The 72,089-nt window shown below is 38.7% G+C and overlaps 1 protein-coding gene and 3 pseudogenes across 1 annotated transcript; all 4 read left to right on the forward strand.

The window, feature by feature from the left end:
- Nucleotides 1-8,850: 8,850 nt before the first annotated feature.
- Nucleotides 8,851-9,718, forward strand: LOC110151441 (large ribosomal subunit protein eL19-like; annotated as a pseudogene).
- Nucleotides 9,719-39,826: 30,108 nt separating this feature from the next.
- Nucleotides 39,827-43,224, forward strand: LOC110151436 (T-cell surface glycoprotein CD1b-2-like; annotated as a pseudogene).
- Nucleotides 43,225-47,805: 4,581 nt separating this feature from the next.
- On the forward strand, nt 47,806-51,429 carry LOC110151439 (T-cell surface glycoprotein CD1b-2). Its single transcript, XM_020914832.2, has 6 exons — nt 47,806-47,924; nt 48,179-48,445; nt 49,109-49,387; nt 49,608-49,886; nt 50,386-50,479; nt 51,123-51,429. The coding sequence occupies exons 1-6, from the start codon at nt 47,867-47,869 to the stop codon at nt 51,142-51,144; spliced, it is 999 nt and encodes a 332-aa protein (XP_020770491.2). The 5' UTR covers nt 47,806-47,866; the 3' UTR covers nt 51,145-51,429.
- Nucleotides 51,430-60,456: 9,027 nt separating this feature from the next.
- Nucleotides 60,457-64,036, forward strand: LOC110151437 (T-cell surface glycoprotein CD1b-2-like; annotated as a pseudogene).
- Nucleotides 64,037-72,089: the final 8,053 nt, after the last annotated feature.

Here is a 72,089-nt window from a genome sequence, read left to right on the forward strand (position 1 = left end):
TCTTTATAGTTCAACTCTCACATCCATACATGACTACTGGAAAAACCATAGTTTTGACAAGATGGAACTTTATTGGTAAACTAATGTCTCTGCTTTTTAATATGCTGTCTAGATTGGTCATAGCTTTTCTTCCAAGAAGTAAGCATCTTTTAATTTCATGGCTCCAGACACCATCTGCAGTGATTTTAGAGCCCAGAAAACTAAAGTCAGCCACTGTTTCCACTGTTTCCCCATCTATTTGTCATGAAGTGATGGGACCTGATGCCATGATCTTAGTTTCCTGACTGCTTAGTTTTAAGCCAACTTTTTCACTCTCCTCTTTCACTTTCATCAAGAGGCCCTTTAGTTCTTCTTCACTTTCTGCCACTAAGGGTGATGTCATCTGCTTAGCTGAGGTTATTGATATTTCTCCCAGCAATCTTGAATTTAGCTTGTGCTTCATTCAGTTCGGCATTTCTCATGATGTACTCTGCATTTAAGTTAAATAAGCAGGGTGACAATATACAGCCTTGATGGACTCCTTCCCCAATTTGGAACCAGTCATGTGTTCCATATCCAGTTCTAACTGTTGCTTCTTGAGCTGCATACCGATTTCTCAGGAGGAGGGTCAGGTGGTCTGGTATTCCCATCTCCTGAAGAATTTTCCACAGTTTGTTATGATCCACACAGTCAAAGGCTTTGACAGTCAATAAAGCAACTCTCTTGGAACTCTCTTGCTTTCTCGATGATCCAGCAGATGTTTGCAATTTGATCTCTGGTTCCTCTGCCCTTTCTAAATCCACCTTAAACATCTGGAAGTTCACAGTTCACATACTGTTGAAGCCTGGCTTGGAGAATTTTGATCATTACTTTGCTAGAGTGTGAGATGAGTGCAATTGTGTGGCAGTTTGAACATTCTTTGGCATTGCCTTTCTTCGGGGTTGGAATGAAAACTGACCTTTCCCAGTCCCATGGCCACTGCTGAGTTTTCTAAATTTGCTGGCATATTGAGTGCAGCACTTTCACAGCATCATCTTTTAGTATTTGAAATAGTTCAACTGGAATTTCATCACCTCCACTAGCTTTGTTTTCAGTGATGTTTCCTAAGGCCCACTTGACTTCGCTTTCCAGGATGTCTGGTTCTAGATGAGTGATCACACCATTGTAATTATTTGGGTCATGACGATCTTTTTTGAATACTTCTGCATATTCTTGTCACCTCTTCTTAATATCTTCTGCTTCTGTTAGGTCTATACCATTTCTGTCCTTTATTTTCCCCATCTTTGCATATGATGTTCCCTTGGTATCTCTGATTTTCTTGAAGAGATCTCTAGTCTTTTCCATTCTACTGTTTTCCTCTATTTCTTTGCATTGATCACTGAGGAAGGCTTTATCTCTCCTTGCTGTTCATTGGAACTCTGCATTCAAATGGGTATATCTTTCCTTTTCTCCTTTGCCTTTGGCTTCTCTTCTTTTCATAGCTGTTTGTAAGGCCTCCTCAGACAACCATTTTGCCTTTTTGCATTTCTTTTTCTTGTGGATGGTTTCAATCACTGCCTCCTGTACAGTGTCATGGACCTCTGTCCATAGTTCTTCAGGCACTCTGTCTATCAGATCTAGTCATTTGAATCTATTTTTCACTTCCACTGTATAGTTGTAAGGGATTTGATTCAGGTCATACCTGAATGGTCTAGTGGTTTTCCCTACTTTCTTCAATTTAAGTCTGAATTTGGCAATAAGGAGCTCATGATCCAATCCACAGTCAGCTCCTAGCCTTCTTTTTGCTGACTGTATAGAGCTTCTCCATCCTTGATTGCAAAGAATATAATCAATCTGATTTTGGTTTTGACCATCTGGTGATGTCCATGTGTAGAGTCTTCTCTTGTGTTGTTGGAAAGGGGTGTTTGCTATGACCAGTGCGTTCTCTTGGCAAAACTCTGTTAGCCTTTGACCTGCTTTGTTTTGTACTCCAAGGTCAGATTTGCCTGTTACTCCAGGTCTCTTGACTTCCTACATTTGCATTCCAATCCCCTACAATGAAAAGGATATCTTTTTGGGGTGTTAGTTCTAGAAGGTCTTGTAGGTCTTCTTGGAACTGTTCAATTTCAGCTTTCTCAGCATTACTGGTTAGGGCATAGACTTGGATTACTGTGATATTGAATGGTTTGCCTTGCTAACAAACAGAGATCATTCTATTTTTTTTTTTTTTTTTTGATTGCATCCAAGTACTGCATTTTGGACTCTTTTGTTGACTATGATGGCTATTCCATTTCTTTTAAGGGATTCTTGCCCACAGTAGTAGATATAATGGTCATCTGAGTGAAATTCACCCATTCCAGTCCATTTTAGTTCACTGATTCCTAAAATGTCGATGTTCACTCTTGCCATCTCCTGTTTGACCACTTCCAATTTGCCTTGATTCATGGACCTAACATTCCAGGTTCCTATGCAGTATTGCTCTTTACAGCATCAGACTTTACTTCCATCACTTGTCACAGCTACAACTGTGTATTGTTTTTGCTTTTGCTCCATCTCTTCATTCTGTCTGGAGTTATTTCTCCACTGATCTCCAGTAGCATATTGGGCACCTACTGACCTGGGGAGAATAATGATAGTGAATATAATTTAGGATCTCAGAGAAAGAAAGCAGGCCAGGATCGAGAAGATGCAAGAAATGTTTATCAAGGACCTACAAGAACTAAAGAATAAACAGAGATGAATTAAACACTAGAAGGAATCCATAGCAGAATAACTGAGGCACAAGCACAGATAAATGACTTGGAGGACAGAATGGTAGAAATCACTGCTGCAGAACAGAATATAGACAAAAGAATCAAAAGTAATGAAGACAATCTTAGAGACCTCTTGGACAACATTAAATGCATGAATATTCACATTGTAGGGATCCCAGAAGGAGGAGAGAGAGAGAAAGGACCTGAGAGTATACTTGAAGAGATAATAGCTAAAAACTTCTCTAACACGGTAAAGGAAATAATTGACCAAGTCCAGGAAGCACAGAGAGTCCCATGCAGGATAAATTTAAGGAGGAACATACCCAGACATATAGTAATCAAACTATATTTGACAAAAATTAAAGACAGAGATAAAATATTAAAATCAGCAAAGGAAAAATGACAACATACAAGGGAACTCCCATCAGGCTATCAATTGACGTCTCAACAGAAACTGTACAAGCCAGAAGGGAATGGCATGACATATTTAAAGTGATGAAATGGAAGAACCTACAACCAAGAGTACTCTACCTAGCAAGACTCTCATTCAGATTTGATGGAGAAGTCAAAAGTTTACCAGACAAGCAAAAGGCAAGGGAATTCAGCACCACCAAACCAGCTTTACAACAAATGCTAAAAGAATTTCTCTAGGTAGAAAACAATATAAGGAAAAGACCTACCTACAGAAAATGAACCCAAGACAATTAAGAAAATGGTAATAGGATCATACATATTGATAATTACTTTAAATGTAAATGATTTAATGCACCAATCAAAAGACATAGACTGAGGGAGCAGATGAAAACTGTACATGTATGCATTTCCACTTACCACATCACTCTGCCTGACCCCCCAAATTGTATTTAATTATTTTATATTGTTAAGCTAATCATGTTTCCATTATGGCTCTCAATTGTAATTATCTTTTATGTTTTGTTTGAGTATTGGTTGTGAAAACTGATAAACATCTTTTACTATTGTGATTATATAATTATTACTCACTTAATACCATTGTATCATGGTCAACAGAAAAATTATAGAATTCTATATCACCAAAACTACCATTTAATAGAAAAACCTGTAATCACTTTTCAAAATCCAGATGCATATCAGAATTATCTTGGAATTTTTAAAAAATACAATTGCCCAGGTATGATTTTTTTTTTTTTGGCCATAGCTCCAGATATGTTTCTAGTAAGCAGCTATTTTTAAAAGCAACTGGACTGTGTGAGGATCTTTTACCTTTATCTAGTTTGTTTCACTTTTTAAATTTCATATTTGGTGCTCCCATTTCATTTAGTTTATGTTTTCTAACTTATACATCTCTCTCTCTCTCTTTTTTGGGTATTCTTTCTTAATCCTTTATCAGGCATAGTAGAAAAGCTTTTGTACGCATATATAGAAAGAATATGTATAATACATATATTTTAGAAAACTTATGAATTTTTCCCTAACTAAAAAATTAATAACATTTTGACTCCATTTGTTTGACTTAGTATGATTAGAATGCTAGATTTCTAGTTTAAAAATAGATATGCAATAAGCAACAAAGGTTTATTGTATGGCACAGGTAACTATAGTCAATATCTTGTAATGACCTATAATGGAAAATAATTTCAAAAATAACAAATGTGTGTACATATAACTGAATCACATACACACAAATGAATTTTTTTTTAAATTTAGTAATGCTTATCTTTTTGCCAGTTTTTCTAAATGTCCTATGTACATCTAATAACAACATATGAGATGCAAAATTTTAAATATATTTGTGTAGGATATGATTAATATAAGTTAATTAAATATGAATCTATTATAGTTAAATTATTAATGACATCATTCAAGATGCTCCTATTCTTATCTTTTCTGCACTTGATAAAATATTCTCAGAGAAATGTTAGTGTCTCACTATGATTATATTTTTTCTTTTCTTTTATGTTTCTTCTGATTTTTGCTTTATGTATCTTTGTTTCTTTGTTGTTAAGATGTCTAATGGTTTATGATGCTTATCTTCTTTGTGAATTGTACCTTTTATCATTAAAAATATTCATCTTTGCTTCATTTAAAATAAATAAAAAAATAAGCTACAAAGATATATTGTAAGCACAAAGAATATAACCATCATTTCATAAAATTAAGTTTATACATTTTATAAATGTAATTGTGTAAATTTTGTATATTTTATAAATGGAGTTGAACCTTTAAAATTGTGAATCATTATATTGTATATCTATTACTTATATGACATTGCACATCAACTATAATTCAATATTAATAAAATTAAAATAAAAGTATTATTTGAAGATTATATGATTGTGTGTAAGTAAAATATTGTGAATAAAATGAGCTCAAGAATTATCTAAAAATGAGCAAATATAAACTGAAAGGATTTCCAGAGAACTGGTATTCTTTCAGATGATAAAATTTCTACCTATAAAACTAATGGAATAAAAAGTGAATCATTAGAGCTAACATGCAAATTTAGCAAGGAATGTAGACACAAAATAAATATTAAACAATAAACAAACTTTAAAAAATATAAGTAGTAAACAAATACAATAAGATACCATCCATGGACGGAGAAGCCTGGTAGGCTACAGTCCATGGGGTTGCAAAGAATCAGTGAGCAACTTCACTTCTTTTCTTTACCATTTATAATAACATCAAAAAGTATAAAATAGCTAAAAATCAGATAAAGAGAGAATATAAAAGTATTCTGCAGAGAAATTCTAAAAACTATAAAGATCATGAGAGTATTTCCAATTAATAGAAGTTGAATGGAAGAAGTTATTATTACAAGGAATTACAATTTTCTTTAAATTATTCTATAACTTCAGTAAATTCCTAGTTAAAATTCCAGGTGAATTTTTCTAGGTGCTTAATAAACTTATTTTTTTATATCATGTGGAAGAATAAATGACTATGTAGGTCTAAATCATTTTTGAAATAGAAGAGTGAAGTTTTATTCACAATGGAATAAAGTCTTAAATGCAAAAGATAATACTAGAAAGTTAATAGTATATAATATGGCAGAATATTATTGCCATACTGTTAGCGCAGAATTATTTCTTAAATTAAATTTCCACACTTGAAACTCTAGAGCCTTGGGAGAACTGGCCTATGGCGGTTTGTCCCTCCCTTGCTATATATATGACTAGTTAACTAGTGGACATATGAGGGGGCCTAAGAGCTGGTGTCTCTCCTTCCCAGCCTTGACTCCCAAGGGCTTAGGTCCTATCACAGCCTGTAACTAACTTAGGTCCCACTGGGCAGTGGTCCTGGGTTTGCCACTTCCTGGGGGTAGGAATGGGCATGTCCAGAAGGAGTGGGGGCGACGTAAGTGTGCCACTGTTTGCATATTATTTCTTCTGTGCCACAAGGTATATTGAAGTTTCTTCACCCACCCCCAAAAAAGGATTAGTTTAAAAGTAAAAATTGTTGAATTTTGCTTTCTAAAAGTAAGACATTCTCCTTAATAACATATATAACCAACAAAATTAGTGGACAAAAACTTGAAGGAAGTATTTGAAATTAAAAAAAAATGCGTATATGTATTTTGTACATATATACAGAGAATAATATGGGAAACTTTTTAAAAGAGTGCTGAATAAATTATATTAATAAAGAACACATAATACTTTTTGTTGAAATTACAATTGAACTTTAATAGTTACAGAAATGCAAATTAAGACAAGAGCTCATTTTATCCCATTTAATTTGCAAAATTAAAAACCTGCAGCAGCCCAGTGTTTGCAGGGATGTGAAATAATTGAGTTGACCAAAATATTTGTTTGGGTTTTTAATGTCATGGAAAACCTGAAAAAACATTTTGGCCAACCCAGTAAGTGGAAATTCCCATGAACTGATGGTGATGAGATAATTCTGGAGAGTTTGCGGTAAGTAACTTGTCTAATGACGTTCATATTGACCCTGAAATCCTACTTCTGATTATGAGTAATGGAAAATGTTTACCCAGCTCCAAGAGGACACATATGTAGAGATGTTTGTATGGTAGTGAGGTATTGGAAGCACGATAGGTGTTCATCTCTACTGTGTTCTACTTGCTCTATGTAGCAAGTAGAAACAACAGACTCAACACAGAGCAGTATGGGAAGATTTTTAAAAGACTGCTAAATGAAATAATATTAATAGGTGAAGTAAACACAGTGTAATACCATTTGTGGAAATTAAAGTTGTACATAACAAATATAATACAGTTTATAAGAATACCTAACAGGATAACATATTTATATATTAGAATGTGGGAAAGAGAAGGATATGGGGATAAACAGATGAATCAAATATTTCACAGAGAAAGACTGTTGGACCAAATGATGTGCATGGGTCCATAATGGAGGAGAATGATTAACTCAACAATCTGTACTTAGGATTTCAAAGGCAAAACACAGCACAGAAAAATAAACATTGGAAAATATTTAATGAAAGAGTTAGGATGATGGTTTATACCGTGAGTGGTTTCTTCTCAGGGAAAAATATATAAAATTGTGTACAGTACTTGTGCGTCTAAGAACAGAATCAAAATATCTGCAATATCAAAACACTGGTTGAAAATGTCAAGGTTTTTGTAATCGGCAAAGCTACAGACAGAGATAAGTTTCTATATTTTACCATTGGGTGGCAATAGAGATAAAAACAGCTTCAGCATCTTATTCAAAAATTAGAAGTGTTAGGCTCAGAGAGTAAAGAATCTGCCTGAAATACAGGCGATCTGGGTTTGATCCCTGCATGATGAAATTTCCTTGGAGAAGGGAATGGCTACTCAATCCCGTATTCTTGCCTGGAGAATTCCATGGACAGAGAAGCCTGGCAGGCTACAGTCCACAGGGTCAAAACAAGTCAGACACGGCTGAGTGACTAACACTTGTTTCACATTCAAGGCCCCTACATCACCAAACAGCTCACAAACTTATGCTTAAATGCATAATAACTTTTTTTATCTAAAAATAATTGAAAATTGCTTACAAAACCATGCACAAAACCTCCTCACCTTTCTTGGTCCCAAGGCCACAAGGAAATTTCTCTCATTAGTTCTCATAGAGGAGAAACTATTTGGTATAGTAAAAGATGTTCTCAAGGAGTATTCTTTGAGTAAATTTCATGAGCTTCACATGTATGTTTAAGTTTCTTAAAGTAGGGTAATCATGCAGCCTAAAAAAAAAAAAAATGGGGAAAGTGTCTTTACACAACATGCAGGATCTGGTCCATGGGAGCAGCTCTCTGATGTTCTGGAAAACTCAGTGGCAAGTTTTGCATGACCTATATGAGTGAGTAGACTGTAAGTCTCCCATAAATATTGTTTATGTTGAAATAATTTGAATTATGTTTTTTATCAGCGCAGACTTTTAGGTTATATACCCTAAAATGAAGCTATGTATGACAGTTTTATATTATCTGTTAAATGCAGAGGAGTAACATTAATAATCAGTGGATTATTAATGATACAGATGGAATTTGCAATTGGAAATTTTTGTGGCTTTTGGATACTTACTCCAGAATAGTTGTTTGAATCTCAGGTTTGCTCCCAGGAGACTGATAGCATCTGTAGTGAGGAGCAATATTCTTCTCGAAATATAATTTGGTTCTGCTTTAATACAGAGGCTTTTCTTGACCTTCTTACAACTCTGTCCAACTCTAATATGCAACCAATTGCACTTCAAAGAGAATGCCAAAGACTTGAGGAAGAGAAATATTTAAAATGAGTATGAGCCCTAATTTGGGTATAAATTGTCCTGAGACAAACATCCACGGTTTTTGAACAATGATATTTCCAGATGACCTATTCAAGTTACTACCTATACATTTATGTACCTAAATAGATAGATATTGCCAAATGGGGTTATATGGAAGAGACTAGTGATTGTCTCCAAGAATCTATTTTGTACTTCCTCTAGAATGAATAGACTCCCAATTATAGCCAGCAGAATAAGACTGCACCTCTTAGGCAACGTTTTAGCTGGCTGTGGTCATGTGCCTGTGGTCTGTTCAATGTAGTGTACAGATACCGCAAAGTGGAACTGAGGCAGTGTGGGGTGAGTATGCTTGGCTTATTCCTTTTTCCTTATGCTGACTAAAAGGAGAATTTGATGAAAGAACCTCTTGAATCATTTCAGAGATCAGGATGACCTTTGGAATGAAGACCAAGCATGGTAAAGACCTAAAGAAAATAAAAAAGCAAAACCCCAAGCCCCTAAACAAAAGAGGAAACTGGAACCAAGTCCCCCACACAATGAAATGTCATAACAACACTGAGCTGCCTACTTCTAGTCTTTTCACAAGAAATATAGCTACATGTTTTTAAAGATTTTGTTAATCTGAATTTTCTGTCACAGCCGAACTTGATCCTAACTAATCCAGGATGTTGCCTGAATATCAGTGAAGTGTTGATAACGCTGGCTTTCCTTTTGCCACTGTGACCACAGCCATGATCATGCTCAGGCTTCAGTGTCCTCCAATGCAAGAAAAAGTGCTGGTGGGACCCCGCTGATACTAACGAAATATCCAATGCCAACTCCCAACAGCAGATCCAGAATGGGCTGACTATTCAGAAGCCTGTCACTGTCACTGTTCATTTCTGGGCTTGAAACTGGAAAAAACACCTTGGGCTGCTGAAAGGGTAGGCATATGGGCGTAGGTATGTGAAAGGGTATCCAATGCTGAATAAGGCAACCTAGATGAAGAGGATGAGAAGGATGAGAATTGCACACAAACTACTCAGAAAATACCACAAATCTAAGAATAATGACTGCCATATGTATCACAGTCTCTACCTGAAAGTGAAGGGTAATGTATTCAAAATCAAGTGTGTTTTCACGGAACGTATCAATGAGCTGAAGGTGGACAACACTTATAAGAAGCTTCAGGCCCACCAGGCTTAGGCCTTTCAGATCTAAGGTTAGGGAATCAGAAAGGACTTTGAAGAGGGGCTCCAGGCCCAGAAAGAGGAAATCATCAAGGGTCTGTCCAAGGAGGAAGAGACCAAGAAATAGGTTCTATCCTATTCTACAGTGGCCTTGGCAGTTACATAGATCACTCATTCAATAAAACAAGTCTTTGTCTGCCTAAAAAAAAAAAAAATTGATAACTTTGATTTAAAAAATTTTTTTGCTAAGGCTAAATTAAATTTTTCACAATAACACCCATGTTACCTGTATCTAATTTTATTTTTACCTGTATGTTTTCTAAGGCAAAGGAGAAAATGCAATTAGCCATTCTAAAATTTATATGAAAAGCAACATGTTAGATATCAGCGTGAACTTCTGGGAAAATGGTAGAGAGAAATATTTCATAATTCATCTTACTGAGATAAATCCAAAATAGAAAAAGAAACTTTCTCTGTGTTGAACTCAGAGAAGAGCTGCAACTTAAAACCAAGGAAACTCTGTAACTTATAAACAAAGTTGGAATAAAGTTTAAGCACACATTTTCACTCCTTTTCAATAAAATGGAGGGTCAGTGGATGTCCATGGTTTAGGATACTAAGTTTAATTCAGAAGAGAATTAATGAAGGTTACTGGGGCCTCTGTTAGAAGATAAGCATGGAGGAAAAAATCATTATGGAAATGGAGAACAAATTAATGTATGAGAAATGTTTGGCTTTAGAAATTAGGGAATGACAACACGAGGCTTTGATCTTGCCAGTATACATTGGCTCATGTGGTTTAACATGGAGTTTTAAAGAAATTTTTAATTAAAAATATTATTGTAGTGTATTTGATTACAATATTGTGTTTCAGGTGTATCACAAGGTGAGTCAGTTATATGTATACATATAGTCACTCTTTTTTAGATTCTTTTCCCATATAGGTCATTATAGAGTATTGAGTATATTCCTGTGCTATTTAGTAGATTCTAATTAATTATTTATTTTATAATTAATTATCTATTTATTTGAAATATATATTTTATATATATCTATTTTATTACCTATTTTATCTATTTTATATCTATTATATATATATATCTATATTTTATATATAGCAATATGTATATGTCAATCCCAATCTCCCAGATTATTCCTTCCCCTTTCCCATGGTGCCAATAAGTTTGTTTTCTGCATCTGTGACTCTATTTGCATCCTGTAAATATGTTCACTTTTCCCATTTTTTAGATTTCATATACAAGCAACATTGTCTGCTGTCTCTGTGTCTGACATTTCACTCGGTATGACAGTCTTGGGTCCATCGCTCTTGCTACAAATGATATTATTTTGCTCTTTTTTTTTTTTTAATGGCTGAGCAATAGTCCACTATATATATGTATATATATATACATACATACATTTTCTTTATCCATTCCCAACATAGAGATTTTTGTATGCTGTGTAGCCTTTTTATTATTGTGGCCTGGACAGGCTCTAGAAAGACTTTGCTTCTACTGTTCACTTGAGGGTTACTGTGATAGGATGCTGCTACTTACTATGGCTTTGTCCAAGTCAAGTGGCTATTTTTTATACAGATGAGTGTCCTAGATCAGTTTCTGAGGAAACACACTCAGGTGCATGCAGGAGGCTTGCTGGGGGTGCTCTCAGCCACAGCAGGACTAAGGAGTGGGTGAGGCTGAACTGTGCTGCAGATTCAGTAGAGGATTTAATCAAACTCACAGAGACTTCTGGAGCTAGGAGGACCCTTCAGAGACTTCCTAAAGCTAGGTAATGTGACGCACTTTTTACTCACATATTTGATATGTGCTTTCTCAAGGGAAGGGATGTTCCTTTGGACAAACCACCTCTTCCAGTGAAGGCAGTTCCCAGAGAGGAGCATGTCTGTGAGCTGTCAGCAGCCAACACTCCCCGAGACTGAGAGAACATGCATGCTTATCTGGAAGGGGGTACACTGGTGGCTTCACAGCCTCTGCTAGAGCAAGGGTGCCTTTCTATGGAAGTAGAGATTTACTTGCTAAGCCTTAAATAAACACAAAGACCTCCCAAAGCCAGCGTTGAAAACACAGGCCACAAAGCAAATCTTAAGAAAACGTGCATGATATTCTATAAGCAATGGCCTTCAATTAGGTTACCTCTGGAGGAGTGACTGAGGCAAATAATCTCTTAAAGGAACCTGAGACTCTTAGATATGGGCTATTTTAAAACATTGGTACCAGCGTTTGCCCTTGTTTTCAGTTTGGACTAGGTGGGGAGCTTAGATAAGATATCCAAAATTTGGTTCCTTTACTATATTATTTCGAACTGGCTTCACAGTCAAGGAGGCTTGTGGAGAAATTCACATTGAATTCACACATTTTATATACAGGCTCAGGGGTCACTTCCCACTATAGAGTCTAAACTTGTTTGTTCCAGCTCTGTTGTTGCCTGGATTTCTGAGACAGAAATTGAGGCTTATACATGGAAGGATGGTAGGTTTTATTAATAAACAATTTAAAGGCTTCCCTGGTGGCTCAGACAGTAAAGAATCTGCCTTCCGTGTAGGAAACCTGGATTCTATCCCTGGGTCAGGAAGATCCCCTGGAGAAGGGCATGGCTACCCACTCCAGTACTCTTGTCTGGAGAATTCCATAAGCAGAGGAGCCTGGCAGGCTACAGTGCATAGGGTCACAAAGAGTCAGACACAGCTAAGTGACTAACACTTTCACTTTTTTCAGAGGCATTCTGCTTCTAGAAATGGTGGACTATCTAAATTGGACCAACTCTTTTGTCAAGGATAAGTAGGAAAAACAAGAAAATATGAAATAAAATCTGCTTCAAGACATTGAGGAACTAACGAAGGAGAAATAAATTACTCACTTAATATCTAGGAGAAAACAGAAATTCACAGAATGAGTCTTATAGTTGGGCTGCTTTTCCACTACGAGCATCTTCTGATTCAATAAGAGGTGTTGAAAACACTGAAAAAGCTATATTTTAAGGAGTTGTTTATTGATGTTAGGAGAATGTCAGTTTTTATGCTTGAGCAAGTATTTCTGACAATGGGCAATATTTGGTCAATATATAATGCAGATATACAATGCACCGTAGGAGGCAGAGAGGAGGCCAAAAGGCTGAGACAAATTTTTATGTTTAAATGTGTCTTGTCTTGCCATAAAATATGCATTTTACTCCACAATACTCAGCAAGTGTTCATTCCTTCTTGATCTTGTAAGGGGTCACATGTCCCACCAAGATGACACTTAGATTTGGATCATGTAAAGTGTCAATAATACACCATTTAATTCACAGTCTTTTGTCTCCAAAATCTTCTGTAACTGCACCTTGACTTCTAATGGGTGAAAGAGTTCTCAGAACTTTCTGAGAACTTTTTCTGGATTATAATCCTGAAATTTGGTTTGAATAAAATTTTCCATTTCTTTCTTAAAAAAATAAACAAAAAATACACTGAGAAGCTCATCAAAGCTTTCAACAGACTTGCAAATCTTTAAACGCATCATGGCCTGAACTTTGGGTTACAATCTTAAAGGGCTGCATCTGAAGGCAGTGTAGAGCAGAAGGAGTGTAACTTTGCAGGGACTACAACCAAATTTCAGCTTATTGTAATTTCTGAAGTTAATAAGGTGATTTTGTATTATAAATAATAACAAATGATTCTGGGGGAAGGTAACATTTTTTGAAGCTCCAAGTTATCTGTATATTTTTGAAATGTAAATGATCAACACTAAAAAAACAAAATTTAAAACAAAACCAAAACCCAAATACCAAGAAACATAGAGACAAGGCAAAATGAATATTTTTTTTTGAAGGCAACAGAGAACAGATACAAGCTTACTAACATCCTAGATAATGAAGTAATCAGGCCCAGACTTTAAAATGACCAGGCTTAACACACTCAAGCAGATAAAAACAAGATTGAGAGTTTTGGAAGCTAAATGGAAGTTATATAGAGAGGAGCAAATGAAAATTCTGTAATAAAAAAATAAAATGATAGTAGATAAAAAATGGATGAATATAATATCAGGAGCTGCTGCTGTGCAGGCGCAGGAGGGCCAAAAGGAGCTACTCCATGTTCAAGGTCAGGAGGGGCGGCCGTGAGGAGATACCCTCCATCCAAGGTAGGGAGCAGCTGCTGCACTTTGCTGGAGCAGCTGTGAAGAGATACCCCATGTCCAAGATAAGAGAAACCCAAGAAAGATGGTAGGTGTTGCGAGAGGGCATCAGAGGGCAGACACACTGAAACCATACTCACAGAAAACTAGCCAACTTGATCACAGGACCACAGCCTTGTCTAACTCAATGAAAGTAAGCCATGCCGTGTGGGGCCACCAAAGAACAGTCGGGTCATGGTGCAGAGGTCTGACAGAATGTGGTCCACTGGAGAAGGGAATGGCAAACCACTTCAGTATTCTTGCCTTGGGAACCCCATGAACAGTATGAGAAGGCAAAAGGATAGGATACTGAAAGAGAAACTTCCCAAGTCAGTAGGTGCCCAATATGCTACTGGAGATCAGTGGAGAAATAACTCCAGAAAGAATGAAGAGATGGAGCCAAAGCGAAAACAATACCCATTTGTGGATGAGACTGGTGATAGAAGCAAGGTCCGATGCTGTAAAGAGCAATATTGCATAGGAACCTGGAATGTTAGGTCCATGAATCAAGGCAAATTGGAAGTGGTCAAACAGGAGATGGCAAGAGTGAATGTCGACATTCTAGGAATCAGCAAACTAAAATGGACTGGAATGGGTGAATTGAACTCAGATGACCATTATATCTACTACTGTGGGCAGGAATCCCTTAGAAGAAACGGAGTAGCTGTCATAGTCAACAAAATAATCCGAAATGCAGTACTTGGAATCAATCTCAAAAACGACAGAATGATCTCTGTTCATTTCCAAGGCAAACCATTCAATATCATGGTAATCCAAGCCTATGCCTCAACCAGTAATGCTGAAGAAGCCGAAGTTGAACGGTTCTATGAAGACCTACAAGGCCTTTTAGAACTAAGACCCAAACAAGATGTCCTTTTCATTATAGGGGACTGGAATGCAAAAGTAGGAAGTCAAGAAACACCTGGAGTAACAGGCAAATTTGGCCTTGGGGTATGGAATGAAGCAGGGCAAAGGCTAATAGAGTTTTGCCAAGAGAACACACTGGTCATAGCAAGCACCCTCTTCCAACAACACAAGATAAGACTCTACACATGGACATCACCAGATGGTCAACACCAAAATCAGATTGATTATATTCTTTGCAGCCAAAGATGGAGAAGCTCTATACAGTCAGCAAAAATAAGACCTGGAGCTGACTGTGGCTCAGATCATGAACTCCTTATTGCCAAATTCAGACTTAAACTGAAGAGAGTAGGGATAACCACTAGACCACTCAGGTATGACCTAAATCAAATCCCTTATGAATATACAGTGGAAGTGAGAAATAGATTTAAGGGACTAGATCTGATAGACAGAGAGCCTGATGAACTATGGATGGAGGTGCGTGACATTGTATGGGAGACAGGGATCAAGACCATTCCCATGGAAAAGAAATGCAAAAAGGCAAAATGGTTGTCTGAGGTGGCCTTACAAATAGCTGTGAAAAGAAGAGAAGCAAAAAGCAAAGGAGAAAAGGAAAGATATTCTTATTTGAATGCAGAGTTCCAAAGAATAGCCAGGAGAGAAAAGAAAGCTTTCCTCAGTGATCAATGCAAAGAAATAGAGGAAAACAACAGAATGGGAAAGACTAGAGATCTCTTCAAGAAAAGTAGAGATACCAAGGGAACATTTCATGCAAAAATGGGCTCAATAAAGGCCAGAAATGGTATGGACCTAACAGAAGCAGAAGATATTAAGAAGAGGTGGCAAGAATACACAGAAGAACTGTACAAAAAAGATCTTCATGACCCAGATAATCACAATGGTGTGATCACTCACCTAGAGCCAGACATCCTGGAATGTGAAGTCAAGTGGGCCTTAGAAAGCATCACTATGAACAAAGCTAGTAGATGTGATGGAATTCCAGTTGAGCTATTTTAAATCCTGAAAGATGATGCTGTGAAAGTGCTGCACTCAATATGCCAGCAATATTGGAAAACTCAGCAGTGGCCACAAGACTGGAAAAGGTCTGTTTTCATTCCAATCCCTAAGAAAGGCAATCCCAAAGAATGCTCAAAGTACCGCACAATTGCATTCATCTCACATGCTAGTAAAGTAATGCTCAAAATTCTCCAAGCCAGGCTTCAGCAATACACCAACCGAGAACTTCCAAATGTTCAAGCTGATTTTAGAAAAGGCAGAGGAACCAGAGGTCAAATTGCCAATATCCGCTCGATCATCGAAAAAGCAAGTGAGTTCCAGAAAAACATCTATTTCTGCTTTATTGACTACGCCAAAGCCTTCGACTGTGTGGATCACAATAAACTGTGGAAAATTCTGAAGGAGATGGGAATACCAGACCACCTGACCTGCCTCTTGAGAAATCTGTATGCAGGTCAGGAAGCAACAGTTAGAACTGGACATGGGACAACAGACTGGTTCCAAATAGGAAAAGGAGTACGTCAAGGCTGCATATTGTCACCCTGCTTTCTCATGTACATCATGAGAAACGCTGGGCTGGAAGAAGCACATGCTGGAATTAAGATTGCTGGGAGAAATATCAATAGCCTCAGATATGCAGATGACACCACCCTTATGGCAGAAAGTGAAGAGGAACTAAAAAGCCTCTTGATGAAAGTGAAAGAGGAGAGTGAAAGAGTTGGCTTAAAGCTTAACATTCAGAAAACTAAGATCATGGCATCTGGTCCCACCACCTCATGGGAAATAGATGGGGGGCAGTGGAAACAGTGTCAGACTTCATTTTTTTGGGCTCTAAAATCACTGCAGATAGTGATTGCGGCCAAGAAATTAAAAGACGCCTACTCCTTGGAGGGAAAGTTATGACCAACCTAGATAGCATATTGAAAAGCAGAGACATTACTTTGCCAACAAAGGTCCATCTGGTCAAGGCTATGGTTTTTCCAGTGGTCATGTATAGATGTGAGTGTCAGACTGTGAAGAAAGCTGAGGGCCGAAAAATTGATGCTTTTGAACCGTGGTGCTGGAGAAGACTCTTGAGAGTCCCTTGGACTGCAAGGAGATCCAACCAGTCCATCCTGAAGGAGATCAGTCCTGGGTGTTCATTGGAAGGACTGATGCTGAAGCTGAAACTCCAATACTTTGGTCACCTCATGCGAAGAGTTGGCTCATTGGAAAAGACCCTGATGCTGGGAGGGATTGGGGGCAGGAGGAGAAGGGGAAAACAGAGGATAAGATGGCTGGATGGCATCACCGACTTGATGGGCATGAGTTTGAGTAAACTCCAGGGGTTTGTGATGGACAGGGAGACCTGGTGTACTGTGGTTCATGGGGTTGCAAAGAGTCAGAAACGACTGAGCTACTGAACTGAACTGAAGACCTCTCTAAAGATGGAATTAGTGGACTGGAAGATAGATTAGAAGAATATATCTAGAATGAATTTTGAAGGAACATAGTGTAGAAAATACAGAAAATACAAAGTATGCAGCTGAGGAAATATCATATAAAGGTCAAATATATGCGTAGCTGGTCACAAAGTGACTGAAGAGTGAATGGAGAAAATGGTAGAGATGAAATAATGGGTGAGAACTCTCCAAAATAGAAAAATGGGATCAAGAATTACAATGAAGGAGGAGAAAATGAACAACAACAACAACAAAAGGGTCATAACAAGTGTTGCTGGTCAGTCACTAAGTCATATCCAACTGTTTGCGACCCCATGGATTGTAGTAATTTAGGCTCCTCTGTCCTCCACTAACTCCTGGAGTTCATGTTGAGCCGATGATGCTATCCAATCATCTCATTCTGTGTCACCTCCTTCTCCTCCTGCCCTCAATCTTTCCCAGCCTTAGCGTCTTTTCCAATGAGTTGGCTCTTCTCATCAGGTGGCCAAAGTGTTAGGGCTTCAACTTCAGCATCAATCCTTCCAATGAATATTCAGGGTTGATTTCCTTTAGGATTAACTGTTTTTGACCTCCTGGCAGTACAAGGAACTCTCACAAGTCTGCTCCAGCACAATTTGAAAGCATCTATTCTTCAGCAGTCAGCCTTCTTTATGGTCCAACTCTCACATCTGTACATGACTACTGGAAAAATCATATGGACTTTGACTATATGGACCTTTGTTGGCAGAGTAATGTCTCTGCTTTTCAACACACTGTCCAGATTTGTTATAGTTTTCCTTCCAAGGAACAAGTGTTTTTTAATTTCGTGGCTGTACTCACTGTCTGCAGTGATTTGGAGTCCAAGAAAATAAAATCTGTCACTGCTTCCACTTTTTTCCCTTCTATTTGCCATGAAGAGATAGGTCCAGATCCATGATCTCAATTTTTTAAAAGCTGAGTTTTAAGACAGCTTTCCCACTCTCCTCTTTTACTTTCATCTAGAGACTCCTTAGTTCCTCTTCATTTTCTGTGATTAGAGTGATATCTGCATATCTGAGGTTGTTGATATTTCCCCTGGAAATCTTTATTCCATCTTGTGATTCATCCAGCCTGGCATTTTGCATGATGTACTCTGCATAGAAATTAAATAAGCAGGGTGACAATATATAGCCTTTTCACTCTCCTTTTCCAATTTTGAACCAGTCCATTGCTCCATGTCGAGTTCCAACTGTTTCTTCTTGATCTGCATTCAGATTTCTTTGGCATTGCCTTTTTTTGGGACTGGAATGAAAACTGACCTTTTCTAGTCATGTAGCCACTGCTGAGTTTTCCAAATTTGCTGACATATTGAGTGCAGCACTGTCACAGCATCATCTTTTAGGATTTGAAATAGCTCAGCTAGAATTCTATAACCTCCACTAGCTTTGTTTGTAGTGATGCTTCCGAAGGCCCACTTGACTTCACATTCCAGGATGTCTGACTATAGATGAGTGATCACATCATCATGGTTATCTGGGTCATTAAGGTCTTTTTTGTATAGCTTTTCTGTGTATTCTTGTCACTGCTTCTTAATATCATCTGCTTCTGTTAGGTCCTTATTGTTTCTGTCCTTTATCATGCTGATCCTTGCATGACATGTTCCCTTGTTATCTCCAATTTTCTTGAAGAGATCTGTAATCTTTCTCATTCTATTGTTTTTCTCTATTTTTTGCATTGGTCATTTACGAAGATCTTCTTATCTTTCTCTGCTTGCTATTCTCTGGAACTCTGCATTCAGTTGAGTATATCTTATCCCTTGCCTTTCACTTGTCTTCTTTCCTCAGGTATTTGTAAAGCCTCCTCAGACAACCACTTTGCCTTCCTGCATTTCTTTTTCTTTGGGATGGTTTTGGTCTCTGCCTCTGTATAATGTTATAAAGTTCCATCCAAACTTCTTTAAGCACTCTACCAGATCTAACCTGTGAATCTATTCATCACCTCCTGTGTATAATCATACCAAGTACATCATAGTAAAACTACTGAAAACTAAAAACAAAGAGAATATTCTAATAATAGCCAGAGACTAGAGACTAGTTTTCTATCACCAAACTAGCATCTGACTTCTCAAAGAGAACAATGGGGGGCCAAAATTGCATACAATACTGTTTTCAGAGTTCTAAGGCAATGAAATTGAAAATCTAGAATTCTATAGTCAATGAGACTATCGATCAAAACTGAAGGTAAATACTGTTTTTATTTTTGGACAAGAGAAAAACTGAAGCAATTTGTTATCAGAAAAGGAAATGTTGAAGTACATTCTTTAGGCAGAAGATACTACAGTGGGATAAAAAAGTTAATTATGATGCTAAAAGTCAAAATAGTGGTTATGTTTAGGAATGAGAGATGCAGTAAGGAGTGCCATATGGAGTCTTCTTAGGTGCTAGTGATATTCTACTTGTTGATCTGAATTGCATAATATAGATGTGTTCTATTTGTGATATATTAATGAACTGTATGATTGGGTACATTTTTGAATGCTCAGTAAAAAGATTAAGAAAAGATAGGAGGTTTTTTTTCTTTAATAAAAGCAATTGCTTCTTTTTTTAAAATTGAAGTATTTACAATGATTTACAATGTTGTGTTAATTATTGCTGTACAATAAGGTGATTCAGTTATTCATATATATGCAATATTAAAAGTATTTATTATAAGATATTGAATATAGTTCTCTGTGCTATATAGTAGGACCTTGTTTTATATATAGAATGGAGAGCTCTATATATAAAAGCTTATCTCTGCTAACTCCAACCTCCCACTCCATCTCTCCACCTTGGCAGCTACAGTTTGTTCTGTATGTCCATGATTCTGTTTCTGTAGATACATGAATGTAGATACATTCATTTGAGTCATTTTTAGATTCCACATGTAAATGATATCATACACTGATTTTCTCTTTCTGACTTACTTCATTTAGTATGGTAATCTCTAGTTCCTCCCCTGTTTCTGAAAATGGCATTATTTCATTCCTTTTTATGGCTGAGTAACGTTCACTGTATATATATATATATATATATATATATATATATATATATATATATATATCTCAAAAGAAAAGATAGGAGGTTCTGAAACATCAGTTGACCCAATTTTTTAAATTGGTGAAAAATAACTAGATTCTGTTTTCTTAAATCTTATGTGTATTACTTTATTATTATTTTAAAATTTATACTGAAAATCTTTTAATGATGAAAAAGTTATCTAATAAAGGAAATGAGTAGATGATCAGCAGAGTTATCATGTTAATGGCAAAAGGAAGTTAAAACTCCCTAACAATGTTTGGATACATAACAAATATTTAAAAATGAAATATGATCAATTATGAAACTATAAGTGCTGTGAGACTATGACTATTTTGAAAATATTGACATGCTGTAAATGAGTACATAATATGCATGATCAGCTGCTTGACAGGACAAAATCAAGCATTCAGAGCACCATGCAAGAAAATGTATTAGCGTTCTCTTCATTTGGCAGATACTACATAAATTATGCCAACACTATCAGTATGATAGAACATTACAACAAATAATATAGTAACACATTATTTAGGGGATGAAATATGAAACCATTAGTTGAAATTATGGTAGATATTATAGATCAAGCACTTTTGTTTATTTTTTAAATATTTATTTATTTGGCTGCACTAGGTCTTAGTTTATGGCATGTGGGATCTAGTTCTCTGACCAGGGATTGAACCCAGGCCCCTTGCATTGGGAGCACAGTCTTAACCACTGGAGCACCAGAGAAGTCCGAATCAAGCAATTTAAATAAGGTAAGAAATGCTAAATATTTTCCACTAAGGTTTGATGATATCATCTCAGATATGAGCCAGGTAAAGCATAATTATTAGATTTATGTACTTCTAAATACATATATTTCTACATAAAACATTTCTTTTTGTGTGTGTTGAATAGCTAGCTTAGTACATGAGATGACTGGAAAGGAATTATATAAATCATACATAACTACAAAAGCTGAATACAGACACAAATGATTTGAAACATCAGGTATATGATAGTACCACCCTGTGTGGAAAATATAATTGATAAGCATCTTAAAATACTTGAAAAAAATTTGATGGCATTCTATATGCTTTGATCTGTGCACCTTACTTTTAAAATTTTGATAGCAAAAGATATAGTAAAAGCTTATTTTTATATAACTTTAAAAATATCACACAAGAATGGTAGTATCTGTTTGCTAGAATTTTGTTAAGGATTTTTGCATCTCTGTCCATCAGTGATATTGGCCTGTAGTTTTCTTTTTTTTTGTGGCATCTTTGTCTGGTTTTGGAATTAGGGTGATGGTGGCCTCATAGAATGAGTTTGGAAGTTTGCCTTCTTCTGCAATTTTCTGGAAGAGTTTGAGTAAGATAGGTGTTAGCTCTTCTCTAAATTTTTGGTAGAATTCAGCTGTGAAGCCATCTGGTCCTGGGCTTTTGTTTGCTGGAAGATTTCTGATGACAGTTTCGATTTCCTTACTTGTGATGGGTTTGTTAAGATCTATTTCTTCCTGGTTCAGTTTTGGAAAGTTATACTTTTCTAAGAATTTGTTCATTTCTTCCAAGTTGTCCATTTTATTGACATAGAGCTGCTGGTAGTAGTCTCTTATGATCCTTTGTATTTCAGTGTTGTCTGTTGTGATCTCTCCATTTTCGTTTCTAATTTTGTTAATTTGGTTCTTCTCTCTTTGTTTCTTAATGAAAAATCATACACCATGACCAAGTGGGCTTTATCCCAGGAATGCAAGGATTCTTTAATATCCACAAATCAATCAATGTAATACACCACATTAACAAATTGAAAGATAAAAACCGTATGATTATCTCAATAGATGCAGAGAAAGCCTTTGACAAAATTCAACACTCATTTATGATTAAAACTCTTCAGAAAGCAGGAATAGAAGGAACATACCTCAACATAACAAAAGCTATATATGACAAACCCACAGCAAGCATCACCCTCAACGGTGAAAAATTGAAAGCATTTCCCCTGAAATCAGGAACAAGACAAGGGTGCCCACTCTCACCACTACTATTCAACATAGTTTTGGAAGTTTTGACCACAGCAATCAGAGCAGAAAAAGAAGTAAAAGGAATCCAGATAGGAAAAGAAGAAGTAAAACTCTCTCTGTTTGCAGATGACATGATCCTCTGCATAGAAAACCCTAAAGACTCTACCAGAAAATTACTAGAGCTAATCAATGAATATAGTAAAGTTGCAGGATATAAAATTAACACACAGAAATCCCTTGCATTCCTATACACTAACAATGAGAAAACAGAAAGAGAAATTAAGGAAACAATAGCATTCACCATTGCAACAAAAAGAATAAAATACTTAGGAATATATCTACCTAAAGAAACAAAAGACTTATACATAGAAAACTATAAAACACTGATGAATGAAATCAAAGAGGACACAAACAGATGGAGAAATATACCGTGTTCATGGATTGGAAGAATCAATATTGTCAAAATGGCTATACTACCCAAAGCAATCTATAGATTCAATGCAATCCCTATCAAGCTACCAATGGTATTTTTCACAGAACTAGAACAAATAATTTCACAATTTGTGTGGAAATACAAAAAACCTCGAATAGCCGAAGTAATCTTGAGAAAGAGAATGGAACTTGAGGAATCAACCTGCCTGACTTCAGACTATACTACAAAGCCACAGTCATCAAGACAGTATGGTACTGGCACAAAGACAGAAATATAGATCAATGGAACAGAATAGAAAGCCCAGAGATAAATCCACGAACCTATGGACACCTTATCTTCGACAAAGAAGGCAAGGATATACAATGGAAAAAAGACAATCTCTTTAACAAGTGGTGCTGGGAAAACTGGTCAAGCACTTGTAAAAGAATGAAACTAGAACACTTTCTAACCATACACAACAGTAAACACAAAATGGATTAAAGATCTAAATGTAAGACCAGATACTATGAAACTCCTAGAGGAGAACATAGGCAAAACACTCTCCGACATAAATCACAGCAGGATCCTCTATGACCCACCTCCCAGAATATTGGAAATAAAAGCAAAAATAAACAAATGGGACCTAATGAAACTTAAAAGCTTTTGCACAACAAAGGAAACTATAAGCAAGGTGAAAAGACAGCCGTCAGATTGGGAGAAAATAATAGCAAACGAAGCAACAGACAAAGGATTAATCTCAAAAATATACAAGCAACTCCTCCAGCTCAATTCCAGAAAATTAAATGACCCAATCAAAAAATGGGCCAAAGAACTAAACAGACATTTCTCCAAAGAAGACATACAGACGGCTAACAAACACATGAAAAGATGCTCAACATCACTCATTATCAGAGAAATGCACATCAAAACCACAGTGAGGTACCATTACACGCCAGTCAGGATGGCTGCTATCCAGAAGTCTACAAGCAATAAATGGTGGAGAGTGTGTGGAGAAAAGGGAACCCTCTTACACTGTTGGTGGGAATGCAAACTAGTACAGTCACTGTGGAGAACAGTGTGGAGATTTCTTAAAATACTAGAAAGAGATCTTCCATATGACCCAGCAATCCCACTTCTGGGCATACACACCGAGGAAACCAGATCTGAAAGAGACACGTGCACCCCAATGTTCATCGCAGCACTGTTTATAATAGCTAGGACATGGAAGCAATCTACATGCCCATCAGCAGACGAATGGATAAGGAAGCTGTGGTACACATATACACCATGGAATATTGCTCAGCCATTAAAAAGAATTCATTTGAATCAGTTCCAATGAGATGGATGAAACTGGAGCCCATTATACAGAGCGAAGTAAGCCAGAAAGATAAAGAACATTACAGCATACTAACACATATATATGGAATTTACGAAGATGGTAATGATAACCCTATATGCAAAACAGAAAAAGAGACTCAGATGTACATAACAGACTTTTGGACTCTGTGGGAGAAGGTGAGGGTGGGATGTTTCGAGAGAACAGCATGTATATTATCTATAGTGAAACAGATCACCAGCCCAGGTTGGATGCATGAGACAAGTGCTCAGGCCTGGTGCACTGGGAAGACCCAGAGGAATCGGGTGGAGAGGGAGGTGGGAGGGGGGATTGGGATGGGGAATACATGTAACTCCATGGCTGATTCATGTCAATGTATGACAAAACCCACTGCAATGTTGTGAAGTAATTAGCCTCCAACTAGTAAAAATAAATAGAAAAAAAAAAGGAATGGTACTATCACCAAAAATTTCCCAAAAGGCATTGAAATGTATTGAAAATATAAGTAAATATAAAATTAAAATCATTGTTAAATATAAGATGAGGTGCTAATGTCATCATAGGATTAAGAATTCAATTTGTGGTAATCTTCAATACTTCTTTGGAAAATTTGAAGATATTGATAAAATTATGGGTTTTAGAAAACAGGCCAAATATATACTTCTAAAAATATCCCTTGAATTGATAGACTTAATAGTTGTTTGGCTTTATATTCAGTAAATTAATACCATAGAGAGAATGATATTATAATCCTAAGCCAAAGTACTTGTTCCTCCCAAACTTCAGAGGATTAAGGGTTTCTTTAAAGAAAAAATAAAATGATATGTCAAAAAGAAGATATTATGAATGTTAATAAATTATTTTTAAATATTGAGTCTAAATCTTACAATGTAAAGTCAGTTTTTTCTTTGCATGATTGTGTGGGACTTTAAAAAATGATCATGGCAAGGTGAAACCAAGAAAAAAGCCTTAAATTATCGATGGGAAAATTAGGATCATTCCATCACCTCTAAAATTTTTTGCCAAAGCATTCAAAATCTTCTTATTGTTGGTCATAAATACACAGTTGATCCTTGAACAATGTGGGGGTTGAGGTCATGAAATCTGTGTAAAACTGTGCAGAGGCTGGCTCTCTATATCTGAGGTTCAATATCTGTGGATTGTGTAGTGCTGTAGTGCATATTTATTGAAAAGAATTCATGTAAAAGTGGACTCACATAGTTTAAAACCATGGTGTTCTAGGGTCAACTGTAAAGAGAAGTTGAAAAAAATAGTAACACTAGTATTACTTTAGCACATTGTCACTGAAAACATTGAAACAGAGAAAAATAATGAGAACACTGAAAAGAGGCTGTGGTGCTGGAGAAGATTCTTGAGAGTCCTGTGGACAACGGAGATCAAAAGGAAATAATTTTTGATTTGAAAGTCAAATCCTAAAGGGATTGATCAAAAGTTAGCCCTAAAGGAAATCAACCCTGAATATTCATTGGAATTACTGATGCTGAAGCTGAAGCTCCAGTACTTTGGCCACCTGATAAGAGTCAACTCACTGAAGAAGAGCCTGATGCTGGTAAAGACTGAAGGGAAAAGGAGAAGAGGGCAACAGAGGATGAGATGGTTGGATGGCATCACCAACTCAGTGAGCATGAGTCTGAGCAGACGCTGGGATACAGCGAAGGACAGGGAAGCCTGGCATGCAGCAGTCCATGGGGTTTCAAAGAGTTGGACGTGGCTGAATGACTGAACAGCAACAGCGACACTGAAAACAATAGAAATGTCCAGAATTTAAATGTTTTATTTTCTTGTAAGTATTTATCTAGATCAGTTTTAGCCATGCTTGCCTTATTCTCATCATATCACTTATAGATATGGAATATCTTTTCTAGGCCTTGGTGGAATTTCATAATTCCTTCTAAGAATGGATCAGTTTCCAATTAACACTGATTTTTTGATACATTAAGAGCTCCTCAAATGTGAAATTTTCTATAGGCATCACTTAATCTGGGACACCTTCATCCTTTTTTCACAATTATTTTCCTCATTATGTTGATAAGTTTGCCTTCACTAAGTTTCCTTTAGGTTCATATCTATAATTTCTCAACCAGTGGCGGTATCGATACTCCCCAGGTCTGCTATATCTCCTATGGCTTCATTTAGATTCAATTCAAATCTCACTTCTAGCATTTTCATTTTCATCCATGCTGGCTGATTTCTTTTTTCTATTTTTGTCCATCTAAATGTCACATGGATTTATTATTGGAATACAAGGAAATAATGTAGGTACAGTTGACTCCGAAACAATCTGGAGTTAGGGGACCAACTCTTTCTGCAGTTGAAAATCCATGTATAATTTCACAGTTGGCCCTCCAAAGCCACCGTTCTACATGTGCAGATTCAACTGACCTCTGATTATGTAGAACTATAGACTGTATTAACTGGGAAAAAAAAAAGTTACCTATAAGTGGACTCATATAACTCAAACCACATTATTCAAGGGCCAACTGTACACATTTTGCTGTGCATGGAATTAACAGTCACTGACAAGCTTTGAAAGAAGTGTTGTGATTGATCACTGATGTCATTGGTTACTGATTGCACATTTCTTATTTCCACTGTCCTTCATAAAATGAAGAGCTACTAGTAAAAAGTTTGTGCTTTATTCAATTACTCATATTTAATATACTGTGGTAACTGAAATTTGAGCCATGTTGTTGGGGATTTGGCTTTATTTAAATAACCCATGGTACCTGAAACGTTTATATATTGAAATTGCATAAAGCAAGGATAGCATATATTAGAAAAAAAGAAGATTGTGTTGGTCATGAATCCCTAGAATTCAGTTCTGTGTTTACTTTTGCCAAGTGAACAGTCTGAAACCTTTTAAAAAATTAGCTATGTACATCTGTGTCTCTTTTTCTGTTTTACATATAGGGTTATCGTTACCATCTTTCTAAATTCCATATATATATGTTAGTACACTGTATTGGTCTTTATCTTCTGGATTACTTCACTCTGTATAGAGGGATCGGGTGGAAAGGGAGGTGGGAGGGGGGATCAGGATGGGGAATACATGTAAATCCATGGCTGATTCATGTCAATGTATGGCAAAAGCAACTACAATATTGTAAAGTAATTAGCCTCCAACTAATAAAAGTAAATGGAAAAAAAAATAGCTATGAGATACTTAACATTTAAAATACACAACAGAAATGACAACAACTTTTTATTTGAAAAAGCTGACAAACAAGGATATATTGTACAACACAGAGAGTATAGCCAATATCTTATAATAACTACAAATGGATTATAACATATAAAAATTCTGAATCATTATATCATATGCTTGTGATTTATATACAGGTTTATGTAAGCTCTACTTCAGTTTTTTAAAAAAGCTGAAAAAAAGCACCAGAAGTAATATATCATCCAAAGAAATAAGAAAATTAAAAAAATTATCATCTTACTTAGAGAGCATGGCAAGGTAATTCAGTCTGTTGTCTAGCATAAGTTGATTAGAATTGATTTTCTTTTTTAATTGGTTGTTTAGAAAAGGTTTTGTGCATTCTGTGCATGCTCAGTCACTTCAATCATGTCCAACTCTTTGCATACCCAAGGACTGTAGCCCACCAGCTTCCTCTGTTCATGAGATTCTCCAGGCAAGAAAACTGGAATGGGTTGCCATGCCCTCCTCCAGGGGATCTTCCCAACCCAGAGGTCGAACACACATCTCTTACATCTCCTGTATTGGCAGGCAAGTTCTTTATCTCCAGTATCACCTGTGCATTCTGTGGGTATGGGCAAGGGTATAGTGGCATATGGGCTTCCCAGGTGTCAGTAGTGGTAAATAACCTGCCTGCCAATGCAAGAGATGTAAAAGACATGGGTTTGATCTCTGGGTGGGGAAGATATTAAATTCTTAGATTGGGCATTAAAAATTAAGTAGATATTTTCAATGCCAAACTCATGTTAGCAAACCTGTGATTAAGAACTTTCATAAGAATAATTTAAAAATTTTCTAGGCAGAGCATTAGGCAACCATAAGTTTTCTTATTATTTCCCTGTTCATATGGGTGGATTTTCTTTTTTCCTAATCCAGTTTCACTGAGGGTGTAGTAAAAAGTCCCATGTATGCATGCACGCTAAGTTACTTCAGTTGTGTACAACTTTTTGTGACCTTATGGACTGTAGCCCATGAGATTCCTCTGTCCATGGGAGTCTCTAGACAAGAATACTGGAGTAGGTTGCCATGTCCTCCTCCAGGGGATCTTCCTGACCCAGGGATCAAACGCATGTGTCTTATGTTTTGTACATTGGCAGGAGGGTTCTTTACTACTAGATCTACCTGGGAAGCCCCTAAAAGTCCCATGACAACTTGCATTTTAGGAGGGGGGATGATCTCAAGACATTATCTCCTCACCTTTGTGGCTACTATAGACATAAGTCTTGGGAACTAACTCACGACAATGCCCTGGGGAGCCTAAGTGTCAACTTCCATTCCCCACTCTTATTTTCAATGTCTTATTTGAGTTCCTTCTTAAAGATTTTATTCATCTTGTGAGGTCAGAATATGCATGTATTAATAATTTACAAAGCTATAGCTTACCTGATATACCTCTGTCTTGCGGTAGTTTTTTCTTGTTCATTTCTTGGCTTTTATCTTACAAAAAAACATTTTGCCTATTGCTAATATATTTACACAAAGAAAACTTAAGGTCCAGTTATAAGGCAATACTTTAGGTTTCAAACTTTAGCCAAGGTGGTGAGCAGCACTTAGAATGAATGGATAGGGAAGAGTGGTGATAAAAGAGAAAAGAGACCCAGGGGACTCAGGTTAAGGGTAAATAGAGAATATTATAGAATCATAGAAAAGAGGTCCAGGAGGTAGAGAAAGAAAAGACTATGTAAATAAAAATAAATGTAAATGCAAACCAAGTAAGAAAATGTTAGAGTTGAAGCAGAACTGGAGAATGTCAAATACTTTTAGTGCAGTCATTTTACAGTGGGAGAAATTGAGACCCTGGGCAATAATCAGTGTATTCAAATAAGAAGTTTATCCTGAATCTCAGGGTGGTACCCTTCCCACTGCTGTAGATGTGAGAAGAAGGAGGACCCAGAAGAGAAGCAGAGACTGCTGCTGGGAGCCAGGAAAAGGAAAGAATCACTTGAAGAAGTGCTGATGGGGAAATGAAAGACCAGTAAAAGGGATTTGTTATGAAAGGCAGTGTGGTTTCTTGAGCAGGGAAGTGGGCAGAGGGTGCGGTTTCTGTTGGTAGAGAGGGGATGATGGAGTAGAGTGTGACCCTGTGGGGTGGGCACACCCCAGTGGAGGGCTGAGGACAGTGATCTCTAGGGGGAAAGCACTCGCTGACATGAGTTTGGTGGAAGGCCAGGTCAGAGCCCAGGCAAAGGTGAGCGTGAGGAAAGCAGTGGCCTAGGCACCAATGGGGCAAGAAGAGGGAGCCTGGGGAAGACTGGTGACAGAGGAAAAACACTGGGATCCCCCACGATGGGCAAGGACCCTCAGCCAGGATACATTCTTTTCAATATTTATTTATTTATGTGGCTACCTCGATTCTTCCTCGTGGCATGTGGGTCTTCATTGCATCGTGTGGGATATTTTGTGGCTGTGCATGGACTCTCTAGTTGTGGTGTGTGGGCTTAGTTGCTCTGCGGGATGTGGGGTCTTAGTTCCTTGACCAGGGATTGAACCCATGTCTCCTGCGTTGCAAGGTGAATTCTTAACCACTGGATCACCAGGGAAGTCCCAGGTTGGAATTTAATCAAGATGTCCCACCCATATCAGATTATTCTGTGGGGATCATGTGTGTCTAGAGAGATTATATAACCACCTCCTTCTCTCCCTGTTGCATTTCATACAGATTTCAGATTCTTGGATATACGTTCATAAATGTTCCCTGATATAAATAGTCTGTCAGTTTCCCTTCTTGCACATCTCACTCCTTTCACCTCCTCAACCCTTTTTGTTGGGTGGTGATACATTAATATATGAATCTTTGTGTATAAAACTGACATATATAGGAGTTTGGATTATTTTTTATGAAAGTAAATGAGCTATTTAAAGCATGAACTTGACATGATGTGGTTTGCTTTTTTTTTTGTAGCAATGATGACCAAAGTGCTGAAAAGATAAGAGAGAGGGTTTGGATTGCATTGTCCAGATAAGGGGTTGTGGCCTTGACCTGGGTCACATGTGATGAAAGCAGAACTAAATGATAGTGTGGTTAGAGAGGAAGGGGCATATTTTATAGATTATGGAGACAAATGCCGTGGTGACTGTGAGGAGTAAAGGAGAGATAAGTTTTCAAAAAATGCAGGTTTCTAGGTTTCCATTTGGATGAGTGGATGGGTATTATCATGTCAGAGGGTGGAGCTGATATCTTCTTATTTTCCCTAAATATTTTTGTTTCTTTTCTTATTCCTATTCTTTCCCATGACAATAGAGTGAATTAGCTCATTGGTGACTCCAGGAGAGAAACTGGGTTTGTGATATGTCTCAACAGCTTCTTCCTGCTCTTTGCCTCTGGGGCCAAGCTGCTGTCAGAAGCGTCAGCTCTGGTCTCTCCTCCATCCCCTGACTTGATTAGAAACAAACCCTCAGGTGGGGGTGCTTGAAGATTTTCCAGAATTGCCTGAACTAGATGAGTGTATTAGTCTGCCTAGACTGCATAGCAAAACACACAACCTGGGTTACATAAAAGAGCAGACATATTTTTTCACAATTCTTGAGAAGTCTGGTGAAGGTTCTCTCTTTGACTTGCTTATAGACAGCCACCTTTTTGATATGTCCTCATGTGACCTCTCCTCAGTGCATGTGTTGAGCAGGGGGTGGGGGATAGGAGAAAGAGAGAAAGGGAAAGAGAGGGAGGGAGAGAGAGAGAAGGCGAGAGTTCTCTGGGGATTCTTATTAAAAGTTCCCACACTCAGGACATTATTTAACCTCAGTTATCAATACTTTCTTAGAGGCTTCATTTCTAAATATAGCCACACAGGAAGTTAGGGCTTCAACATATGGATTTTTGGACTTGAAAAAAAAACAGTTTATAAGAATGAGTAAGGCCACTTCAATTTTCAGTGCCAGCAAGATTACTTGGATTACACACTTAAGGAAAATTCTCTAGAAATTCTATCAGAAATTAAATTGACAACTTGATCCACATATCTTATCCTCTATATCTGTATCTCATTTGGTTCTGAATTCAGGAGGAGGGAAAGAATACTAGTTACTGGGTTCTATAATATTGTAACTGAGCAGGACCCTGCATGGCCTTTCTGGGAACAAAACCAGTGTTCTCTGCTTTTTGTCTGTAGAAAAGCTTTTGCCTCCTAGGCAGTCTCTGAATTCCCAAGGGCAAACTTAATTGGAGAAGTGAGGAAATGCAGAAACAAAGGAAAATAGTCAAGCATGACAAGATAATATTATAGATTAGTTACAAAACAAAGTCAACAACCTTTAATTCCTCCTCAAGGGACGTAGATAATATTCCAAACCATATCCTTGTGCTGTTTTGCAGATGCTAAAACCTTTGCCAGGTGGAAGAAGTTAACTGCAGGCTGACCACCATCAGGTAAATCCAAGACTAGTTGGAATCAGAGGTTGATGATTTTAACTGCTGAAATACCACCCAGTTATCTCACCATCAACCCATCAGAAGGGTGTGCACAAGCTGATCATGCACCTGGAGACCTTCTCCCTCATTCAGTCTTTAAAAAATCTTTCCTTGAAAGCCTTCAGGGAGTTCAGGTCTTTCAAGCATGAGTTGCACATTCTTCTTGCTTGGTCCCATGCTGGGGACCTTGCAATAAATGCTGTATTTTTCTTCACCATCACTCAATGTCAGTAGATTGATTTTACTGAGAGTTGGACAAGTGGACCCAAGTTTGGTTTGGTAACAATATTAACCAGTAAAGTTAATTGTGTTGCAGTTATAAATAAACCCGAGAATCTTAGAGGCTAAAGACAACAAAGTATATTTCTCATGCAAGCAAACCTCATGTAGGCCAGGCAGCCCTTTTTCCCATATCTGCCATCTGGAACAGGTGACCTCTAGGCTGGCACTGCATGGCGAGATGATCAGCCACCATCGTCTACATGGTCAGGCCTGGAGGAAGCTATATCTCCGGCACACTGCATTTCATTGCTCAGAACTCATAACATAGACTTGAGTCAATTATAAGAGAGAAACAGAGGCATTTTAAGAATAGGTCACTAGGCAAAAAATACGGCTAACATGTAGCATTATATCAGCTATAGCTTCCTAAAATCTCAAACTAAGTGCTTGCTAATGACAAGAAGATTCAATAAAGATGAGATCTGGTGCTTGTGGGTGATTTGGGCGGGGCTTAAATTGTGTATGGTTCTTGGAGAAGTTTGGAGCTCAAAGACGTTGCCAAATATTTGTATCCAGAAGTCAAAGAAAGCATGGAAACAAGGCTATGTTAAGTTGCCCCTCCCACTGTTCTTGCTGAGGTTCAGGTAGTTCTTTGAATAGCTTTTGTTCCATATCTTTGGTGATTTTCTAGAAATCTAAAATTGGTTATTTTGAAAATTTTGTCCAACTATTATTATCAATATTTGGGGAAAGGATTTGCTGAGCTCCTAACTCTGACATTAAGGATTTCCTGCTCCACATAGACATTTAATAACAAGAGTTTCAATTCCCTAAAAATTAAAGCAAAATGCAACAAGGAGCATAACTGCTTATAAAGTTTGTAACACACCAGAAGTCAGGGTGATCTAAAGCATAAAAATTTATTTGTCTCCAAGGGATACACTGTAGGGTAAGAAAACAAATCTTAAATTACCCCACATCATATTTTTGGTGGTAGGGTTTTTATTGTTATTCTAATACCATCATGTGCATATAGGCTAATGAGATTGAGTGTACAGTGGGACAGATAGATAGTTTAGAGTATCATGTCTAGTGAGATTAAGTGAGTACATAATTGTGTTGATTCCCTGGGAACCAGGATTTTCTTTGTGGAGAAGAAAAGTTGATGTGAGATGGATGAATAAAACTCTGTAGTTTTAAACTTGAAGTATACATAAATGTATAAAGTATATTTATTGCTGCTGCTGCTGCTAAGTCAGGTATAAATTTTAAAAAATCATAATATTTAGATTTTAGAAAAAGGTCCTAGCCACTTGAAAATCCCCCAAACCAATGCTTAGGATTCAGAATATGGTTTCCACATATTATTTTCCCATTGAAAGTCACCAAAGCATCTTGGAGAAATGGCTAATTTCTAGTTTGGGGTAGGAAGTTTCTACAAGAGTCTGGAACAACTTTGCCGTACCAGAAGGTAAAGTGAAGGTCAATGATAAAGCCATGTTGAAAGGATTCATAAGTGACTGGCTTTAAAAGGCTCCTGTGTCACAGTTGGGACAGTTTGAACCTCAAGAAAAACAATGGCCAAGATAGATTCAAGTATTTTTAGTATGCTGAAATTCATGAGTGTTCAATAATGCAAAAGCTTACCCATTGTTCTCCTAGGAAGCGGTATAAACAATTCAATCTCTCAAAAACTGGTAAATATATGGAAAGAATCAAGTATTCATTCTGCCTTTGGTTACCTCAGGGTAATGAGATAGTTATTTAAAATGAATCTTTTTTAGAAATATTCTAAATTAGAAAACATGATACCTTCACACATCCCCTAAAGAAGTACCAGATCTAGGTCAGTCGTTCTTGAGGTGTGTTCAGGGACACTTGCCGGCTCATGACGAGTTCAAAGCTATTTTTATACCAACACCAAGATGTTATTTTAGTGTATATTGTTTTCCAGAGACCTAGGACAGCAGATTGTATTTGGGAGCAGATATGAAAACATAGCTGTGTTCTACTAAGTCAGATGTTCAAGAGAATTGCAAAAAGTATTTAAAAATTCTCTATTACTATTAGTTTATTTTTATTTTGAATAGTTAATAATGCGCATTTTAAAATGTTAATTTTTACCCCTAGTATAGTATACATCTATTATATATGTATGTATGTATCTATCCACCCATCTAAAATTCCTTCCCTCACACATTGCTTGTGGGAATGTAAGATTGTACAGGTGCTATGGAAAACTGAATATTACACTAAATTAGACATTGAGGTAATCATTTCACTCAGCAATTCCACTTCTAGGTGTAATACCCATAATGACTGAAAACAGATGTTCTAACAAATATTTGTACATGGAGGTACATAGAAGCACTATTCACAATAGTGAATAGTAAATAGGAGGAAATAGCCGTATGTCTTCTCATTAATGAGTGAATAAACAAACAAACACAAAAAATGTATGTAAATACAATGGACTGTATTCAGCCAAAAAAGAAATGAGGGAGTAATACATGATGCAGCCTTGATGTACTCCAAAAATATTACAGTAAGTGTATTATGCTAAGTGAAAGAAATTAGACACTAAAGGACACATAGTATGTGATTCCATTTAAAAGAAATATCTCAAATAGGTAAATCCATAGGGAAAGAAAGAAGATTATTGGTAGGGGTTTGAGGTGAAGGAAAAATGGAGGGTGGTCACTGTTTAATGGGTACAGGATATTTTGGGGGTGACAAAAACGTTTTGGAAGTTGTTAGAGCTGGTGGTTGCACAACATAGTAGTATAGTACAAGCCAGTGAATTGTGCATTTTAAGATGAGTAATTTTTGTTATGTTTCACCTCAGTGAAAAATGAATAAACAATTGTGAGATATTCCCACCATATTAGAAACTCTAGAGTCTAAGATGGTCCATTATATAATAATGGAAGAAAAGATGGAAAATCTTTGGAGAGAAAAATTGCTTATAAAGTAGTAACAGGTAGACTATCAGTAGTTTCCTCATCAATAGCAGAAGCAGCAGATAATAAAATAGAATTTGATACTAGAATTTGAAATCCAGATTTACCTGGATCTGTATCTGCTAGTCAGCTACAAGGATGATATGGACCTCACTATGTGCAGCCTTAAAAGGTAGAGAACCTTAACTAATCAGTCAATCAGTCTGTCTCAGAAGTTTAAATCTTTCTGTGTCCAAGTAACTGGGGAGGCAGGAAAATTTTCACTGGAAAGATGTCCCTTTCAGATCAGTTTTGAAGTTTTTCTCTAATACTTAAGAATCTATGGATCCTGAAATATTTGAAGAGAAAATATTTGATGAAAATAGCTGAAAATATCTCTAATATAGGAAGTGAAATAGTCAATCAAGTCTAGGAAGCGAAGCAAGTCCCAGGCAGGATAAACCTAGGGAAGAAACCTACCAAGACATATATAATCAAACTGACAAAAATTAAAGACAAAGATAAAATATTAAAATCAACAAGGGGAAAAATGACAAATATCATGCAAGGGAACTTCCTTCAGGCTATCAGCTGATTTCTCAACAGAAACTATACAAGTCAGAAGGGAATGGCACAATACATTTAAAATGATGAAAGAGAAGAAACTACAACCAAGAATACTTTACCCAGCTAGACTCTCATTCATATCTGATGGAGTAATCAAAAGCTTTCCAGACAAGTAAAAGTCAAGAGAATTCAGCACCACCTAATCAACTTTACAACAAATGCTAAAGGAATTTCTCTAGGCAGGAAACTCAAGAGAATGAAAAGACCTATGGAAAATAAACACAAAACAATTAAGAAAATGGTAATAGAATCGTACATATCAATAATTACCTTAAATGTAAATGGATTAAAGGCACCGACCAAAAGTCACAGACTGGCTGAGCAGATGAAAACATGTGCATGCATGCACTTCCACTTATCACATCACTCTGCTTACCCCCTCCCCCAAATTATATGTAATTATTTTATATTAAGTTAATCATGTTCCCATTATGGCTTGCAACTGTAATTTTGTTTTTTGTCTGGCTATTGATTGTGAAACATAAACATCTTTTACTATTGTGATTATGTAAGTATTACTCAGTTAATACCATTGTGTCATGATTGGTCACCAGAAAAATAGAACTCTATATCACCAAAACTACAGTTTAATAGAAAGACCTCTTATAACTTTTCAAAATCCAGATGCATATCAGAATTATCTTTGAATTTTTTGAAAAATACATATGCTCAGGTATTACTTTTCTTTTTTCCAGAGCTCCAGATGTGTTTCTAATGAGCAGCCATGCTTAAAAATAACTGGACTGTATGATGATCTTATACTTTTGTCTAGTTTGCTTCATTGTTTCTATTTCATATTCAGAGCTCCCATTTCATTTAATTTATGTTTTCCAATTTCTCCATCTCTTGGTTTTTGTTCTGTGTTCTTTCTCAAACCTTTATCAAGAGTAGTAGAAAAACTTCTGTATACATATGTATAAATAATGTGCATTAACATATAATTTAGACAGCATGAATTTTTGCCTAATTAAAAATTAATGACATTTTGATTCCACTTGTTTGACTTGGCATGAATAGAATGCTAGATTTCTAATAAAAAAATAGATATGCAACAAGCAACAAGGTTTACTGTATAGCACAGGGAATTGTAGTAAATATCTGTAATAATCTATAATGAAAAATAATTTCAAAAATAATATATATGTATATGTATGACTGAATCACCTTGCTGTGTACATGAAACACTGTAAGTCCATTATACTTCAATAAGATATATATATATTAAGAAAAAAAGGAATCTATGGATCCTGGACAAGACTAAGCCAAGCAATGTTACTGAGCTAAAAGGGAGTCCATGAATTCACTTTCAAGTTTGGCATAATGTGGGATGTGTTAGTGTGTAGTTGTGTCCGACTCTTTGGACCCCATGGACTGTAGCCCACCAGGCTCCTCTGTCCATGGGATTCTCCAGGCAAGAATACTGGAGTGGGTTGCTATTTCCTTCTCTAGGGAAACTTCTAGACCCAGGGATTGAACCCGGGTCTCCTACATCACAGGCAGATTCTTTACCATCTGAACCATGAAGGAAGCCCTAAGTTGGGGTGGGTGATGACAATTTGGGTGGTGAAGAGGTAGTGTAGAGCTATTATATGTGCAAACAGTAGTCACTCAATAAGTACTTGTTAAAAAAAAATGAATGAGTGCATACATAAATAAGTAGATCAAAATATACTGGTCATTTTCAGATCTACTGTTAACAGCACTTGGTTAAAATCACATTAAAAACAAAAAGTAATACCACAGGCTATTCATTTGCTTCAATTTCTTTTGTTTAGTGTAACATCTTGCTCAAAACCCAGAAATGTCAAAATTAAAATCCCCAAATAAACGAGTAATATTTAGTAAGAGTTTATTGTGGATATAAAAACAGTTCACAAACAGGGAGCTTCCACATTCAAAGATGGCTGTGAAGCTTGGGGACGTGAATTTACGGAATGACTTACTAGGAAAAATGAGGACGCTATTAATTTTTACCATGATTGGTTATTACAGTGGAAGTTTCTCATGCCATTTTTAGGAAGATGACTATATTTCTTTTAAGATTGTCAGAGCCATTTACAAAAAAAATAAATCTAGGTTAAATTTCACTTACATTCATGAAATAAGCCAGATTTAGTTTTTCTTACATGGTTTAAATGTTGTCTGCTCAGGAAATTCTCAAATTCAGACTCCATTTGTATTTAATGTTAATACTCTTAGATACTGTGACCACCACTCAGACTGTATAAGACTGCACACAGTAGCTGCCCTCAGGCAACCATTAGATACCATCTCACTTTGGACACCTGCCTTGTACTTCAGTGGAAGGTCCTCTGTTGTCCTCAGGCTTAGAAATCTTAATTCTGGACCCCAGGTGTATGTTTTTCCTGCTTTTGGAGTAAACTGTAAGATATTTTTTGTATTTATTTTTGTAGGCAACTTAAGGGAATCAGAGGTAAATTTTTACCTTTTCATTGATACCCTTTCACTCTGCTCTTCACCAATAAAGACAGGACCTTGTCTTCTGAGCATCTTGATTGGAGTAACTGAGATTCAGAAATGATTTGTTTTCACTCAGGTTTTTGCTTTGGCAACATGGACTATTGAGAGAGGATCTGAACATGGGTCTCTTGCATTGCAGGCAGATTCTTTATCATCTGAGCCACTAGGGGAGCCCAAGAAAACCAGACTGTGTTTTATAGTATCAGTACGGAACAAAAATTAAGTCCTGAGGGCCCCTTTCCCTGGCCATCATCTTCAGTTCCAGTGAGTCTGTCAGTACCTTTAACCAAGTTTAACCAAGTAGGAGAGACTAATGGTGATGGTAACAACAGTACACGAGCACACATTCACTTTTCCAGTGTCTGACTCCCTGAAATGGGGGCTGGAGTTTCCAGAATCTCCCTTTCTATGGTGTGTCCCCATCCTCAGGGCAGGTCTCTCTGTGAATGTACACCAAGGTACTGTGGCCACTCACACTGACCCATTTGGTATTCTAAGACTACCTACACTACCTCTCTGTTACTACCACCTCACTGTCAGTGCTATATTTGTTGTATGAGAGAATTACCTACTCATTATGCCCATACATAAAATTTGCTCATGCCAGTGAATCTAGAGTATGTTGTATAAACTGAATGTTGAGTGTCCAGCTCAAAGCTTACAAAGAACAAACAATGATGCAATGTCATCATGTACAGGCAGTTAATGTTGTGTGAATGCTGTTGTCTGTGGTTGTTACACGAAAAGTGAATTAGATTATACTATGTACTGGATTCTAGGAATATTGTTCAAACTTCCTTACTTTGGAATTTTTTATCCTTGATTTTATAATTAGGTAGTGATAGTCTTGGATGAAGTCTATTTTGATTTATTTCCAGGAAAAAAGAATGTTTTATTACTCATTTTGTGTCTTCTTATCTATGTAAATAAGATGACTTAGTGAAAACTTCTCCTTACACTCAAAATGTAGATGATATATATCCACAAATTTGGAATATTTTTCCTGAGTGGAGAAAACCAAGAATTATCCTGAGAGCCAATGTATTGATTACAGTCCAAATATTTCTCCAGCAAATGCTAAATGTATTGTTAAAACTTGCCAAATGCATATAAAGAGGACATAGGATATGACATTTTAAGACAAACACCTCTGAACTTTTGTTGAAAAAAATGCCAGGTTACTTGCTGACATAGCAATGCTTTATTTGGTAATAGGAAAGACCAAAATATAGATGGAGATTATAAAATATTACAAAAGGAGAAGGAAGTTCTACTGTTAATGAGCCTACTACAAAAAGTTATTTTGGCATGGCCTGAAGCTGGGGCATAATTCCTGAAGTTTTATTTGTCTCATGAAGATTGGTTACTGAAAGTAGTAGAGGAGAAGAGCTACTGAAAAGAAGGTCACATACCATTGGCCAATGTAATTTTCAGCCTCAAAAATTCCTGTGGCATAAGACAATTTTGCTCAGAATAGAAACTATTTATTATATTTAATTCTGGGATTTGGGTCCCAGAATGAAATATAAAAAAGACAGTGATTGTTAACACACATGCACACTCAGAAAATTTAACATGGAATTAAAAAACCAGGTAAGAAGAATGAGGTAAGAAAGAAGGGCCATTGAGATGTTGGGAAGAGATAATGAAAAAATGCCAGGGGTGAGAAGGCAAGGGAGAGGGAGAACAAGATAGGAAGAGAAGCCAAAGGTATTCTAGATTAAAGAGACTAGAAGCTGAGCAATTGTTTAATATTATCCTCTTATTTCAAAGATGTGGAAATAAGAATTGGGAAGGTGAAATAAGCTTTCATCATCATTTACTACCTTGGAAAAATGCTTTTCCAAGGTAGTAAGTATAAAGGAGACTGAGTTCAAGGAATGGAAATGAGAGGCAGGGTGGGAATCTAAAGCTGTGGGAGGTGCAGTTTTTCTGAGATATGCAATTTGGGTCAGATTTTTCAGCTGGGGAAGAGAGGAAGTCACTTTAGAGTACTGAGAAAAAGCTTTGCTGAAATAAGAGATTAAATACCAGCTCTGAGAGTCAGAAGTTCTATGTCCCAGTGAAATGCTGCTTCTACCTCTTCTATTGCTAGCGCTTATCCTCCCAGGTGGTGACAATGAAGATGTTAAGTGTAACTGGCTGCTCCCCAGCAGAGGTGCTGGGCTTCTGGATAAAAGCATGCCCTTCAATTATGGGTGGAGAGGGAGGTGGCAGGGGGGATCGGGATGGGGAATACATGTAAATCCATGGCTGATTCATGTCAATGTATGACAAAAACCACAACAATATTGTAAAGTAATTGACCTCCAACTAATAAAAATAAATGAAAAAAAGCATGCCGCACCTACCGCTAAGGGTCTGGGCTCTGATGTCCCCAGCCCTCTCCTCCATTCTGGAGGCTGGGGGTGGAGCCAGATGCCTTGTGGGGAGAACTGTTTCAGGCTCTATATTGTTCAGACTCTGGGTTCTTTTTCGTTCCATCCTGATTCTACAGTTTTCCTCATTCTTTTCAACCTTCCACCAACACAGTGTTCCAGTGGCCAACCTTCTACCATATCATCCATATTTGGACCTTTGTCAACAGCTCCTGGGCTCCAAACCAAGGCTCAGGCTTGTTGGATGATTTGCAAATTCAAGGCTGGAAGAGTGACTTGGGCACTACCATTTCCCTGAAGCCCTGGTCCAAGGGGAACTTTAGGGATGAAGAGATGACTGGACTGCAGGACCTAGTCCGAGTATATTTCATTGGATTCACTCGGGTTGTGCAGGACCATGTCAGTGAGTTCTAGTTGGAATGTGAGTACAGTCCTCTGACCTGGAGAGACTCTTAATGACTTTTCTCTTTCTTGGTCAGGCTACTATTCCCGCTGATCATGATCCACTCCTTCCCTCAACTGCATGCACACAGCTCTCCAGAGTAGTCTCCAACCCTGACTCCTTACCTCCACCCAGTATCCCAGATTCTTCCTGTTTCTTACAGTTTTGTGTAATAGATGATGTTCCTGCTTTGTACCATTTCCTGTTTTGCGTGTATGTCACTTGTCACTCTCAAAACCTAGAAAAACTCCTTTTCCTACCGTGTGCCTGAATGAACTAAAGTATGACTTCCCCATCCTCAAATTCATATCCTCAAGCATCTGCTGCCTAATCTCCTCTCCCAGCATAACCCTCCCCTTCACCCTGGAATGCTGCCTTCCTGACCCCATCACACACTGTTCCTCTTCTCCCCTCTTAGCCACTGTACATCCTTAAAAGAACCCATCGCCACTGTTTACAATAGGCATACCTCTAACCAATGCTCTTCTTCCTGAAAAGTCCTGAATACTGCAATTGGTTTTTGAGTTATAATTTCATATCTCAGACCTTTCTTGCCACTAAAATCCAAAGGCCTATGCCTTTCCCTCATCCTTTTCTTCGTTGTTTGCATTTTAATAACTTGTCTCTGTTTTCCTTTACATAGACCCTTTTGTGATCCAAGTCAAAGCAGACTGTGAGCTGCATTCTGGGGAGGCTATAGGAAGCTCTTTGAGAGGAGCTTTAGGAGGAATGGACTTTGTGAGGATCCAGAATCATTCCTCTGTACGTGCACCAGCCAGTGGCAGCAGGGGGCAGAAGTTTTGTGTACTCATGACTCAATATCCAGGCATATCTGATATCATTGAGAGGCTCCTCTCAGAAACCTGTCCTCGATATCTCCTGGGTGTTCTTGATGCAGGGAAGGCAGAACTGCAGAAGCAAGGTTAGTCTTGTTCTCTCCCCAAGACTTTTCTATTTTACCTCCCAGCACCTTTATTTTATTTTTTTTTCCAGCACCTTCTTTAAATTCAAAAGTGGAAAATACCTAAGTTGAGAGGTGTTTAATAAATAAATGAGCTGATTCCCATAGGAGTGGAAGAGGCAACTGTCCAAATCTGTGGGTTTCTGAGTCCCCATGCTCTGGATTAGTGTCGTAATCTGACATTCTTACTGCTGCTTCCTACACCAGTGAAGCTGGAGGCCTGGCTGTCCAGTGGCCCCCCTCCCCGGCCTGGCAGTCTGCGGCTGGTCTGCCACGTCTCAGGATTCTACCCAAAACCCGTGTGGGTGACGTGGGTGAGGGGTGAGCAGGAGCAGCCTGGCACTCAGCAAGGAGACGTCATGCCCAATACAGACTGGACGTGGTATCTCCGGGTAACCCTGGATGTGGCGGCTGGGGAGGCGGCTGGCCTGAGCTGCCGAGCGAAGCACAGCAGTCTCGGAGACCAGGACGTCATCCTGTACTGGGGTGAGGAGGAGGTGGGAACGGGCGGGAGGTGGTCATCAAGCCCAGAGGGCAGTCCTGAGGAAAGGGAGAGACTTGATGGATGAGCTATGGAGGGAGGGAAGGAGAGGGGGAAGAAAGAGTGACAGAGGGAGAGGTAGGAAGGGAGAGACAAAGAAAGAGAGACAGAGTTTGAGGTTTATTTCTGGGACTACAGTGCCAGAGGCATGAAAATAACTGATCTGAGGCAGGCAATAGGTAAGAATGAAGGACTATAAACTGGGTGGGATGGGGCCAGAAGAAGAGACTGAGGGTGACTGTGAGAATATGTCATCTGGGAATATGAGAAAGGGAATCAGAGATGTCCAATCATCAAAAGCAGGTAACAGTGTGTGTTGACACTCCGGTGGGCAAGAAGGCCTGGAGAACTAGAGAATAGGTTCGAAGTGATATCCCTTTGTCTTCTCCCAATTGCCAGGACACCCTGCATCCATTGGCTTGATACTTGTGGCAATAATAGTGCCCTCCTTGATCCTTTAGATATGTCTGGCAATATGGTTTTGTAGACACTGGTGAGTTTTCATTTTTTAATCTTTCTTTTCTGTCCATCCTTTTATTCTTTCCCTCCATTTTATCTATTAATATTATGCCCTTTTAGCCTCAATATTTCCACTAGAAGCTTTCCCCAACTCCCATCTATAGGTAAATTTATTTTTTAAGAATTGCTGTAAATTACATCATGGAAAATTTACTGCACTAGCCATTTTTACACATATAGTTTAGTAGTCCTAACTACATTCACATTTTATGCAGCCAGTCTCTAGAACTCTTTTCATCTTGAAAAACTAAAAGTCTAGGCCCATTAAACCACTTTCCCTAATCCTTGCTCCCTCAGACCCTGGCAACCAGCATTCTACTTTCTGTCTATATGAACCTCTATACTCTAGGTACTTCTAGAAGTGGAATCATTTGCATTTTTGTGAATGGTTATTACATTTAGCATTATGTCCTCATAATTCATTCATGTGGTGATCTGTATTAAAATTTCTTCCCTTTTAAATGTTTCGTTTACCTGTTCATCTCTCAACAGACACTGGGTTAATTCAACAGTCACTTTTGCCTATTGTGAATAAGGCTGCTATGAACATAGTATACAAATATCACTTAAGAAGAGCAATTTTTTTGCTGTGTTCTTAACAGGTCATATCAGAATATCTCATGAGCCCTGAATGTCTCCTTTTCCATTTGGAATAAGTATCCAGGAACCCTGAAACTCAAGTTGTCAGCCTAGGAGTCAATCTCATCATATTTCATCAAAGAATCATCACATTTGATCAGATCATTGTTGTTGTAGGTTGTAAGATAAATCATAATTTATACCCTGGCAGAAACATAAATGAAAGTTGTTATTATGAGACAATATCACTAGCAGGATCCACTCAGATTTCATAGATGTGATTTGTGAGAAAAAATATACCTTGGAATAAATGAAATGATGTACACAACTTCATGGTGACATTCCTTTGATTTCTTATTTAAAACTTTTTTTTTCCTTCTGCTGAAATATCATTTTTCAAATTGAACTAACTGTAATTATGCTGGCATAATTGTATTTGCAGAGCTGCTGAGCACTTTTAACAAAGTTTCTCCATCTTAGCCTGGATGATTTTCTAACTATAATGGTTAGCTGAGCAGCTTGTTTCTCCAGAAAGCCTTCCTTAATGCTACAGTGGAAGTAACCTCCCTTGACTGGTATCTTGCATAGATCCACTTTACTCATACCCAGAACACTACAGTTCTTATTGTTTTTCTTTTCTTTCTACTTATAAGTTCCTTGAGAGAAGAGCTTGCTCTTGGTGGATCTCTGGCCCAAATCATATTTTTGTGTGTAGTGTTTTTATTGTTATTCTAAAGCTATCTTGTGTGAATAGGCTAGTGAGATATGGTGTATAGTGAGACAGGTGGACAATTTGAAATATAGCATATAGTGGGTTTAAGTGAGTACATAATTGTGTTGATTCACAGGAAACTAGAATTTTTCTATGTGGAAAAGTTGATGTGAGTAAATGAGTAAAACTCTGTAGTTTTAAACTTGAATTGCAAGTATAAATAAAAAAATCATAATATTAAGACTTAAAAAAAGGTCCTTGCCACTTAAAAAAACCCTAAAATGAAGGCTTAGAACTCAGATTAAGGCTTTCACATATTTTCCCACTACAAGGAACCAAAGTACCTTGGAGAACTGACTGATTTCTAGTTTGGCGCAGGAAGTTTCTCCAAGAGTCTGGAACAACTTTGCCATACCAGAAGGTAAAGGGAAGCTCAATGATAAATGTATGATAAAAGGATTCATATGTGACTGGGTTGAAAAAACTCCCATGTCATAATTGGGACAGTTTGAGTCTCAAGAGAAACAATGGTAGGATTTGATGCTGTTGTTTAACAACTAAGTTGTGTTGAATCTTTGTGACCCCATGGACTGCAGCATGCCAGACTTCAGTGTCCTTCACTGTCTCCTTGAGATTGCTCAAATTCATGTCCATTGAATCAGTGAAGCTATCTAACCATTTCATCCTCTGCCACTCCCTTCCCCTTTTGCCTTCCATCTTTCCCAGCATCAGAGTCTTTTCCAGTTCATCAGCTCCTTGCATCAAGTGGCCAAAGTGCTGGAGCTTCAGCTTCATCATCATTCTATCCAATGAATATTCAGGGTTGATTTACTTTAAGACTGACTGGTTTGATCTCCTTGCTGTCCAAGGAACTCTCAAGAATCTTATTCAGCCCTTCAGTTAGAAAACATCAATTCTTTGTCACTCAACCTTCTGAACAGTCCAACTCATACATCCGTGCATTGTTGTTGTTCAGTCTCTCAGTCCTGTCCAACTCTTTGTGACCCCATGGACTGCAGCACACCAGGCTTCCCTGTTCATCACAAATCTGGAGTTTGCTCAAATTCATGTCTGTTTAATCAGTGATGCTATCCAATCATCTCATCCTGTGTTGCCCTTTTCTCCTCTTGCCCTCAATCTTTCTCAGCATCAGGGTGTTTTCCAATGAGTCAACTCTTCACATCAGGTGGCCAAAGTATTGGAGCTTCAGCTTCAGCATCAGTCCTTCCAATGAATATTCAAGGTTGGTTTCCTTTAAGATACACTGGTTTGATCATTTTGCTGTCCAAGGGATTCTCAAGAGTCTTCTTCAGCACCACAGTTTGAAAACATCAATTCTTAGGCACTCAGCTTTCTTCATGGTCCAAATCTCGCATCTGTACATGACTACTGGAAAAACCAAAACTTTGACAATACAGACCTTTGTTGTCAAGGTGATGTCTCTTCTTTTCAATATGCTGTCTAGGCTTGTCATTGCTTTTCTTCCAAGGGCAAGCGTCTTAATTTTGTGGCTGCAGTCATTGTCCACAGTGATTTTGGAGCCCATGAAAATGAAATCTGTCACTGTTTCCATTTTCCCCCATCTATTTGCTGTCAAGTGATGGGACCAGCTGCCATGATCTTAGTTTTCTGAATATTGAGTTTTAAGCCAGCTTTTTCACTCTCCTATTTCACTTTCATCAAGAGACTCTTTAGTTGCACTTTGCTTTTTCCATAAGGGTAGTGTCATCTGCACATCTTAAGTTATTGATATTTCTCCTAGAAATCTTGATTACAGTTTGTGCTTTATCCAGCCTGGCATTTTGCATGATGCACTCTGCATAGAAGCTAAATAAGCAGGTTGACAATATGCAGCCTTGATGTACTCCTTTCTCAGTTTTCACCAATTTGTTGTTCCATGTCGGGTTCTAACTGTTGCTTCTTGACCTGAATACAGTTTTCTCAAATCATCTCTTGAAGAATTTTCAAAAAATTTTTGTGATCCACACAGTCAAAGGCTTTAGCATAGTCAATGAAGCAGAAAGTGAAAGTCTCTTAGTCGTGTCTGACCCTTTGCCACCCCATGGACTATACAGTCCATGGAATTCTCTCGGCCAAAATACTGGAGAGGGTAGCTTTTTCATTCTCCAGGGGATTCTCCCAACCCAGGGACTGAACCCACATCTCCTGCATTGCAGGTGGATTCTTCTGCCAGCTGAGGCAGAAGTAGACTTTTTTTTGGGGGGGGCGGAATTCCCTTCCTTTATCTATGTTCTAGCAGATGTTAACAATTTGCTCTCTGGTTCCTCTACCTTTTCTAAATCCAGCTTGGACATCTAGAAGTTAACTTTTGGCACATGGTTTAAATTACAACATTAAAAACAAAAAGTTATAGCACAGGCTACATAGTTGCTTGAGTTTTGTTTGTTTAATTTATCAGCATGCCCCAAATCGAGAAGTGGAAAAATTAAAGCCACCAAATCAGTGAGTAATATTTAGTAACAGTTTATTTTGGATATATAAACAATCCTCAAATGGGGAGATTCCAAATTAAAAGATTGATGTGAAGTTCAGGGGTATGAAATTACAGAATGACTTATAGAGTAAAAATGAGGAAGTTGTTAATTTTTACAATGATTGATTACTACAGCATAAGTTTCTCTTGCCATTTTTTGGTAGTTGACCTCTGTTTCTTTTATGATTGCCAGAACCATTTACAAAACAAACCTAGCTTGAGTTTCACTTACTTTTGTTAAATAAGTTGGTTTTAGTTTTCTTAAATGGCTGAAACATTTTTGTCTGCTCAGGAAATTCTCACATCCATAGTCCATGTGTATGTAGTTTTAGTACTCTTTAGATACTGTGACCAGCACTCAGACTGTACCGGATTGCATAGTAGCTGTCCTCAAGCAACCATCAGATACCAGCTCACCTGGGCAACTGCCTTGGACTTCAGTGGAAGGTCCTCTGGTGTCCTCAGGCTTAGAAATCTTACTTCTGTACCTGAGGTGTGTGTCTTCCTTGCTTTTGGAGTAGACTTTAAGGTACTTGTATTTATTTTTGTAGGGAACTTAAGGGAATCAGAGGTAAATTTTCACCTTTTTATCTCTACTGTCTCAGACTAATTTTCACCAATAAAGGCAAGATCTTGTTTACTGATCTTCTTGATTGGAGTAATTGAGATTTTGAAATAATTTGTTTCCACTCAGGTTTTCACTTTGGTACCATGGGCCATTGAGAGAGGAGCCTTTATAGTATTAGTGTGGAGTAAAAATCAAGCTCTGAGTGCCATACTTCCTGGACATCATCTTTGTGTCCCAGTGAGTCTGTCAGTAACTTTAGCCAAGTATTAGCCAAGTAGAAGACACTAATGGTAATGATAAAAATGGTACAGAGAGCATAGGTTCACTTTTCTGGTGTCTGACTCCCTGAAATGGGGGCTGGAGTTCTCAGAATCTCCCTTTCCCTGGTGCATCTCCATTTTCAGAGGAGGTCTCTCTGTGAATGTACACCAAGGTGCTGTGGCCACTCACACTGATCTATCTGATATTCTCTCCAAGACTACCTGACTTAGCTCTCTGTTACTGCTGCATCACTGTCAGTGTTGTATTTGCCATATGAGAGAATGAGATAGGTGGGCAAACCAAAGGAATACTTCTAGATTCAAAGAGATTGGAAGTTGAGCAATTGTTTAGTATTACCCTCTTATTTAATAGATGTGGAAATAAAGGATTAGGAAGGTGAAATAACTCTTCAGCATCACAGGGGAGTTTTTCCAGGGTAGTGAGTATAAAGGAGATTAAGACCAATGAATGGAAATGCGGTAGAGTGGGAGCTCAGAGTTGTGGGAGGCACAGTTTTTCTGAGATGTGTAATGTGGGTCAAAGATTTGTCAGTTGGGGAAGAGAGGAAGTCAATTTAGAGTACTGAAAAAAATTGCTGAAATTAGAGCTCAAATACCAGCTCCGAGAGTCAGAAGTTCTACTTCCCAGTAAGATGCTGCTTCTAGCACTTCTGTTACTTGGACTTATCCTCCCAGGTGGTGACAACGAGGGTAAGAATAACTCCGGCTGCTCCCAGCACAGGTGCAGGGGTTCTGGATGAAAGCATGCCGCACCTACCACTAAGGGTCTGGGCTCTGCTGTCTCCAGCCCTCTCCCCTATTCTGGAGGCTGGGGATGGAACCAGAAGCTTTGGGGGCAGGGAACTGTTTTAAGCTCTGTTTTTTTGTTCAGACTCTGGGTTCTTTTCCATTCTATCTTGATTCTACATTTTCCCCTCACTCGTCTTATCTTTCCACCACTACAGTGTTCCAGGGGCCAACCTCCTTCCATCTCATGCAGATTTCAACCTTTGCCAACAGCACATGGGCTCAAAATCAAGGCTCAGGCTGGTTGGGTGACTTGCAAATTCATGGCTGGGAGAGTGACTCAGGCACTATAATTTTCCTAAAGCCTTGGTCCAAGGGCAACTTTAGTAATGAGGAGATGACTGAGCTGGAGGACCTCTTCCGAGCCTACTTCATTGGATTCACTCGGGAAGTGCAGGATCGAGTCAATGAGTTCCAGTTGGAATGTGAGTACAGTCCTCTGATCTGGAGAGACTCTCAATGACTTTTCTCTCTCTTGTGTCAGGCTACTGCTCCCTCTGACAATGGTCCCTTTCCCCCCTCTTTATCCAACTGCATGTACACACTTGTCCAGAGTAGCCTTCAACCCTGACTCCATACATCCACCCAGTATCCCAGATTCTTCCTGTTTCTTGCTGTCTTCTGTGTACATGACCACTCTTGTGGTCATTTCTTGTTTGTGTGTATGTAACTTGCTTCTCTAAAACCGCAAGGAAGAACCTCCTTTTCCTATTCTGTGCCTGAGTGAACTTAAGTGTGACTTCCTACTCCTCCACTTGATGTCCTCAAGCACCTGCTGCCAGATTACCTTCTCTACATGTAACCATTCCCTACACCGTGGAATGCTGCACTTTCAACTCCATCACACATTGCTCCTCTCCCCTCTTGCCCACTCTACATCCTTAAAACAGTCTAACCCCACCGTTGATGACATGCATACCTCTCCCCAATGCTCTTTCTGAAAAGTCCTGAATATTGCAATTGGTTTTATGTCAATAATTGCACCTCTCAACTTGTTACCACTAAAATAAAAAAGTCCTATGCCTTTTTCTCATCTCTTTCTTTCCTGTTTGCTTTTTAATAACTTGTCTCGGTTTTCCTTTACACAGACCCCTTTGTGATCCAGCTCACAGCAGGATGTGAGCTGCATTCTGGGGAGGCCATGGAAAGCTCTTTGACAGGAGCTTTAGGGGGATTGGACTTTGTGAGGATCCAGAATCATTCCTGTGTGCCTGCATCAGACAGCGGCAACAGGGGGCAGAAGTTTTGTGCACTCATGAATCAGTATCAAGGCATCTCTGATATCATTGAGAGGCTCCTCTCAGAAACCTGTCCTCGATATCTCCTGGGTGTCCTCGATGCAGGGAAGGCAGAACTGCAGAGACAAGGTTAGTCTTATGCTCTCCCCAAGATGTTTCTATTTCTCCTCCCTCCACTTTCTTTAAATTCAAAAGTGAGAAGTACCTAAATAGAGAAATGATTAATCAATAAGTCATTTGGTGCCCATAGGAGTGGAAGAGGTAACTGTTCAAATCTGTGGGTTTCTGAGTCGCTATCCTCTGAATTGGAGTCATAATCTGATGTTCTTACTGCTGCTTCCTACCCCAGTGAAGCCGGAGGCCTGGCTGTCCAGTGGCTCCCCTCCCCGGCCTGGCCACCTGCGGTTGGTCTGCCACGTCTCAGGATTCTACCCAAAACCCGTGTGGGTGACATGGCTGAGGGGCGAGCAGGAGGAGCCTGGCACTCAGCAAGGAGACGTCATGCCCAATGCAGACTGGACGTGGTATCTCCGGGTAACCCTGGATGTGGCGGCTGCGGAGGCGGCTGGCCTGAGCTGCCGAGTGAAGCACAGCAGCCTGGGAGACCAGGACATCGTCCTGTACTGGGGTAAGAAGGAAGTGGAGCCCAGCTGGAGATGGGAGGAGGTGGTCCTCAAGGACAGAGAGGGGGACACAGGAAGGGGAGAGATTTGATGGATGAGAGAAGGATGGAGGGAGGAAGACAGGCTTGGAGAGAGGAAAGGCAGAGAGGATAGAGAGAATCAGGGAGACAGAGAGAGAGAGTCAGAATCTGAGATTTATTTCTAGGACTACAGTGCCAGAGGTATGAAAATAGCTGATCTAAGCTGTACAATAGATAATAATGAAGTGGTTTCACTACACAGTAGTAGTAGTAGTCCCACTGTAGTCTGCGTGGGATTCAGCAAGAAGGAGAGACTAAGGGTGGCTGTGAGTATAAGACCTCTGGGAACATGAGAAAGGGAACCAGAGATGCCCATGCATCAGAAGCAGTTAATGATGGTGTTGACACTCAGATGGGCGAGAAGGCCTGGAGAACTAGAGAATGGCTTTGAAGTGACATTCCTTTGTCTTCTCCCAATTGCCAGGACACCCCACATCCATTGGCTTGATACTTGTGGCAATAATAGTACCCTCCTTGATCCTTTTGATAATCCTTGCAATATGGCTTTGGAGACGCTGGTGAGTTTTCATTTTTTAATCTATTTTTTTTCTGTCCATCCTTTTACACTTTCCCTCCTTTTTATCTATTAGCATTACATCTCTTTAGTCTCAAAATTTCTGCTAGAACATTTCCCTTTTGTACCTAACTCCCATCTATAGGTAAATTTATTTTTTAAAAATTGCAGTAAAATACATCATGGAAAATTTACTGCATTAGCCATTTTTTTAAAACACATATAGTTTAGTAGTATTAAGTACATTCACATTTATGCAGCTAATCCTTAGAACTCTTTTCATCTTGAAAAACTAGAAGTCTAGGCCAATTAAATGACTTTCCCTAATCCTTTCTCCCTCAGGCCCTGATAACCACCATTCTACTTTCTGTTTATATGAATCTGTCTACTCTAGGTACCTCATAGAAATGAAATCATTTGTCTTTTTGTGAATGGCTTATTCCATCTAGCATTATGTCCTCATAATTCATTCATGTGGTGATCTGTATTAGAATTTCTTTCCTTTTAAATGTTGTTTTGTTTACCTGTTCATCTCTCAACAGACACTTGGGTTAATTCACATTTTAGCTGTTGTGAATAATGCTGCTATGAACATAGTGTACAAATATCTCTTAAGTTGAGCATTTTTTTGCTTGTGTTCTTAACAGGTCATATCAGAATATCTTGTGAGCCCTGACCATGTCTCCTTTTCCATTTGGAATAAGTATCCAGGAACCCTGAAACTCAAGTTGTCAGTCTAGGAGTCAATCTCATCATATTTCATCAAATGATCATCACATTTGATCAAATTATTGTTTCTATAGGTTGTAAGATAAATCATAATTTATACCCTAGCAGAAACATAAATGAAAATTGTTATTATGAGACAATATCACTAGCAGGATCCACTCAGATTTCATAGATGTGATTTGTGAGAAAGAATATACCTTGGAATAAATGAAATGATGTACACAACTTCATGGTGACATTCCTTTGACTTCTTATTTAAAACTTTTTTTTTTTTGCTTCTGCTGAAATATCATTTTTCAAATTGAACTAGCTAGAGTTATGCTGAGGTAATTGTATTTGCAGAGTTGCTGAGCATTTTTAACATAATTTCACTCTCTTTATTTGGATGATTTTCTAACTATGAGGGTCAGCTGAGCAGCTTGTTTCTCCAGATAGCCTTCCTTACTATTGGAGTGGAAGTAACTCTCCCTTGACTGGTATCGTGCAGAGATACACTTTACTCTGTACCCAGAGTGCTGCAGTTTCTTTTCTTTTTATTTTCCTTCTACTTATGAGTTCCTTGAGAGAATGGCTTGTTCTCAGTGGATCCCTGTCGAAAACTTATTTCTGGTGGTAGAGTTATTACTGTTATTGTAAGACTATCATGTTTGTATAAGTTAGTGAAATGTATACAGTGGGGCAAGTGGATAGTATATAGTTTAGGTGATTATATAGTTGTGTTAATTCACTTGGAACCAAGATTTCTGTTTAGAGAAGTTGATATGAGATAGATGTAATATTAAACTCTGTAATCTTAAACTTGAATTGCAAGCATAATTAAAAAATCATAATATTTAGACTTAAAAAATGTCCTGACCACTTAAAAAGCCCCAAAATAAAGACTTAGTGCTCACATTATGGCTTTGACATATTTTCACACTAAAGGAAACAAAGCACCTTGAAAAAATGGCTGATTTCTAGTTGGGACAGAAAGATTCTTCAAGAGTCTGGAACAACTTTGCATACCATAAGGTAAAGGGAAGCTCAATGATAAGGGTATGTTGAAAGGATTCACAAATGACTGGTGTGAAAAGGCTCCCATGTCACAATTGGGACAGTTTGAGCCTCAAGAAACAATGGGGCTAGGATCTGTTGTTGTTCAGTCACTCAGTTGTGTATGACTCCTTGCAATCCCAGGGACTTTACAGCATGCTGGTCTTCCCTCTCCTTCGTTATCTCCTGAATTTTGCTCACATTCATGTCCATTGAGTTGATGATGTTATCTAACCATCTCAACCCCCTGCTGCCTCTTCTCCTTTTGCCTTCAATCTTTCTCAGCATCAGGGTTTTTTTTTTCCCCAAATGCATCAGCTCTTCACATTATGTGGAAAGAGTGAAGGCAGGAGGAGAAGGGGACAATAGAGGATGAGATGGTTGGATGGCATCACTGACTTGGTGGACATGAGTTTGAGCAAGCTCTGGGAGTTGGTGATGGACAGGGAAGCCTGACGTGCTGCAGTCTGTGGGTTTGCAAAGAGTTGAACATGACTGAGTGACTGAACTGAATAGAGCAACTGAGCATGCAACCCACAAACTGGAGAACCAAAGGAGTTCTGGTATAACAAATTTAACGACAGTTCTTTCTCAATGTGAAAATTATGGGACCCACAAGAAATTTCCCAACCTGGAGATCTGGCAGAGGGGCTAAGAACTCCCAGGGAATATGCCTTCAAAGGCCAGTGGAATTTGATTACAGAACTTCCACAGGACTGGGGAAACAGACTCTTGGAAAGCACAAACAAACCATTGTGTGCACCAGGACCCAGGAGAAAAGAGCACTGACCCCTCAAGAGACTGAACCAGACTTGCCTATGAGTGCTTGGGAGTCTCTGGCAGAAGTGTGGGTTGACACTGGCCTGCTTCAGGCCAGGAACACTGAGTGCAATAGTCCTGGGATGTGCGGCATGCTGGCATAAGTCCTGGAGGAGGTTGCCATTACCCCTACCATAATCTGGCCTTAGACCCACCCATCAGCAGGAAATTGGATTAAAGATTTACTGAGCATGATCTTGCCCATCAGAGCAAGACCCAGTTTTCACCACAGTCAGTACCTCCCATCAGGAAGCTTCCACAATCCTTTATCCTCATCCATCAGAGGGCGGGCAGAATGCAAACCACAATCACAGAAAACTAACCAAACTGATCACGTGGATCACAGTTTTGTCTAACTCAATGAAACTATGAGGAATGCCATGTAGGGCCACCCAAGACAGACAGGTCATGGTGGAGAGTTCTGACAAAATGTTGTCCACTGGAGAAGGGAATGGCAAACCACTTCAGCATTCTTGTCTTGAGGACCCCATGAACAATATGAAAAGACAAAAAGATATGACATTGAAAGATGAAGTCCACAGGATAGTAGGTGCCCAATGTACTAATGCAGAAGAGCAGAGAAGTAGCTCCAGAAGGAATGAAAAGTCTGAGCCAAAGTGGAAAAAAACATCCAGCTGTGGATGTGTCTGGTGATGAAATTAAAGCCTGATGCTGTAAAGAGCAATACTGCATAGGAACCTGGAATATTAGGTCCATGAATCAAGATAAATTGGAAGTGGTCAAACAGGAGATGGCGAGTGAACATTGATATTTTAGAAATCAGTGAACTAAAATGGACTGGAAAGGGCTAAGTTAATTCAAATGGGCAAGAATGTGTACAAGAATCCCTTAGATGAAATGGAGTAGCCCTCATAGTCAACAAAAGAGTCTGAAATGCAGTACATGGGTGCAATCTCAAAAATGACATAATATTCAGTATCACAGTAATCCAGGTCTATGCCCCAACAATTAATGCCAAAGAAACTGAAGTTGAATGGTTCTAAGACCTACAAGAACTTCTAGAACTAACACCAAAAAGATGTCCTTTTCATCATAGGAGACTGGAATGCAAAAGTAGGAAGTTGAGAGATACCTGGAGTAACAAGCAAGTTTGGCTTTGGAGTTCAAAATGAAGCAGGGCAAAAGCTAACAGAGTTTTGCCAAGAGAACACACTGGTCATAGCAAAGAAACACTTTCAACAACACAAGGGATGACTCTAAACATGGACATCATCAGATGGTCAACACTGAAATCAGACTGATTATATTCTTTGCAGCCAAAGATGGAGAAACTCTATACAGTCTGCAAAAACAAGACCAGGAATTGACTGTGGCTCAGATCATGAACTCCTTATTGCAAAAATCAGACTTAAATTGAAGAAAGTAGGCAAAACCACTAGGTCATTCAGGTAGGACCTAAATCAAATCCCATACGATTATACAGTGAAAGTGAGAAATAGATTCAAGGGATTAGATTTGACAGATAGAGTGCCTGATGAACTATGAACAGAGGTTTGTAACACTGTACAGGAGGCAGTGATCAAAACCATGCCCAAGAAAAAGAAATGCAAAAAGGCAAAATGGTTGTCTGAGGAAGCCTTACAAATAGCTGAGAAAAGAAGAGAAGTGAAAGGCAAAGGAGAAAAGGAAAGATATACCCATCTGAATGCAGAGTTCTAAAGAAGAGCAAGGAGAGATAAGAAAACCTTTCTAAGTGAACAATGCAAAGAAATAGAGGAAAAAAATAGAATGGGAAAGATTAGGGTTCTTTTCAAGAAAATAAAAATACCAAGGGAACATTTCATGTAAAGATGGGCACAATAAAGGACAGAAACGGTATAGACCTAACAGAAGCAGTGGATATTAAGAAAAATGGCAAGAATAACAGAAGAACTACACAAAAATGATCTGGATAACCAAAAGGTGTGATCATTCACCTACAGCCAGACATCCTGGGGTGAAAATTCTAGTGAGCTTTAGGAAACATCACTACGAACAAAGCTAGTGGAGGTGATGGAATTCCAGTTGAGCTATTTCAAATCCTAAAAGATCATGCTGTGAAAGTGCTGCATTCAATATGCCAGCAAATTTGGAAAGCTCAGCACTGGCCACAGGACTGGAAAAGGTCAGTTTTCATTCCAACCCCAAAGAGGGCAATTCCAAAGAATTTCAAACTACTTACAATTGCACTCATTTCTCATGCTATCAAGGTCATGCTCAAAATTCTCCAAGCTAGGTTTCAACAGTATGTGGACATAGAAATTTCAGATGTAAAAGCTGCATTTAGAAAAGGCAGAGAAACCAGAGATCAAATTGCCAACATCTGTTGAATCGTAGAAAAAGCAAGAGAATTCCAGAAAAATACCTATTTCTGCTCCATTAACTATGCTAAAGCCTTTGACTGTGAGGAGTAGAACAAACTGTGAAAGTTCTTCAAAAGATGGGAATATCACACCACCTGACCTACCTCCTGAGAAACCTGTATTCAGGTCAAGAAGCAACAGTAGAACCAGATAAAGAGCAAAAACTGGTTCAAAATTAGAAAAAAGTGCGACAAGGCTGTATATTGTCACCCTGCTTATTTAAATTATGTGCAGAAATACATCATGAGAAACGCTGGGCTGGATGAAGCACAAGCTGGAATCAAGACTGCTGGGAGAAATATCAATAACCTCAGATATGCAGATGACCTCACCCTTATGGCAGAAAGTGAAGAAGAAGAACTAAAGAGCCTCTTGATGAAAGTGAAAGAGGAGAGTGAAAAAGTTGGCTTAAAGCTCATCATTGAGAAAACTGAGATCATGGCATCTGGTCCCATCACTTCATGGCAAATAGATGGGGAAACAGTGGAAACACTGACAGACTTTATTTGGGGGGGGGGGTGGGCTCCAAAATCACTGTAGATGGTGGCTGCAGCCATGAAATTAAAAGACGCTTGCTCCTTGGAAGAAAAGCTATGACACACCTATACAACATATTAAGAAGCAGAGACATTACTTTACCAACAAAAATCCATAGAGTCAAAGCTATGATTTTTCAGAAGTCATGTTTGGATGTGAGAGTTGAACCATAAAGAAGATTGAGTGCTGTAGAATTGATGCTTTTGAACTGTGCTCTTGGAGAAGAGTCTTGAGAGTCTCTTGGACAGCAAGGAGATCGAACCAGTCAATCTCAAAGGAAATCAATCCTGAATATTCGTTGGAAGGACTGTTGCTGAAGCTGAAGCTCCAATACTGTAGCTACCTAATATGGAGAGCTGACTCTTTAGAAAAAACTCCAATGCTGGGAAAGACTGAGGGCAGGAGGAGAAGGGGGTGACAGAGGATGCGATGTTCAGATGGCCCCCAACTCAATGGATATGAGTTTGAGCAAGCTCTGGGAAATGGTAAAGGACAGGGAAGCCTGGAATACTGCAGTCCATTGGGTTGCAAAGAGTCAGACACAACTGAGTGACTGAACCATGGCACAATTTGCCATTAAGTGATGGGACTGGTTGCCATGATCTTAGTTTTAGAATACTGAAATTCAGGCCAGCCTTTTCACTCTCCTCTTTCATCCTCATCAAGAGGCTTTTTAGTTCTCTTCACTGTCTGCCATTAGAGTCTGCTTATCTGTGGCTGTTGATATTTCTCCTGGCAAACTTGATTCCAGGTTGAGCTTTATCCAGCGCAGCATTTCACATGATGTACTCTGCATAGACATCAAATAAGCATGTTGACAATATACATCCTTGACGCAGTCCTTTCCCAATTTTGAACCAGTTTGTTTTTCCAAGTCTGTTTCTAACTTGCTTCTTGACCTGCATACAGGTTTCTTAGGAGGCAGGTAAGATGGCCTGGTATTCCCATCTCTTGAAGAATTGTCCACAGTTTGTTCTGCTCCACGCAGTCAAAGGCTTTAGTGTAGTCAATAAAGCAGAAGTAGATGTTTTTCTAGATTTCCCTTGTTTTTTTCTGTGATCTATGATCCAACAGATGTTAGCAATTTGATCTGTGGTTCCTCCGCCTTTTCTATATCCAGCTTGCACATCTGGGAGCTCTTGGTTCATGTGCTGTTGAAGCCTCACTTGAGGGACTTTGAGTATTGAAGGATGAAGTCTATTTGATTTATTTCCAGGAATAAAGAATGTTACATTACTTATTTCATACTTATTATCCATGTAGCAAATATCACTTAGTGAAAACCTCTTCTTACACTTAAAATGTTTTACTACCACACTTCTGCTAGATGCTGCTGCTGCTAAGTTGCTTCAGTTGTATCCAACTCTGTGTGACCCCATAGACGGCAGCCCACCAGGCTCCCCTGTCCCTGGGATTCTCCAGGCAAGAACACTGGTGTGGGTTGCCATTTCCTTCTCCACTGCTAGATGATATATATCTGCAATTGGGATATTTTTTCCTTAATGGAGAAAAACAATAATTATCCTTAAAACTAATATAGTGATTGGAGTCCAAACATTTCCACAGTTAATGCTAAATATATTGTTAAAACTTGCCAAAGTCATATAAAGAGAATATAAAAAAATCACATCTTAAGACAAACATTGCTGAACTTTTGGCGAAAAAATGCCTGGTTCCTTTTTCACCTAGCAATACTTTATTTGTTGATAGGAAAGGGCAAAATGTAGATAGAGATTATGAGATATTACAAAAGGAGAAGGAAGTTCCACTGCAAATGAGCCTACTAAAAAAACTATCTTTGACTTGGATAAAGCTGCACATATCAAAACTCCTGTTTACTTGTCTCATGAAGATTGGTTACTGAAAATGCTAGAGGTGAAGAGCGACTGAAGGGAAGGTCATATACTGGTAGTAAATATAATTTTCAGCCTCAAAAATTCCTATGGTGTAAGAGAATTTTGCTCAGAATATAAACTATCTATCATATTTAATTCTGGGATTTGGTTTCCAGAATCAAATGTAGAAAAGCTGTATGATCAACACACACCCACTCTCAGAAACCATAATGTGGAATTAAAGAGTCCAGGTAAGAAAAATGAGACAAGGAAAAGGGCCAAGTGAGACATTGGGAAGAGGAAATGACCAAGTTCTGGGGGACTAAAGGCAGTGGGGAGGGAGAATGAGATAGGTGGACAAACCAAAGGAAATCTTTTATATTAAAACAGACTGGAAGTTGAACAATTATTTAATATTAACCTCCTATTTTAATTCAATTCAATTGCTCAGTTGTGTCCAACTCCTTGTGACCCCATAGACTGCAGCATGCCAGGCTTCCCGGTCCATCATCAAATCCTGGAGTTTACTCAAGCTCATGTCCATTGAGTCGGTGATGCCATCCAACCATCTCATCCTTGATTGTCCTTCCCTTCTCCTCACACCTTCAATCTTTTCCAGCATCCGGGTCTTTTTCAAATGAGTCAGTTCTTCACATCAGGTGGCCAAAGTATTAGAGTTTCAGCATCAGCATCAGTCCTTCCAATGAATATTCAGGACTGAATTCCTTTAGGATGGATTGGTTGGATCTCCTTGCAGTCCAAGGGACTCTCAATAGTCTTCTCCAACACCACAGTTCAAAAGTATCAATTCTTTGGCACTCAATTTTCTTTATAGTCCAACTCTCATATCCATACATGACTACTGGAAAAATCATAGCCTTGACTAGACAGATATTTGCTGGCAAAGTAATGTCTCTGCTTTTTAATATGCTGTCTAGGTTGGTCATAACTTTTCTTCCCAGGAGCAAGCGTCTTTTTAAGTTCATGGCTGCAATCACCATCTGCAGTGATTTTGGAACCCCCAAGATAAAGTCTGTCAGTGTTTCCACTGTTTCCCCATCTATTTGCCATGAAGTGATAGGACCAGATGCCATGATTTTAGCTTTGCGAATGCTGAATTTTAAACCAACTTTTTCATTCTCCTCTTTCACTTTCATCAAGAGGCACTTTAGCTCTTCTTCACTTTCTGTCATAAGGGTGGTGTCATCTGCATATCTGAGGCTACTCATATTTCTCTTGGCAATCTTGATTCCAGCTAGTGCTTCGTCCATCTCAGCATTTCTCATGGTGTACTCTGCATATAAGTTAAATAAGCAGGGTGACAATATACAACCTTGATGTACTCCTTTTCCAATTTCGAACCAGTCTATTGTTCCATGTCCAGTTTTAACTGTTGCTTCCTGACCTACATACAGATTTCTCAAGAGGCAAGTCAGGTGGTCTGGTATTCCCATCTCTTTAGGAATTTTCCACAGTTTGTTGTGACCCACAAAGTCAAAGACTTTGGTGTAGTCAATAAAGCAGAAGTAGATGTTTTTCTGGAACTCTTTTGCTTTTTTGATGATCCAACAGATGGCAATTTGACCTCTGGTTTCTCTGCCTTTTCTAAATCCAGCTTGAACATCTGGAAGTTCATGGTTCATATACTGTTGAAGCATGGAGTATTTGGAGCATTACTTTTACTAGCATGTAAGCATTCTTTGGCATTGCCCTTCTTTGGAATTGGAATTAAAACTGACCTTTTCCAGTTCTGTTGCCACTGCTGAGTTTTCCAAATTTGCTGGCATATTGACTGCAGCACTTTCACAGCATCATCTTTTAGGATTTGAAATAGCCCAGCTGGAATTCCATCACCTCACTAGCTTTGTTCATAGTGATGCTTCCTAAAGCCCATTTGACTTCACATTCCAGAATGTCTGACTAGGTGGGTGATCACACCATCGTGGCTATCTGGGTCATAAAGATCTTTCTTGTATAGTTCTTCTGTGTATTGTTGCCAGCTCTTCTTAATCTCTTCTGCTTCTTTAGGTCCATACCATTTATGTTCTTTATTGTTCCCATCTTTGCATGAAATATTCCCTTGGTATCTCTAATTTTCTTGATGAGACCTCTAGTCTTTCCCATTCTATTGTTTTCCTCTATTTCTCTGCATTGATCACTGAGGAAGACTTTCTTATTTCTCCTTGTTATTCTTTGGAACTCTGCATTCAAATGGGTATATTTTTCCTTTTGTCCCTTGTTTTTTGCTTCTTTTTTCACAGCTATTTGTGAAATTGCTGTGGCAACCATTTTTCCTTTTTGCATTTCTTTCTCTTGGGGATTGTCTTGATCCCTGCCTCCTGTACCATGTCATGAACCTCTACTCATATTGCTTCAGGCATTCTGTCTATCAGTTCTAATCCCTTGAATCTATTTCTCACTTCCACTGTAAGGGATTTGATTTAGGTCATACCTCAGTGGTCTAGTAGTTTTCCATATTTTCTTCAATCTAAGTCTGGAGGATTGAAGTCTTTCTTCAATCTAAGTCTGGAGGACTGAAGTCTTTCTTCAATCTAAGTCTGGAGGACTGAAGTCCTTCTCCAATCTAAGTCTGAAGGACGGGGAAACAGACTCTTGGAGGGCACAAACAGAGCCTTGTATGCACCAGGACCCCTTAGAAAGGAGCAATGACGCCACAAGAGACTGACCCAGGAGACTCTGGTGGAGGCATGGGTCGGCAGTGGCCTGCTGCAGTGTTGGGGGTGCTGAGTGTAGCAGTGCATGCATGGTACCTTTTGAAGGAGGTTGCCATTATCTTCATTACCTCCACCATAATTTGGGCCCAGGTAAATAGCAGGGAGGGGACACAGCCCCACCCATCAACAGCCTCCGATTTCTTTTTTTTTATTTTTTAAAAATTTATTATTATTATTTTTTTTATTAGTTGGAGGCTAATCACTTTACAACATTGCAGTGGTCCTTGTCATACATTGACAAGAATCAGCCATGGTTTTACATGTGTTCCCCATCCCGGTCCCTCCTCCCACCTCCCTCTCCGCCCGATCCCTCTGGGTCTTCCCAGTATACCAGGTCCGAGCACTTGTCTCATGCATCCAACCTGGGCTGGTGATCTCTTTCACCATAGATAATATACATGTTTCAATGCTGTTCTCTTGAAACATCCCACCCTCACGTTCTCCCACAGAGTCCACAAGTCTGTTCTATACATCTGAGTCTCTTTTTCTGTTTTGCATATAGGGTTATCGTTACCATCTTTCTAAATTCCATATATATGTGTTAGTATACTGTAATGGTCTTTATCTTTCTGGCTTACTTCACTCTGTATAATGGGCTCCAGTTTCACCCATCTCATTAGAACTGATTCAAATGAATTCTTTTTAATGGAACGGCCTCCTATTTAATGGATGTGAAAATAAAAGTTTGGGAAGGTGAAAAACCTTTTCAACATCACGTGGGAGCTTTTCCAAGATAGTAACTATAAAGGAGGCCGAGGCCAAGGAGTGGAAATGAGAGGCAGAGTGGGAGTGTAGAGAGCGGTGGGAGGCACAGTTTTTCTGTGGTGTGCAGTGTGGGTCAGAGATTCATCAGTTAGGGAAAAGAGGAAGTCACTTTAGACTTCTGAGGAAAAGGTGTCCTGAAATTAGAGATTAAATACCAGCTCTGAGAGTTAGATATTCTACTTCCCAGTGAAATGCTGCTACCACTTCTGTTACTAGTGTTTACCATCTCAGGTGGTGACAGTGAGGGTGGTAAGAGTAACGCTGGCTGCTCCCAGCACAGGTGCAGGGGTTCTGGATGAAAGCATGCTGCACCTACCGTGAAGGGTCTGGGCTCTGCTGTCTCCAGCCCTCTCCCCTATTCTGGAGGCTGGGGATGGAGCCAGAAGCTTTGGGGGCAGGGAACTGTTTCAAGCTCTATATTGTTGTTCAGACTCTGGGTTCATTTTCATCCCATCCTGATTCTACACTTCCCCTCACTCTTCTTATCCTTCTACTGGCACAGTGTTCCATGAGCCAACTGCCTTCTATCTCAACCAGATTTTGACATATGCCCAAAGCACCTGGGTTCAAATCAAGATGCAGGCTGGTTGGGTGACTTGCAAATTCATGGCTGGGAGAGTGACTCGTCACTGCCATTTTCCTGAAGCCCTGGTCCAAAAGCAACTTCATTGATGAGGAGATGACAGTTGGAGGACCAGTTTCGAGTCTATTTCATCAGATTCACTCAGGAAGTGCAGGACCACATTAGTGAATTCTCGTTGGAATGTGAGTACAGTTCTCTGATCTGAAGACACTCTCGATGACTCTTCTCTCCCTTGGTTCAGACTACTACTCTCCTTCCCCCTCTTTATCCAACTGCATGTACACACTTGTCTAGAATAGTCTCCAGCTCTGACTCCACATGTCCACCCAGTCTCGCAGATTCTTCCTATTTTTTGTATTCTTGTGTGACACATGAAGTTCCTCCTTTGTAGCCATTTCCTGATTTGCTTGCATGTAACTTGCTTCTCTAAAACTCCAAGGAAGAGCCTCCTTTTTCTACTTTGTGCTTGACTGATGTAAAGTGTGACTTCCTACTCTAATCAATGTCTTCAAGCATCTGCTGCCCGATCCCTTCTTTACATGTAACCATTCCCTACACCGTGGAATGCTGCACTTCTGACTCCATCACATGTTGCCCCTCTTCTCCCCTCCTGCCTACTGTACATCCTTAAGAGAGCCTAACCATACCATTTATGATATGCATACCTCTCCCCAGTGCTCTTCTTTCTGAAAAGTCCTGAATACTGCAATTGGTTTTTGAGTTATCATTTCACATCAGACCTTTCTCGCCACTGAAAACTAAAGTCCTATGCCTTTTCCCCATCCTTCTCTTCGTTGTTTGCATTTTAACAACTTCACTTCTGTTTTCCTTTACACAGACCCCTTTGTGATCCAGGTCACAGCAGGCTGTGAGCTGTATTCTGGGGAGGCCATAGGAAGCTCTTCGAGAGGAGATTTAGGAGAGCTTGACTTTGTAAGGCTCCAGAATCATTCCTGTGTGCCTGCACCAGACAGCGGCAGCAGGAGGCAGAAGTTTTGTGCACTCATGACTCAGTATCCAGGCATCTCCAGTATCATTGAGAAGCTCATGTCAGAAATCTGTCCTTGATATCCTGGGTGTCCTCAGTGCAGGAAAGGCAGAACTGCAGAGGCAAGGTTAGTCTTGTTCTCTCTCCAAGACTTTCCTATTGCATCTCCCACCACTTCCTTTAAATTCAAAAGTGGGAAGTACCTAAGTAGAGAGGGGTTAATCAATAAATCATTTGGTTCCCATGGAAGTGGAAGAGCTAACTGTCCAAATTTGTGGATTTCTGAGTACCTATGCTCTGCATTAGAGTCATAATCAGACATTCTTACTGCTGCTTCCTACACCAGTGAAGCTTGAGGCCAGGCTGTCCAGTGGCCCCCCTCCCAGGCCTGGCCACCTGCGGCTGGTCTGCCACATCTCAGGATTCTACCCAAAACCCATGTGGGTGACGTGGGTGAGGGACAAGCAGGAGGAGCCTGGCGCTCAGCAAGGAGACGTCATGCCCAATGCAGACTGGACTTAATATCTGAGAGTAACCCTGGATATAGCGGCTGGGGAGGCGGCTCTCCTGAGCTGCTGAGTGAAGCACAGCAGTCTCAGAGACCAGGACATCATCCTGTACTGGGGTGAGGAGGAAGTGGAGCCCAGCTGGGGATGGGAGGAGGTGGTCCTCAAGCCCAGAGCAGGGGACACAGGAAGGGAAAGGATTTGATGGATAAGAGAAGGATGGAGGGAAGAAGACAGGCATGGAGAAAGAAAGACTGGGAGGATAGAGAGATTCAGGGAGACAGAGAAAGAGTCAGAGTTTGAGATTTATTTCTAGGACTATGGTGCCAGAGGTATGAAAATAGCTGATTTAAACTGCACAATAGATAAGAATGAAAGACTGTAGTCTGGGTGGGATGTGGCAAGAAGGAGAGACCAAGGGTGGTTGTGAGTATGAGACCTCCGGGAATATGAGAAAGGGAACCAGAGATGCCCATGCTTCAGAGTAGGTAATGGTTGTGTTGACATTCAGGTGAGCAAGAAGGCCTGGAGAACTAGAGAAGGGGCTTGAAGTGACATTCCTTTTGTCTTCTCCCAACTGCCAGGGTGCCCCACATCCATTGGCTTGATACTTGTGGCAATAATATTGCCTTCCTTGATCCTTTTGATATGTCTTACATTATGGTTTAGAGGGGCTGGAGAATTTTCATTTTTTAATCTTTCTTTTCTGTCCATCCTTTTACTCTTTCCCTCCATTTTATCTATTAGTATTATGATCCTTTAGTCTCAATATTTCCACTAGATCATTTTCCTTTCTTCTCCAATTCCCATTTGTAGGTAAATCTAATTTAAAAAAATAGCAATAAAATATATACTATATAAAACTTACTGCATTAGCCATTTTAAAATGTGTAGTTTAGTTGTATTAAGTACATAAACGTTTTATGCATCCAATCTCTAGAACTCTTTTCATCTTGAAAAACTAAAAGTCTCTTCCATTAAATCACATTCCCCAATCCTTGCTCCCTCAGGCCCTGGCAACCACCATTCTACCTTCTGTCTATATGAATCTATCTGCCCGTGGTACCTCATAGAATTGAAATCATTTGTGTTTTTTGCTAATGGCTTATTCTACTTAACATTATATCTTCATAATTCACTCATGTGGTGGACTGTGTTGGAATTTCTTTCCTTTAAATGGCTGTTTTGTTTACCAGCTTATCTCTCAATAGACTTTAGGGTTGATTCCACCTTTTGGCTATTGTGTATAACGCTACTGTGAGCACGGTGTACAAATCTCTCTCAAGAAGAGCAATTTTTTGCTTGTGTTCTTAACAGGTCAAGTCAGAATATCTCATGAGCCCTGACCATGTCTCCTTTACCATTTGGAATAAGTGTCCAGGAACCCAAAAACTCAAGTTGTCAGCCTAGGTGTCAATTTAATCATATTTCAACAAATAATCATCACATTTGATTAAATCAGTGTTCTTGTAGGCTTTAAGATGAATCATAATTTATGCATTAGAAGAAACATAAATGAAAATTGTTTTTATGAAACAATATCAATAGTAGGATCCACTGAGATTTTGTAGATGTGATATGTAAGAAAGAATATTCCTTGAAATAAATGAAATGATGTACATGACTTCATGGTGCTATCACTTTGACTTCTTATTTAAATTTTTTGCCGGTTTGTTTAGGCTGAAATGTGATTTGTTAAGATGAACTAACTATGATTATGCTGAGATATTTGTATTTGCAGAGCTGCTGAGCATTTTAAACGTAATTCCACTCTCTTTGTTTGGATGATTTTCTAGCCACGAGGGTTAGCTGAGCAGCTTGTTTCTCCAGAAAGCCTTCCTTAGTGCTACAGTGAAAGGAGACCCACCCTCGACTGGTATCCTGCAGCGATCCACTTTACTCTGTATCCAGAACATGGCAGTTCTTTTTGTTTTTCTTTCCTTTCTCTGTATCAGTTCCTTGAGAGAAGAGCTTGCTCTCTGTGGATCCCTGGCAAGATCTCTTATGTTTTTCTTTAGTAAAATAATCTGAGTTGCTATAACTGCCACATTATTAGTCTTTTCTTCCCCCCAAAATCACCTCTTTACTTTTTTTCCTCTTGAGTTCATATTCTCTATTTTCTTCTAAATCTTTCCACTAAAATATTCATATATAGGAAAAAATTGCTGTGCTCTCCTTGTTTCTGCCTTGAACTCCTTTGGAGGAAACCGGCTCTGTCCATACTACAACTGCAGTTTACATATAAAGATTAATCAAGAAAGGATCCTGTTTCTCATTTTCCAGTTAGAATGAGTGAGAGGCAGGATGGTTGAGGGGTAATAGTGCAAATGGGTTGTGAAATATTCAAGCGAAGGGTCAAGAGGGCTTTACTTGCTCTCAGAAACTTTGATATCTTTGCTTTAACAAGTCAGCTATATCACTGACCTTTGTTTATGTTTATTGATTGTTTTGCTTATTCCATAGTTTTCTAGAGACCTCATTAAAAAAGTCCAAACTCATTTAATTAAAACAGTAGGAAAGTGGAGGAGGGGAGAATTTGAGAGCCAGAGGTACTGGAAGCAGTTCTGCCACCCAATTATTCTAGGACAAAATAGATTTTAGGATTTGGTCATGGTAGGAAATGAATGAAAGCACATTTTTTTCCCCTGTTATAAATTAGCACAGCTTTTTATTTCTCTAGGATGCATTAAACTCCAAATCATCTTATAGGGTATGCATACTTACCTGTGCTTCACTACAGTCTCAGCTAAGGCCAGGGTTCTGATTGCTGTACTTCTTGGAGTGTGAGGTATGGACCACAAGCAGCAGTAGAACCTGTGAGACTGTTAGATAAAAACATTTTCAGGCCCCACTCTAGACCCAGCGAATCAGAAAATCCTGGAAAGAAAACTAGAATGTTGTATTTTAATAAGCCCATTATGTTATTCTAATGCACATTTAATTTTAAGAAGCTCTTGTCTAAAGATGTCTTGTGCTTTGAGCTATTGACATTTGGGGCTGGATAATTCTTTGTTATGGATTTCAATAAACTCTAGGATTTTTAGCAGCACCCCTGCCCTCTACTCACTGGATGCCAGTAGCATCTCCCCAGTTATAATAGCCAAATATATCTTCAGACATTTCCAGATGTTGCTAGGGGGCAACATTGATTCCAGATGAAAACTAAGGTTTGAGACCATATACAGAATTTCATCTCCCCCATCATCATTTAGCTGGAATAATTGGTGATCCCATTTAAATGAAGTAAATTTGCTGGTTGCGGAAGAAGGGACTCTTCATATGGATGGTATGATTTCCTCAAATCTCAAAGTTGCTATTGAATTTTGTTCCCTAGGTAAACTGGCCCAGGAATGAAGTTCACAAATAGAACAGAATGATGACAGTGTCAAAGACCAGATCTGGAGACCAACCTATCTCTGGATATTTTAGTTATATGAGCACAATAGATTTCATTTTCCTCTTAAAAGGACTGATTAGAATATTTACTTGCTTAAAAATTCTGATATTACTCGGCTTTCTGATGCCTTGCAACAGCTTTTTCATGTCCTTTTTATTCTTTATCTTTGCTTTCTTTATTCTTCTTATTCTCCTCCCTCCGCCAAGTCACATTCCTTAAAGGTGGTTTCTTGGACTTGTGATTTTCCTCTAAGTGTCCTTACCTTGGAAAACTTTAATTTATTCATGACTTTATGACCTTTGGATGACTGGCTTTCTGTAATAGATCTTCAGTCTCAGAATATAAAAGGGCTCCCCAACTCTTTTTATTTGAGAGTTTGTGTGCCTCTGTATGTGTTTGTGTGATTTTTTGAAAATATGTGGGAATATGTTAAAAATATTTTGTCCTGTTTCCAGTATCTGCGTTAAATTAACTTATTAAGTTTAATCCTTAATCTGTATGTCCCTTTGGAATTTTGACGTATACTCTTATAGCAGGTTTAAATGTGAAAATTCCAGTTGTTTCTTTTCAATCCTCATACTATCTTTTATTGCATGTTCTTGCCCAGTGGTACTTGTTATAAAGACCAGTACCTGATGCATAGAATTGACAGTTGGCATCCTTATCTTTCCACTAGTATTGAATAAGAATAATTGAAGAGATACTATTAGCCATGATAGTTGCTGTGTTTATATATACTTTTAATCAGATTTATCACTTTCAAAGTTGTTAAATTTTTTATTATCATCATTATTATAGATGACTATTCAATTTCATTAGGGTTTATAATGAAATGACAAAACTTCTTACATATTTTTTTTCCTTTTAATGTCGTGAGTACACTTATTGATTCTCAACTGGTAAAACAAAATTCTGTTTTTGCACCTTATCTGTCTTGTTCATAATGTATTATGTGGAAAATTATATTTCATTTTGTTCATAATGCTTTTTTAAGTCTTATAATTTCTTTAGTAAGTTGAAGATTTTTTCCCTCCTAAATCATAAGAATTCTGTCCTGTTTTTGTTCTCGTGGGTAGTTTCTATTATATATTTATTTTTTACATGAGTAGTCAGTAAAATTCAGTAGTGAAGGCTCAGGTGTTGGAAATTTTTTAGAGGGGAGGGAGCTTGAAATTTCACAGATAATTTTTTAAGATAAAAACAGCTCTTTTCAAATCATCTATTTCTCTTTGTGTCTTCTTTGGTAATTTAGGTTTTAAAGGATTTGTCTCAGTTGTTCAAATTTCTAACTTACTGTTGTCTTGCACATAATACCTTCTTTTTATCATGTTAATATGGATAGAATTCACAATTTTGTATCCCCCTTTTTAAAACCAGAAATTAAAAATTGGTTCTCTCTCTTCTTTGATAATTGAGATTACCAATTTTCTACATTATTTCAATAATTACATTTTGGTTTGTTGATTCTTTCTTTCTTTTTTCCTTTTTTAGTATTTTTATTTATTTGCTAGTTGTGTCATGTGGCACATGGGCTCAGTAGTTGCAGCACATAGGCTTAGTTACTCCACAGCATGTGGGATCTTATTCCCCAACAGGGATCTAACCCACATCCCCTGCATTTCAAGGTGGATTCTTGACCACTGGATCATGAGGGGTGTCTCAATGTGAGGGTTATTTTTATGATCATATCATTTTCTTTATTATCTCCTTCCTTCTACTCTTTTTGCATTTATTCTGTTGTGATTCAAGGCTTCTGATCACTCAATTCCAGTATATGAGTGAGATGGTTTCTCCACACATCCAACAAGCAACACTTTGGAATTGAAGGAGGAAACAGAACAGGCCCTATCTTGAAAGCAGGACTCCAGCTTGGGCTGGACTGTGGACTTTGAGCTATATGCCCAGTATCTATGGAAACAACATAGCAACTGGAAAACCCCAGGGCTCTTCCTTCGCTAAAAGAATACCCTAATTATCTGTGTAACCGAATAGAATCATACATTCTATTATGCTTATTATGACCACAGGCCTATTGATAATTGTCCACTGCTAACTACTTAGGCTTAAGGCATATGAATCATGGGTTAGCTTTGATTGTCAGGGGATTTGGGGAGGTGCGGGGAGCGGCTTGAAAGAGCTGACTCTGGGAGCTGCCTTGATTGATTCTCAAAGGTCTGTTCGCGGACATAGCTCTCTGTCCCACCACCCCTCTGGAATTTATTATCCAAGTTAAATCTTAACAGAACATTGGTAAGCCTTGAATGCACACACGACGCAGATAGATAGCCTTGCACGACTGCCTTTAAGATAAGTAGGATGCCTTTCTTATCCCTTGGCGCCATGAGAGAGCTCTGGTGATTGTTATCTTGAAGATGATGTACATGGGGAAGAATTTTCTTTGGGATGCCTCCTTCTTGGTTTAGTATAAATGAAGCTTAGAAAAATAAAGAATCATCGCTGACTGCAGCGATCCTCTAGATCCCATCTGTTCTGTGTCTTTAATTCTTAGCCTACAGGAACGCGTCGTGCTTCCCGTTCGAAATCTTCCGGCTGGCCTGGCAGGGAGGTGGATTTGTGCATGTACACTTAGGGTATATAAGGTTTTTGCAAAAACTGGCCAGGGTCCTTGGCTAAGAGGAGACTCTGCCTTGGGCTCGCTGGTGTAATAAATTGCACCCCACTATCTACATTGTCTTTCTGAGTGAGTTTATTTCCTGGAATGCGTGGCTACAACAGAATAGCTAAGGGTCCTGTAATTCAACTCAATTCTGACATTATCTACCTGAAGATACTGTCAGATTTCCCAGGTTAAGCATTTAGACCTACAAGACTGTGGAGGGCAATCAGACTTACCAATCACAAATAGATTGGAGGTTTCCATGACCTTCTTTTTAGATTTGATTACTTTTTTAGAGTATCTCACAGAACTCAGAAAAATATTTACTTATTAGATCACCTATTACAAAAGGACAGTAACAGCCAGATGGAAGAGATGCATTAGATAAGACATGCGGTAAGGTAGTGGTGTTTCTGCACCACTTTAAGCATGCTGTTCTCCTGTATCTCAACATGTTTATCAAATTGAAAACTCTCCAAACATCATTCTTAGGGGTTGTTTATGGAGACTTCACTACACAGGCAAATTGAACTATCAGTTATAGAATTCAATTCAAGGTTATTTAGTAGGGTTATGTAGTTGGTTTCCAAGGTCACTTCATTAATTAACAGACAATAGCTTGATTATTTTCAACACTTAGGAAATTCCAAAGGTTTGAAGAACTCTGTGCCAGAAGTGGTCACTCCAAAGGTCAAGCGCTACTGAAAAGAAGGTCATACAGCAGTAGTGTTATAGGACACAAATTTATGTGCCCAGAGTACAGTGAGGTTAGGCAAGCTGAAACATCACATTTTGGAGGAGAGAAAGGTTTATGCAGGGCCAAACAAAGAGAACAGGAGGCTCATGCTCAAAATTCCAAGCACCTGGATGATTTTGGAGGAAAAGGTTTCATATGCAATATTTGGGGTAAGGGCTGCAGGGTGTGACTTTATTCTGATTGATTGATGGTGAAGTACAGGGTGGCATTCCAAGAGTCATCTGCTTAGCCTGAAGTTGCTATACTCTCCCTGGGATGGGGGCTTTATTTCCTGTGGAAGAACTCAAAGATACTAGTATATTATTGCTTGAGCAGGAACCAGGACCCTTCCCCAAGGTCACCCTCTTGTTTCTTGATTGCTCCTCCTTTGCTTCTTCTTTCCCTCCTTTCCCTGATTAGCAACTGTTTGAAGAAGTAATTCCTACAAACAAGAAATGGGGGACAGAAAGGCTTTCATGCTCAGGATGGTCTCATAAGATCCTTCTCTGTTTCAATCCCTCCCGCCTTTTTTTTTTTTTTTAATTTCTCAATCTTAAGAACAGGTGTTAGCTAAGAAAAGGAATAACATATTGAGTATAGAGGATAATCACCAACTCAGCAGAGGATCTCAGGTTTAGGGGGACTGGGTTTCAATTTCCCCTTGTCTTTCAACCTTCCCTATATCTTTCAGGGAATGAGAGGAGAACCACTCTGGGTACTTTCTACTGAAATGGGACATAGTCCTGCCTCAGTTTGGGGAATGGATGCCAAATTAGAAATATTCACGAGTTCCAAGTCCTGGATCTGCGTCTGGTATGATTACCCCTCTATCCCTTAGCCTGCCATTTTAGTGCAACAGATTCAGTTAAAACTGACTTTAATAGAGAAAACAAATGTCATTACATAAGGAATTCAAGAGAATAAACATGAAACTTAGTCTGGACCTAGCATCTTGGGGAGACTTGTAGCCAGTCTTTTATCTAAGCTTTACTGTCCATGCTCGCTCTGCTCATCAGACAGATAGGCCAATAAATCTAAGATAGGGCATTGAGAGAAGGAAGGAGCTTTATTTGGGAGCCAGCTGACTGAGAAGATGGCAAGCTAGTACCTCAAAATAACTATCTTGTCAGAGGCCTGGATGCCAGGTTCTTTTATGGATCAAAAATGGGGTGGAAGGTGAGAAAACAAAGTAAAAAGACTATTCAATTGTTGTAAATGTCCTCTAGAATGGTGAGCTTCAGGCAGGGGGATGTGTTAGTTTCACTTATTTCTGATATGGTACTAATATTAATAAATACACAATAAGAGCTCTCTTGATGAAGTGAAAGAGAAGAGTGAAAAAGGTGGCTTTAAACTCAAAGTTCAAAAAACTAAGATCATGACATTTGGTCTCATCACTTCATAGCAAATAGATGGGGAAACAGTGGAAACACTGACAGACTTTATTTTGGGGGGCTCCAAAATCACTGCAGTTAGTGACTGCAGCCATGAAATTGAAAGACACTTGTTCCTTGGGAGAAAAGCTATGACCAACCTAGAGAGCATATTAAAAAGCAGAGACATTACTTTGCCAACAAAGGTCCGTTTGATCAAGGCTATGGTTTTTCCAGTGGTCATGTATGGATGTGAGAGCTGGACCATAAAGAAAACTGAGCATCAAAGAATTGATGCTTTTGAATTGTGATGTTGGAGAAGACTCTTGAAAGTCCCTTGGACTGCAAGGAAATCAAACCAGTTGGTCCTAAAGGAAATCAGTCCTGAATATTCATTAAAAGGACTGATGCTGAAGCTGAAGCTCCAATACTTTGGCCACCTGATGCGAAGAGCTAACTCATTTGAAAAGACCCTGATGCTGGGAAAGATTGCAGGCAGGAGGAGAAGGGGACAACAGAGGATGAGATGGTTGGATGGCATCACCGACTCAATGGACATGAGTTTGAGTTAGCTCTGGGAGTTGGTAATGGACAGGGAA

This window comes from Odocoileus virginianus, chromosome 5, assembly GCF_023699985.2.
Source record: "Odocoileus virginianus isolate 20LAN1187 ecotype Illinois chromosome 5, Ovbor_1.2, whole genome shotgun sequence".
Classification (NCBI taxonomy): Eukaryota; Metazoa; Chordata; class Mammalia; order Artiodactyla; family Cervidae; genus Odocoileus; species Odocoileus virginianus.

Coding starts and splice junctions, on each gene's coding strand:
- LOC110151439 (XM_020914832.2), top strand. CDS start 47,867: ATGCTGCTTCTAGCACTTCTGTTACTTGGACTTATCCTCCCAGGTGGT. Junction 48,446..49,108: donor CAATGAGTTCCAGTTGGAAT/GTGAGTACAGTC, acceptor TCCTTTACACAG/ACCCCTTTGTGATCCAGCTC. Junction 49,887..50,385: donor GGACATCGTCCTGTACTGGG/GTAAGAAGGAAG, acceptor CCCAATTGCCAG/GACACCCCACATCCATTGGC.